This window comes from Haplochromis burtoni, unplaced genomic scaffold (assembly GCF_018398535.1).
Source record: "Haplochromis burtoni strain Fernald_Lab_line unplaced genomic scaffold, NCSU_Asbu1 Contig_386, whole genome shotgun sequence".
Taxonomy (NCBI): Eukaryota; Metazoa; Chordata; class Actinopteri; order Cichliformes; family Cichlidae; genus Haplochromis; species Haplochromis burtoni.
Window position 1 is genome coordinate 126,117 of NW_024582747.1, and position 70,891 is coordinate 197,007.

General features: G+C 41.1%; 4 protein-coding genes across 15 annotated transcripts in view; 3 read left to right on the forward strand and 1 right to left on the reverse strand.

Moving 5' to 3' along the window:
• adarb1b (adenosine deaminase RNA specific B1b) overlaps positions 1 to 11,619 on the forward strand; it is a 123,644-nt gene extending 112,025 nt beyond the window's left edge. For all 4 annotated transcript variants that reach the window (XM_005944130.3, XM_042212672.1, XM_042212671.1 and 1 more), the window contains 3 exons: positions 3,259 to 3,440; positions 7,485 to 7,663; positions 8,349 to 11,619. In XM_005944130.3, coding sequence (XP_005944192.1) covers positions 3,259 to 3,440; positions 7,485 to 7,663; positions 8,349 to 8,525 — 538 coding nt within the window. In that variant the 3' untranslated portion in view covers positions 8,526 to 11,619. The remainder of the gene's footprint in view (positions 1 to 3,258; positions 3,441 to 7,484; positions 7,664 to 8,348) is intronic.
• A 10,836-nt stretch (positions 11,620 to 22,455) lies between these two features.
• Positions 22,456 to 26,546, reverse strand: agr1 (anterior gradient 1). Of its 2 annotated transcripts, none has more exons than XM_005944121.3 (8): positions 26,403 to 26,546; positions 25,833 to 25,954; positions 25,581 to 25,644; positions 25,251 to 25,303; positions 24,506 to 24,582; positions 24,341 to 24,404; positions 23,757 to 23,840; positions 22,456 to 22,681 (listed from the first exon to the last, which is right to left on the reverse strand). In XM_005944121.3, the coding sequence occupies exons 1-8, from the start codon at positions 26,501 to 26,503 to the stop codon at positions 22,632 to 22,634; spliced, it is 615 nt and encodes a 204-aa protein (XP_005944183.1). In that variant the 5' UTR covers positions 26,504 to 26,546; the 3' UTR covers positions 22,456 to 22,631. The 2 variants fall into 2 exon arrangements, with proteins under 2 accessions (XP_005944183.1, XP_005944182.1); XM_005944120.3 differs by having other exon boundaries at positions 25,833 to 25,957; positions 26,403 to 26,539.
• Positions 26,547 to 27,201: 655 nt separating this feature from the next.
• Positions 27,202 to 44,416, forward strand: traf3ip1 (TNF receptor-associated factor 3 interacting protein 1). Of its 8 annotated transcripts, none has more exons than XM_042212667.1 (17): positions 27,202 to 27,490; positions 29,539 to 29,607; positions 30,660 to 30,821; positions 31,438 to 31,566; positions 31,807 to 32,217; positions 32,362 to 32,433; positions 32,618 to 32,638; positions 32,795 to 32,818; positions 33,449 to 33,524; positions 33,748 to 33,768; positions 34,778 to 34,868; positions 35,774 to 35,860; positions 36,102 to 36,237; positions 36,324 to 36,360; positions 36,520 to 36,596; positions 41,289 to 41,506; positions 41,723 to 44,416. In XM_042212667.1, the coding sequence occupies exons 1-17, from the start codon at positions 27,368 to 27,370 to the stop codon at positions 41,886 to 41,888; spliced, it is 1,920 nt and encodes a 639-aa protein (XP_042068601.1). In that variant the 5' UTR covers positions 27,202 to 27,367; the 3' UTR covers positions 41,889 to 44,416. The 8 variants fall into 8 exon arrangements, with proteins under 8 accessions (XP_042068601.1, XP_042068603.1, XP_042068602.1 ...); XM_042212669.1 differs by having other exon boundaries at positions 34,781 to 34,868; XM_042212668.1 differs by having other exon boundaries at positions 33,751 to 33,768; positions 35,771 to 35,860.
• A 1,635-nt stretch (positions 44,417 to 46,051) lies between these two features.
• asb1 (ankyrin repeat and SOCS box containing 1) lies at positions 46,052 to 53,460 on the forward strand. Its single transcript, XM_005944119.3, has 5 exons — positions 46,052 to 46,497; positions 47,152 to 47,290; positions 49,275 to 49,577; positions 50,296 to 50,678; positions 51,623 to 53,460. The coding sequence occupies exons 1-5, from the start codon at positions 46,401 to 46,403 to the stop codon at positions 51,751 to 51,753; spliced, it is 1,053 nt and encodes a 350-aa protein (XP_005944181.1). The 5' UTR covers positions 46,052 to 46,400; the 3' UTR covers positions 51,754 to 53,460.
• Positions 53,461 to 70,891: the final 17,431 nt, after the last annotated feature.

Here is a 70,891-nt window from a genome sequence, read left to right on the forward strand (position 1 = left end):
AGCTTCTCCATAACTCCTCTCGTGAGCCCTCTTCCTCTCGCTTTCTGTGCCCTGGATCATAATATTTTGCCCGAATGGACCGAGTGATTGAATGCCCAGTGTGTATTTGAGGAGGGACATGTCTACTGACTGGCAAATGCTGTTTGCACTACATGAGCTGCCCTTTCACTGTGTGATTTAGATTTTATGTGGTGGTCCATCGTGGAGGGATCCAAGTCAGTAGAGGGCAAAATAAGGTGGAAGTTGGACGTTTTTAAGTCTGACTAAATTTTTAAAGTTGACACGAGTTACAGATCAGTGCTGAAATCAAGAAGCAGAAAAAAATGCATGTAAGCAATTAAGGTATGAGTATCTTTCTTCCACTGTGAGAAACTATTATGCACGACTTGCAGCGCAACCTCCTCATGACACGGCTATTAGCCGTGTCAGAAATCCTCCACCCACCTGCCTCTGTCCCTGTGTGAGTGATAGTTAGCAACAGGGCTGCCGTTCAATGCAGCTACTGACGGGCAGGCTGTGCCCTGTGCCCCCAGTGCTCCCTCGTTACACATTGTTTTCGCTCCTCTCATTTTCCTCTGATTACACGGCGTCGTTATGAACGAGCCATTCTCTGCCTCGTGTCTGTCCTTTGAATGAGTTCATTAGCATAAAGGCAAATTGTTCTCTCGGTTTTCCTCTTTTCTTTTGTTATTGCTGTAACAGCTCATCACGTGTGCTTTCTGACCTATTCTGACCCTGTTCTCATTTGAGTGTGTACAATCTGTGTGTAGACGCACAAAGCACGGTATTGGGGGGAGGGAAAAAAAGCGATAAAGCAATACAGTGATGTTTGACAGGAATGAAATTGAATGCCTCTCACGACATAACTCTGTGTGAGCGCGCTTGATTGTTGTAGCTTTTTACCCAGTGTGTATGTGTGTCCTTCAGAGGGGATACAGGTGTATATGTGTCACCGTGTTGCTGTGATGAAACAGCGTGAGTGTGTGTGTGTGTGTTGCAGCAGTTTGTGTACGGCACAGAATATTATAAAGCTGTTTGACTGGGCTGAATGTGTGAACGTGTGCTTTCCTGCTCGCAGCTACAGTGAATTTAGATATTTTATTTTGCCCTCCCGCCGTTCCACACACGCCTTCTCACAAACGCGCACACAGAATATTGCATACGGAAACAATGGACCCTCTGCGTAGCCTGCGGTCTTTTGCATGTGTGCATATTATTTTTGATTGTTTTGGGTTCACATTGGTAATTTCACAGACTCTCAAACAGTCTGCCTGAAGTAAAAGGGAGAATGAGAAGAGCTAGCCAACCCTCATTTTGTAATGTTCTTCTAAAGACAAAGGGTAGTGATACTCACGGTTTTTCTCTCAACGTCAGCGAATGCAACAGGAACACCATCGCCAGTGATGAAGTTGTCCAATTAAGTAGCAGCATCACTTTTGTAACCAACACTTTTGTTCATTAGGGTTTTTTGTGCCTTGTAGCTGTGTTGTCAAAAACCTTCAGTATCACGAGTCATCATTGAAACTGATGTAACTGATGATGGTGTTCCTGCAACACTATCACAGTATAGATGCTTTGTTTTGAGTATAAATATAGACAGTGTATTGGTCCCACCCTTATTATCATATTATTGGACGTAATTACTGCTACGCCTCATCTCACAAACATCCTGTTAGTGAACTCGACTGGACTCTAGAAGCTACATTAAAGGTGTTTTGATGCTGCTGGAGAACACAACACAAACAAAATTATTGTGACTGTGTGCAATGAACGTTCAGTCTCATTGCCTTTGAAATGTTTGCTTCGAAGGCTGAGACTAGGTCTGCAACCACTCTCAGCCATCTGCAGAGTGACTTTGATGCATCAGGACAGCAATAAAATGGCGAAAAGACATTTCAGTGTGATGTAAGTTTGAGACTGAATTGGGTCAAAGTGGCAGTTACAGAGATTAACTGTGATAAATATGTGTAAATTTCAACTCTGTTGCCGTTTCTTGCAAAGCTGCTGTCGTGTACATACACAGAAATTCACCTTAAAAGCTTTCGTTCAGAATCTCATAGATCTGACATGTTGCGCACAAGTCGTGCCTGTCGCTGCAGACGGTTCAGTGCATTAGTAATCTGTCTCTGTTTAAAAACTGGATTATAGATTATGGTTTGCAGGTTTATACAAACCATCACCAATCTGTCTGTTTGGAGATAGGTTGCACTGTGCAGTCGAGTCCAGAGGTTGAGGGTATTGCATGCAACTATTTGCTATCGGTCACTGTTCATAAACTAATTAAATACAGGGACCGAGAAATCACCAAATATTCCTAGTAACGAGGTTGCCTCCCTGATTTTCCTCTGGTGTGACTGAAACATGGACACTAGTGTTATTTAGTACTGGATTTAAATTTTCTGTCTTAAAAATGAGCTTTTCATTCATCTAAATAGTTTTAGTGATTAAACCTTAACAGGAATATTTTGAGGCCAAAAAGACAAACCAGTTGCTTTGCTGCTTCAACATTACCAAATAGTTTTGGAGCATTAGACCTCATCAAACGTACCCAAGCAGTGACTGAAAGCAGGAGTAACCTGTCAGTGAAAAGAGCCTTTTTCTTTGATTAAACATTTCAAATGTTGCAGATGTATGTCTTTGAATTCGGTGGGTTTGGAGCTGAATGCCATGTGCACGGTCTGGAAAGCAGGTCATCACTGGGTTTTGAGCTTTCGATGGGATTTGTTGACAGATAAAATGCACTGTATAAGATGCCAGCAGCCTTCAGCACCACCTTTCTCTAACATTTCCCACATCTGTTATTTTTCTTCATTTTTCTCGCTCTCGCTTTTTCTTTGCCTTCACACCCTTACTGACTCTTTCTCCATCTACCCAGAGAGAGAGAGAGAGTTAGAGAAACTTCTCTAACTCTCTCTCTCTGGCTCCTTATGTATTTGTCTTTCTGCGAGGAGGGCAGGCACTGCTTCACAGAGCATGTAAATAGGAGAGTGACTGGGGAAAGATGGCTAATGGCACAGCCTGGAAATAAACAGAAGTTTGGGAAAAATGGAATTGGATACCTCACACTGTAGATAGCTGTAGGACGTCAGATAGGACTCAGTGTTCATGTACTAATATGCAGTATTAACTCTGTTTTTGTGTGTATTCCAGCCAGCCTGTGAACATTACAGCGATGTGCTGCCTGTACACTGAAATCCTAAAACTGCCTCAATGATACGTTGAAGTTGTTGTGAAGCTCGTGTGCTTTTCTCTCTGCAGGTGGAACGTGGTGGGCATCCAGGGCTCCTTGATGAGCTACTTCACAGAGCCAATCTACTTCTCCAGCATAATCCTGGGCAGCCTTTACCATGCTGACCACCTCTCCAGGGCCATGTACCAGCGCATCGCAGATATCGAAGACCTGCCCCAGCAGTTCACCCTCAACAGGCCTCTTCTCAGCGGTAAGAGCCCTCGCCTTCTTTGATGTAGATGAGGTGGGAAAGTAAGAAAAGTGCATCATCAAGTTTCCTTCTGCAGATCTCTGCTGTTATAGATCAGTCATCACGATTTCACGGGTTGAGAGGATCACTGTGTTAATCTTTACCAATCGACCTGCAGCTGTCTAAATATCAAAGAGGAAGATTTTAATCCTAAGCAGTAAACACATTAATTCACCCTGCTGGTCAGTCAGTCCCGCAGGAACAGGAAGACAGTTATTGCTTTTCTCCTTTTGTTGGATCTGAGCTGACATTTACCTAGTTCCTGTGGAATTTGAATAGCTTTATCATTTTGTGTAAATTTTCAGCATTGTCTTGACCTTTTAAAAAGGCCGTATAGACCAGGACTCCTGCAGTGTTTTCTTCTCTCTCTCTCTTTTCAACTTTCTATTTTTAGATGCAGAGCATGCAGTCTTTGTATTTTGGTTGTTTTTTGTAAGACAATGCTGTGTTTGAGGAAAGATGAGTCTGCTTTCCATTTGCATTTCTGCTCCACTTTTTCCACTTAATATTGTTTTTCATTTAAAATATTGTATATAAAGACATTTGCAAGAAGTCATAAATTATTATGTAAATGTTTGGCTCCAGCCCTGCTTATTTACAGTTGCTTTGAAGCTTATAAATGAGTATTAGGGCCGCATTAAGAAAAAAAAATATGTATTGTTAATTTTGAGAAAAAAGGTGGAAATGCGGAGAGTTTCTGCTGCTGCTGTACTCTCTACAAAATGCCTTGTGTAGGCGAGTTTTTCTGATATAACATACATCCTCTTTACTGCATGAGGGCGTACCTGTCAGTATCCCTGCATTTGTTCATTCCCAGCTGTTTCATTTTGCAGAAGTTTGGCCAACTCTTACAAGTTTGTGTTTTTTCCTTCTGATTCAGCTTTCTGCACCATCTTTTCAACGTCCTTGAACTCATTATCGCGCTCTGTTTATCTGCTAAGAGAGAAATTATTTCCTTGTTACTAAAACTGATTCTAAAACACGATTTCAATAACTCATCTGCACAAAGCCTTTGGCCGTAGCAGCTGTCGTTGAAGCTCCTTCTTTCCACATAAATGCAGTTTCCAGTGACAGCAGTGGGCTGTTTTTGAAACACTGGGTCTTTAATTTCAGACTGAAGTAGACAAAAGACACACAAACAAGTTTTTATTTCAGACAGCGAACCACAGTCGCCACTAACATCGTTACGTAACTCATATAATTTGGCAAATGTGGAGCTGCTATGAGCCCAGTGTCCAGCACCAGCTTACAGACGATGTTTATTTATACAGAGAGATTTATTGGTTTGAAAAAATAAATCTTTAACTAGATTTCAAAAGTTTAATCCATTCATCGCTCCTTTTGTTGCAATTTTTTTTGTGTTTCAGAAAAAAAAGCCTAAAGTCCAGTTATGGTTATAGAGTTGCAGCTGTCACAGATTTTGACAGTTGCCAAATGGGTTTAATGAGCAATGAATAATAAACAATAATAGGCAAAGTTTGTACAGTGGCACTCAGGGTCCTTTCGTCACATTTTATTGTCACCTTTATTTTATCAGGATGTCCCGCTAAGATCAAAATCAAATCAAAATACTGTCAATTATTATAAGACACATTAGAAGAAAATGTTGCTTTCCCCAGATCTGTCAGAGCTATAGGTGCATCCAGAAGCAACCATTAAGAAGAGTGTAGCTGGGAGAAAGGTCCTGCTGTAGACTGGAAGTTCTAGAGTGGCTTCATAGAGAAAAATATGCTAAAATATACCAGACGGCCAAACCACAAACCATAAAGAACGTCGTGGTGAGTCAGAGACTTTGCATTTGTAATAAAATGTAGGGATGAAGGAGGAAGCATGCATATACAATATATCATCATAATCAATTACAGGAAAAAAACACAAGTTAGTAAAGTAAGATTTATTTTGTAAAGTAAAAACCAAGCATCACTTTATGATTACTAATGAGATTAGCAACGTATATATTAAAGAGAAACTTGTCCATCCTTCTATCCGGAAATCCTTAAATCCGGTTATTTTGGACAATTCCGGTCCGGAGGCAGCAGTCTAAGCAGAGAGGCCCAGACAGTCATCACGTCCACCTCATCTGAGGGTGGGGCACACCAAGTCGTTCCCAAGTCAACCGAGAGATATAATCTCTCCAGAGTCCTGTCACTAAGAGAAAGCCCAGCTACCAAATGAAGGAAATTTCCATTTCCATTCCATTTCCACTGCTGCTATCTGCGACCTCATTTTTTCTGCCAGTACCCAGAGCTCGTGACCACAGGTGAGGGTTGGAACGTAGATCGACCGGTAAATTGTCAGCCTCACTTTCACGCTCAGATCTCTCTTCACCATTACAGATCTGTGCAGATCTTGTCATCTATCCATCCATCCAGATACTTGAGCCATGTACCCTTTCACTGGTTTTGCCATCAGATGTAACAATGTAATAATCATCAAACCCCATTGGGCGAGCTTTGCTGAACACCATATATTTTGTTTCCCGAACATTTAACTTGAAAGTGTCTCAAAAGCACATCTGCTGTTCCTCTTCATGTACATGTAGCATCATCACAAAGTCCAAAACAGACAGAAGGATTCTGAATACACGTCACAGGTCGCAGATATTTAAAAATATGCTGTCAGCATCATTCGTCAGTGCTCTGAAACAGCTCGTGGATGATAACCAAACGAAATCAGTCCCTCATAAAATGGATGAAGACACTTTGCTGTGGAAATTGGATTGTCCTGATGAGTTAGATTGTACATAGAAGCAGAAGTGAAGGAGCAACACCACAAAACAATAAATAGATTAAAAATACACATGCAGAACAATAAAACTAGCTCTCATGTGGGAAAGGAGGTAGTGATGCTCTTTAGAGGTGTGGGTGATTATTCTGCAGCAGCCGCCTCCACCTAACGGTGTTATATTCTGAGTCTGAATTTTTCAAACTGAATAAAAATCCATTCATTCATTTCTAAAGAAACTGAGAGTCATTTTCTGACTTTCCTACTTGAGCTCCATCAAACACGAGCAAGTGTTTAATTAAAATTTTGACATTTTCAGCTTTGTTGGACTGCTGCTCTGTTTTCCACCAAAACATCCAGCTGGCCGTGCCTCTCTTGCCCAGCTGTGCGCTGATACAAACACGCAAAGCAAAGTTCAAGGTCAAGAAAATACCAGACTGCTACAGCACTGCTTACACTGCTCATTGTGCTGCCATGAATATAGGGCAGTCCATATCAAACAAGTGGAATGAGTGGCACTGTGGAGATTTCCTTTACATCCTGGGGGATGACATGGGGCTTCATATCACACAGCCAGGATGTACGTTTAGCTCACCCTGCTCCTTCCCTCTAAATGGCAAGTAAAGGAGATAATGGTGGAAGGTTATTAACCTTTTCCGCTTTAGAGAGTTTTTAGCGGTGAAAGTGCTGTGGCGTTAGAGCGCTGAGGATTTCATCCCCTTTAAATCATCTTCTGCCACAAGTGCTGCCAAATGGAACCAAGGAGCTTAATGCACACACACACACACACACACACACTCTCACACACACACAGAGGAAGACACAAGGATTTATGGCATCCATATATCTCCCATTTATGCTTAAGATACAGTGGAGGCCAAAGCCCTGAAGTGTGTTAGACGAGAGCGAGCTCTGTCCTCACAGTCCCCCCCAGGTGGATTCTACTGTTTGTCTCTACTGAGTTAGACAAAATGAAATGAGAAGAAGAAAAACTGTCCTGTTTAGAGATATTGCAGCTGTGGGAACAGCTGTCCTTTGGAAGGATGGACTGCCATGTTTGGGTACTTCCTTCATTGTTTAATACATCCACACATGAGGTAATAGAAAGTCTGGGTGCTGTGGGAATTCGCTGGAGCGGTGCCGTGCAATTATTCCATTTCTGGCATTGACGTAATGTTAACAAAAGATTTTTACATTCTGCGGAGGTCCTATAAATAAAAATGTCTCTGTTTTAACCTGCAGCCTCGCTCGGTCTTTGACTCTGGGTGTTTTTAATGGCAGGTATAAGTAATGCTGAAGCCAGGCAGCCAGGCAAGGCTCCAAACTTCAGTGTGAACTGGACGGTGGGTGACCAGGCCCTGGAGGTGATCAACGCAACCACGGGCAAGGACGACATGGGCCGCGCCTCACGGCTCTGCAAACACGCACTCTACAGCCGCTGGGTGCGCCTTCACTCCAAGGTACGGCGAGGCCAGAGCGCACATTCACACGCACCTCGCTGTAATACTGGCGCAGACGTGCTGAGTCACGTGACATAACTATAGTTTCTTACATAAGTGATTGTGACAGTGAGTCGTAAACAGACTGAGGTCAGCTGCAGTCAGCATCACGAGCTGTACACGTCTGAACCACACGTACTTCAGTGTGGCATCTCAGGAATCGCAGCTAAGCTACGAGGTCATTCCTTGGAAGCTCTGTTCTGATTGTTTGCACGTGAGCGATGTCACTATTGACCTCGCACAGAGAGCAAAGGTCAACTTTGGTGTCAAACAGACTCAACTTAAATGTTGAGAATGAAAGCTGGATCTCTGGCTACAGCAAGTCCAAAGGATCGGCTCAAGGAGCAGTTTTTTCTAACATTAACATCGCTTTCTGGCATGACTGTGATGTGGAGTGTGTTGCACTGTGCTGAGACGTGTGTGTGAGAACATCTCCCTGCTATCATACACCCACTGACTTTGTCCACTTTCCCAATGATATCATTTAACGTTTAGACACGTTAGTAGTCAGAGCCTGACTTCCAAGGAGTGCAAACAAGTTTCTTTTTCTTTGTGTGGTAGGAGCTGAGATTTTAGATTAATGCGTGGTTGTTTTTGGTTTGTTTCTGTTATTCTGTTGCTTACTTTCCTTTCTCTGCGTCCTCAGCTGTCGTCCATCTTGCGGATCAAGGTGTCGAAGCCGAGCTCTTACCACGAAGCAAAGCAGGCGGCCACAGAGTACCACTCTGCCAAGCAGGCGCTCATCAAGGCCTTCCACAAGGCCGGCTTGGGGGCTTGGGTCAAAAAGCCCATCGAGCAAGACCAGTTCACCCTCAGCTCCTGAGGGAGTCGAGGGATTCCTTAACCACCCCCTCCTCTTTCCCTGACCCAGGCCTGAGAGAGCCCCCGTATTAACAAGCAGACACTTACTTCCGTCCCATGTGTCAGCACGCACGTGCACTTTGTATTTGTGGAAATGAACGTGCGCCGTTTCACAAACCATCCGTAACTCATCATTCTCATTCCTCAGAGGACATCAGCCTCGTGTCTTTGATTTAACTTTTTACTTTGATTTTACTGTGTAAAACTGGAATCCATGTTTTGTTTTTTCGTTTAACACGCACCCATTTGTTTCCCAGAGAAATCATGTTCTTATGGCGTAGATGTGGAAGCTGAAATTATACCGTTCTGTCTTGTTGATCAATGAGTAGCTAATTTAGGTCGGAATGTAGCCTAGAAACGGGATCTTTGTTGACTAAAACCAATGTATATGGACCTAAAACAATATATATCTTTGCTAAAATTAATGACACTGACAAATTTTAATTTAATTATGCATAAATCTTCAAGATGTAAATCTAGTGCTGAGAAAAACATAAGCGTTGTAACGTTTAATGTGTGTTATTTGGTCCGTTCCTTAGCTGAGACTACGTGTTCTTATCCTCTGGATTAAAGATACAAATGTTACAAAATGTTGTCGCCCTGTTTGAGTCACTGACTGGAAAGAGTTTATAAGGCAGGTGTGACAGCGTCGTAGCGCTCTTTCCTTTATTTTTATGTCGTGTTCATTCATCTGTGCGTATGATTTTTAAGTTATTTTATGTCACTCTCATTTCATACTTGAACAGATGCGAGGGAGGGGTGAGGGTCACGTTGACTGCCCCCCCCCCACCCCTCGCCTGGGTCTTGGGAGAAGCTTTGGGAGGTGCTGCACGTTGTATTTTTTTCTTGATCCAAGCCATGGCTTTGCATGGAAACTGAACTTAGAGGCCTGCAGAGCGGAAAACGTAGGATGGGGAGCCCCGTGCGTCCGTCGGCGAATGATGTTGAATGAATGCCAGCATCTTCCTCCACAGGCAGCTTTGAATCTTTGTCTCTATTTTCTAGATTTCTTGTGATTGATTGTTTGATTTTTGAGGGAAGGGGGGGATGGGAACAATTATTTTTTTCACCCTTAGGCATTTGAGGACTGGGGCTAATGCCACAGTGAACATAGCGATAGTATAACGGACCTCTCAGATCTTGTAATTATGTCATTTTGTTGCAGGGAACAATGATGGCTGACAGATGACATGGTATATATGTACTGTAGCAGCACATACAGTATATCACTAGATGCAATCCCTCCACATTATTGTGTGCGGAATCAGCTAGATGAACAGCAGAGTAAAATGCAACCCCTGCATGAGAAGACTCAGAAGTCGTATGCTAAAATGTATCACAGTGTGATGTCATGTTCATCCTCGTCCTCTCTACGCCCAGTTAAGAAACATGTTAGCTGCATATTCCATGTTGTGAATTAACTCGATTCCTGTACACCCCGAGTGCATAAATGTCCTCATGTTTTCAATTTGTAAATGAGGATGTTTTCCCGCGGTGACTTCCTATTTCCAGCTGCGGGAAATTTCTATGTGCGGGTGTGCGTGCAATTAATGTGTGTGCTCAGGTTGTCTTTAAGCATATTCCTGTCAGATTTTCACCAAAGATGATGATGTCCATGTGTGTTTCTGCCCCAGTGTTTTCCTTTTCTTTTTCAAATATCTAACATCGTGGCATCGACCCTTTACTGTCCGGTCTTTTGCATACCCGCACAACAATGTACTACTTTTACTTTGTACAAAAACGATGTGCTCGATTCAAAGTGGGAGAAATACAAATGTCAGGCTTCTTTAGTGCATCTGTAGCTGTCAATCAGTGATCATGTGTATATTGTGAGCTGCGATCATTATTGCTGCAAAATACTAGTTCTGTGTAAATAAGGAGCAACAAAGGCAACACGTCTTCTGACCTGTACAATCGATTCATCCTCAAGAACAAAAAAAACCCAAAATGTTTTGATCCCTCCTCTGTTGCCGAGATTGTGAAGATGTTACTGTTGCTAAGTAAGTATTTGTGATTCTGTGTCACTCACTGGGCACCATAAAGCATGGCACTAACACTGCCGGGGTCAACATGCTTCATCCCCATTGTAGCCACCCATGTTTTAAAAAAAAATATGCACTGTAAAGTGCCTAAGCTCAAAGTGGCATCCACCAGCTGGCACGTGTGATGTCATGTATGTACCTTTCACTTATACTTGGTTGTTTTTGGGGGTATTTTTGTTTGTTTGTTTTTAGTCAGTATTTAAAAAGCAGGAAGCGGGGACTCCCAGAGTAGAGTTAAAGTTAAAAAAAAAAACTTAAAAAGTATCCAGTGCCCCCCCGACAAACAGATCCAGACCAAAGTCTCGAGCAATACTGATAATATCTCCTGTAACGTCAGGCCAAAACCAACAAGAGTGTCGAGTTTTCCTCCCCTTCTGCTCCTTCGGTTTTCTGTTGGTGTTCTTCGTTTATTCTAAACTGCAAAGATTTTTTAATATAGATATTTCCCCCTGCTTGTTGGATTTTGTTTTCATTTTTAACTGCACTAAAGATGTCAACAGATGATGTCATGATCTCTCTCTCTATACATATATATATATATATATGTATATATATTTAAAAAAAGACAAAGTCCCCATTTATGGATTAGATGGATCAAACTATCTGCAAGAACTGAACTGCTTCTGCTTAACCCTTTGTGAATCCTCAATGATGGTCAGTGCACACCCTCCACCCCACCCCTTCTGCAGCTGCACCCATTGGTGGGGTTCTTTTTTATTTATTTGTTATAATTATTATTATTATGTTTCTTTTGTTTGGTGACTCCAGATCGGTCAGTGTTTGTTAACTGATTTCCAGAGCCACTGCTCTCCGTTCTTCTCCTTCTGCAGTTGTCCAATGTGTGAAACCCTCCCCTGACAAAAACTACAACTTTGCATGTACTACCAACACTGAAGCTGCACCTAGCATGATGACAAACTTTTAAAGGACTCGTGTAGAAAAAAAAGAGTTAACAGCTAAAGATAGATATATAAAGTGAACAAAAAAGAATAAAAGAGTTCTTAGTTTACTTTTGCACATGGTTGGGATTCTTTTTTTATCGCATTTCTGTGTGTGTATGAAAGAGAGAGAGAGTGAGTCTGAAATCATGCGAGAGCATCACTTCAGGTTTGCAGCAGATTGGGACACAGAGACAAACTCCACAGTCTAAACTGTAGTTCATGTGTGTTGGATGAAGAATGCGTGGAGGATTTAACTTGTGCTTGCTATGACTAAACTGTTACTAAGTGAAAATACTACATCATAAAAGCTCTGACTTCAAAACTGCACTTAGTTAAAACTGAGCTTTGAGTCATTGCATCATTTTACAGTGACAGCCCTTCAAAGGCTAGCAGGGTCGATGTGAACGTCCAGGTCATACACACTTTTCAATCAGTCAATTTTGTTTCTGCCTTAATTCTTGATCCCATTGATTCAACAATCAATGGAAACATTTCTCAGTGATTTTGGTCCGTGTTGAAATGCACATCCATGATGCTAATTTCACAGATGGCCAGTTTGAGATAATCTGTATGACATGGTGCGATCTCCTGCTGGAAGCAGACATCAGAAGATGATACACTGTGGTTATGAAGATAGTGGCATGGTCTGCAACAATACTCAGCTGGTTTGGCATCAGTTGATGCAAGGGCCCAAAGTGTTTCCTAAATAATTTCTATACCATTACACCATCAGCAGCAGTCTGAACTACTGATACAAGGCAGGCTGTCATGCTTATACCAAATTCTGACCCTACCATCAGAACAGAAAACTTCTTCCGGTCTTCTATGGTGTAATTTTGGTGAATCTGAGTGAACTGTAGCATCAGTTTAGTGTTCTTAGCTGACAGGTGTGGTCTCGTTCGTAGCTTGGTTGCAACGAGTGGGTGTTTTGCTGCTGGCCTTCAGACCATTCTCTGTAGTCCCCAGAGATGGTTGTGCAGAACGTCCCGGTAGATCCACAGTTTCCCAAACACTCAGACCAGCCAGCAAACACAATAACAGATTTAAATTCGCACTTCTTTCCCATTGATGCTCGGTGTAATCTCAGCAGATCGTCTTAACCATGTCTACACTCCTACATGCATCGCCTCCTTTCTTGTGAACGACTAGTTAGATATTTGCATCAATGAGGAGTTTAACAGGTGTATCTAATGAAGTGGCCAGCGAGTATCCATCTATATAGCTATCTATACTGTATATATCAGTCGTGAGGCTTTATGTAATGGTTAGCTATATTGAAAACTGTGAAGCTCTTATTGGTAAAAGAATTTGGGCACTTGTTGCTGCACAAATGCTTTTAAACTGGTGCTGAGGTTTTGTGTAGACTCACTGTTGTGAGTGTGGATTCAGGACTAGAGTTGACCACACATGCAAAGAAGATTAGTTATGTTCAAAAACTATTTTTGAGGGATATCAGAAGTAGTTTATCAAATTAACAGTTCGTACACTTCGAAAAAGGAGTTTTACTCAAGAAGAACGCACCACAGGGACCGAGGAGCACAAATCTTGTCATGAGTGGAAAATCATTTTCATGGTAGTGAAAACCACAATCCATCAGTGAGGAATGTTCTACAGGATGGTCATGAAAAGAGGGTCCAGAGCATTCATCACAAGCCTATACTCAGCCTCTGAAACCGAGCAATCAGGCTGTATTCTGCAAAAACACACAACACTAAACCCTGCAGAGTAGCATAACAAAGTTTTATGGGCTACTGAAACAAAAATCAACCTCGATCAAAATGTTGGAAGAAAGAAAGTATGGAGAGAAAGCAAGGAAAGCAGACTCTGTTATGGTTTGGGCGCGTATCGCTGCCAGTGGAGCTGGCATTTTGACATTTAGTAATAATTTAGCTTTTGACAGGAGCAACAGGGTGGATGCAGAAGTACACAGAAGCATTTTGTGTACTCAGAGCCAGAGAAATACATCAAATTCACACATTCTGTAATCCTAAATGTGGCAAAAGCAGGAAAAGAGCTTTTCAGCCAAGAGAAGGGCCGGTTATCTGCTCTGATGCCAGTTTATCATAATCATGTACACTTCAAATTAAAGATGTGACATGAACTTTCAACAGAGCTTCAGTTATTGGTGTTTAAGATGTCGTTTTTAATGGAAGCTATTATTTAAGTTTTGATAAGTAAACATGCTCTGTCAGTACAGACGAATGTACCAGAGCACAGAGCCTGGAGATGTGTAACTGCGTGATAGATACTTATGGTCTGGATGCTATTCTGGTTTCATACCCACAGAACACAATGAGCTTACCGGCACAACTCACAACGGTGCCACATGGACCGACTCGGATCAGCTGCTGTATTAATCAGCAGGATGTATAAAACAGGATGTATGCACACTTACCTGAAAACCTCAAGCCCAAGTTGCCTGTGCTTTATAGCATCGTTCATAGTGGATATACTCTGATGCATGTTTGACTTAACAAATCTGCCGATTAACAAACAGCATCATTACTGAAATGCACCCTTACTGCTGCCTGCTGTCGCTGCAGGTATATTTAGGTAAACACGTTTATTTCTCAATCTCAAAAATGTGTAAAATATTTGAAATGCATTTCAAGCATTTCTCCTATTTCATGAAAGCAGCTTAGCTTTCTCATTAAAAAGAGAATTTTAGCATGCGCAATTAGCAAATGTGTTTCACAGTTTATGTCAGTTTAATGAGTTTATCTGTGAACACAAAGGCCTTCAGACACATGTGTTGTTTTCGGGTTTTATTTTTACTACCGTGACTGACCGGTAACCATAAAGCAATCTTCAAACTCTTTAAATAAATGAAGATCTCAGAAAAATGTGAAACCGCGCACGAAGAAATCACGGCGTGCATACAGTCGACAGAGAATGCTTTTAAAATGTGTTTCAAGTCGATGTTTCTGTCTGCACGTCTGATCAGCATCCCAGAAGATACCGACACCGGATCAATAATAAATCACACATGGCTGCTTTAAAACACCAACCCCCCACCCCACGCTCCGCTGACATGATGAAAGCTCGAAAAACAGATTCAAACAGTCGTGACAGGTGAATTCAATAATGCAAAAATCCATCTGCTGAGTCTCCAATACCATGTTGCTCTTTGCATAAATGTTAATATTATCACATTTGTCAGAGATAAAAGTCATACAGTATCCAGCAGCTATATGTGCTTTGTTAGTGTCATGTGTTGTTGTTTTCACTAGTGACAGAAAATGAATGAATGAATTTGATATGACGTTCACAAATGTTACTTAAATTAGACTACTGTAATATAAAACCAGGACATCACTGGAAACAACTGTCTCAGCAACACACGGAGCACAAATGTGGAAATAAAATGAAACATGACTACATACAGTAGAGGCCGGTGAGGCGGCTCAGCCCCCCTGGTGCGGTATACGTGTGAGAGCGAGGGCAGCAGCTTGTGTCCCTGAGAGAAATGACAAATCATTAGCTTTGGTCCAGGGGTAAATGGAAGCCACACTCTTCCAAGGCCCACATTTCCATTTCAATTTTCTGCTCAACAGAGTTGATGTATGTGGCGAATCACATGGCAAGACCAGTCTCCACCTCGAGCCTGCTGTTATTCACTGGTTGGAGTGTGTCTGTGACCTTGTGTCTTCGTGTGTGCGCACTGTGTGTGCGAGTGTTTTATCAAGTGATAGCACTAACTCATTGTCACTGAAACCAAAGCAAAGAGACAAGTGAAGACAGTCTCCAGACTGAAGTGTGATTATAAAAGAAAAATGAAATCAAAGGGCGGCGTGTTTGATGATATGAGCTGACGATGATGAATTAATTCTGTAGATTATAAACTTCTCCTAACTGACACACTCCACCTGAGCGAGCGCATTAAACGAGAAAATTATAAGCTGATGCCGGTGTAGTGCACCGAGAGACCCGCTGACAAAAATGCTACGACAGGTACAACAACAAAAAAGTAGCAAGAAACCTGCAGCCTTGTCTCTCTTCCCAGCAGCTGCCCTTCCAGTACAAACTTTCTCTGACGGCTTGGGAATAAAAAAAAATCTCAGAAATACTTAATAAAACAGTAAAGTGCCAAATAATGTATTTTGAGCATCTCACAAAGACTGCGAGGGGGCATAATGAGCTGCAGTGGGACCACAGACTGAGGAAGTTTAGGCCTCGGGTTCGTACAATAATAATCATGAACCATTAATAAAACAGCATTTCAAGACAGCCAAAAATGTGCTTTTCTAACGGTAGGTGGGAAGTAATACTTTAACACAGTATGAATATGACACATTTTATAAGAAGAGGACGTAAACCAGCAGTTACAGCTCATGTGGTTTGGTATATCTTACTCTGCTCAAAGTGAGGGAGTGTGTAATCAGTTCAGTTTGTTAGCAGACTAGCATCCAGAGTTTTCACAATATCACTGGGTCAAAGTCAAAGTCAAGGTCACACGAAATGTGAAAATTAGCAAAAACTTATAACCCAGTTTTCATGGATTGTCTTCATACTTTACAGCAATATACCAGGCCTAGGGGGGCACAACTACTGACCTTCATTGTTAGTGCCCAAGGTCAAAGTTAACCTTGAAAAAAAATTCCTATAGAGCAATATATCATGGAGAGATTTGTACAGCACACTTTTTTATTTTTTCAATATGACGCCTCGCCTTGAAGTCACAGTGATGCCATAAAGTTTTCCAACACAATATATTTTAAGTCTCAACTTTTTACAGCTTATAAAAGCCAAAGATTTCAAATTATTCTGCTCCAGACATATGAGGATAATACCATTTTAATATGTAATGCTTATGTCTAAAGGTCATGGTCACACGAATTAGGAAAAAGCTTTAGTTTCATTGTCTCCAAACTTTAAATAATATCTTGGTGCTTGGGGAACATAAACACTTTCTTTGTTTGAGCTCTTTTTTCAGTGCAGCATTATTTGACTTCACAGTGACACAAAAAGATTCAGATTTCCATACTAACAATGCTTTTATCAGCACGAATGATATATGAAAACACTGCACATGTCATTATCGTGAAACTTCCATATTATCAATGCTGATGTCAGCATAACACATCAATGTTTCAGCATCACAGTCGCCTTTCAGAGGAGTTGCTTTTGAATTTTTTCATTCTATAATTGTGGCCAAATCTTTATTCCTGCAAAATATACACAAATACTTAAAAATGGCTGCCATAGGTCTAGAGCAGCGGTCTCCAACCTTTTTTGCGCCATGGACCGGTTTATGCCCGACAATATTTTCACGGACCGGCCTTTAAGGTGTCGCGGATAAATACAACAAAATAAAACCAGTACCGGTACCGAAAAAAAGAAGATTTATTCATAACACACGTGAAAAGACCCAGGAAAACGAGTAAACGATAAAAACGATAACAAAATAACGCTGAAAACCGATAAAAACCCTGAAAACTATACATTTCACACCTGAGCCTCAACTCTCGCGGCCCGGTACCAAACGACTCACGGACCGGTACCGGTCCGAGGCCCGGGGGTTGGGGACCGCTGGTCTAGAGTTATACAATCATGCTAAAAAGAAAGTGCACCCTCTTTCACTTTCACAATCTGGTACTTTGCAGGTTTTAAAATGAGGTCAATACAACCTCAAACGTACTAAAAACATGCCGTATTACACATCATTAATTATTTAACCAAAATTTGGTTAAAATGCAGAAGCAGTGTGTGAAAAACTGAGGACAAGCTAACGTCTTCTGTGGAGTTTAAGAGGGTTAGTAGCAGCTGGTTAAATAATCATCAGCCATTGTGACTATGCCCGTGACAGCGAACGTTTTGGCAGTGTGTCGGTCTGGAGCTTTCACAATGCCGAGCAGGAAAGACGTCATCAATGCTTTCAGAGAAGCAGTTGTTGCTACACATTAATCTGGGATTGGTTATGAGGGCATTCTCAAACAATTCCATTATTCTGGAGTGAGAAAGATGATCCACAAGAGGAAAACATTCAAGACAGTTACTAATCTAAGCTTAAATACGAAGCCTGAACCCATGCAATGTTCAGTGAAACTGCAAAAAAATCTAACGAAAAACTGAAGAGCTACACATCAGACTCTACAGGCCTCGGCTAGCATGTTAAAGGTTAAAGTTCATCACAGTACAATAAAACAGACGGAACAAGCACGGCATGTTTGGAAGGGTTGCCAGGAAAAAACATGAGCTCAGGTTTGCAACAAATGACAGAACTTTTTGATCAAAGTGCTTCAGACAGCAGAGAGCAAGGTGGAGATGTTTGGATATAATGTACAGCATCACATTTGGAAAAAACCACACAAACATATAAGAACAAACACCTCAAACCAACCTTCAAGAATGGTGGTGGAGGGCTTTGATTCGATTTGATTTGTGATGATTTCAGGCTTGTTTACAACCACAAGACCTGGGGACCTTATTTAGTGAACTCCTCTTTATACCAAAGCATTCTTGAGTCAAATGTGAGGCCATCTGTGTGACAGCTAAGGTTTGGGCAAAACTGGGTCACACAGCAGCAAAATGATCCCAAGCACAGCAGAAAACAGCAGAATGGCTGAAAAAGAAAATAATCAAAGTGTTGCAATGGCACAAATTCTTCATTTCAACCTGATGGAGCTGCTGTGGTGATTTTGTCCTGACATGTAAAACTATAGAACTGACAGTGGGATACTCTCCTTTTATCAGTGCTGTATGTGTAATAGTGGATCAATACGTTGTTAACATCTGCCTATCAGAACCAAAAGTGGACACTTTATCATGTATCAGCTGAGTTTTTACAAAATCAGCTAACTAGAAGAGTAGCAGAAGAAATTAATTGACTTCACATTCGTAGTTCACTGGTAATTGCTAAGCCATCCCTTTGGCACCCTGCTCACTGCGATACATTGTAATTTACTCTGAGAGTCGCTGTGTGCGAGAGGAGAGCAGATAGGCTAAGTATAGAGAAGAAAGTGTCAAGAAGAGACGCAGATTGAGCTTATCTGTGAGCTCAGGCCTTCCTTTGTCAGGTGCAGCTCCTTTCTGATGGAGACTCTTTGAACTTGACAGAATAATTAAAATGAAGGCGAAAAAGCTGACATTTGCAATTTGACCTTTTTGACTTACGTGGCAAAACTGGCACCATTTCCTCCAGATCACATTATCATTCTGCCCTTGCATTTGAGGTATGTGTGCGTGCCATGTGTGTGTGTTTAAGTATGGGTTTAAGTGTGCATATGCGTAGGTGTACTTAGTGGCTCTGTGTGCATACAGGCAGCGTGTATTCATGAGGGTGCGAGGAAAGAATAAAAGAATAGTTTTATGGCATATTACCGGTCCATCTCTTCATTAAGGAGCTGTTTTCCAGTAAGCGGGCTCTATTTGAGTAGCTAAATTGTCCAAGCAGTGTGCAAACGAGGACTAATAGCCCGATGCCCTTGTCACTGCCAAAGTCAAACTGAAGATCTGAGAAATGAGTGCGTCTCTGTGTGCTTGACATCACAGTCAGCAGCAATACTTCTGTAAATGTAAGGATTCTTACCCTGTTTTTAGTCTCTCCCATACAGTGTGACTGTAAAAGTAATATTTATAACTACAGTTATAATATTTATAACTTCTAGTCATCCTTGGAATAAGTGAAACTCAGTTGTATGTTGCAGGTGACCACAGATAGCTGTAACTACTAGGACACAGCCCACATGAACAGAACATAGTTTAAATTCCCTGCGCCACGTTACATCCACTACATATAATGCAGCTGTGTGAGGTGTTGGGGGCATTAGCTTGGTTTGGTTTGGTGGACTACACAGGATGTGCTGGGTCTTTATCACGATGATCCCAGTGTCAGCATATTGTGTGTTTTTGGCTTCGAGTTCTATTTTTCCGTTGTGCTCTCCTTGTGACTGGTGTGGACTGCCTTATCCTAATAACCAAGTTGTATGTCCTTTGTATGGTGTTTCAAGCTTTTTGTTATTGTGTTGTGTCTTGCTGTGTCTTCATCTCTGTGTGAGGTGTTGCTGTTCTGTTACTTCCTGTTTTATTTTGTTAACCGCAGTCCTGTCCCATAGTTGTCTGCACCTGTGTTGTTCCCCCCAGCTGTTGTCATTACTTTGTGTACCCCACTGTGTATAAGTAGCTTGAGTTTCCCCCTGCTGCCTTTGACCCTAATGACCCTCTATATTTTAGATCACCAGTCTATGACATTTCATAGATTCATCTTGTGTTTTAACTGTCTAAAGGTTTATTTTGTTGTTCTGCTGTTTTAAAGCAGATTTATTTAACATTTTTCATACTAATATGTTTTTTTTCTTGCAGGGATGCCAAATGCTATCATTTTTCTATAAAGCAAATTTACCTGCCTATGGGTATAAATAAAGTTACCTTAACTTGCATTAAATGTGCAAATGCTCATCTTTGTTTTATTATCAAATACAGTTACAATGACAAAGAAGATCAACACAGTACGTATGAGTGTTGATCCAGTTATCTTTACAAGCAGAATAATTCATGTTTAAGGAGAGGGGCCCACAGAGGCGAAGTAATAGTTCCTTAGCTTACTCTTAAATATTCAAATAAAGGAGATCTTTTGTTTTTTTCATGTTTTTTCCCCCACTGTCCTTCAGCATAAGCCTGTCTCGAATGAAATGCTATGCTATAATTTGCCTTCCCACACAGTGTCACCCTGAGTCATTTTTGCAAGGTTAGGACTGAAAACAGCAGATTGGAGAGTATTTGTAGTAAAATGAGACCTTCAGACTTGCTGCTGATGTGGAAACAACCTTGTGTTTAAGAAGTAACCTCGAGAAAGTTTGGGCATGGGAGCAAATCTGTGTTTTTATGAACTATGTGCAGTGGCAGCTGCGTGTTTACACTCGCTTACACCCACATTTACGTATTTTTCCAATATTTTACACATGGCTGTTTATTGAGGGTGTGTGTGTGTGTGTTTGTGTTTCCATACAGCCATTAAACTGCTTCAATTTAGAAGCTTGTTTAAGAAGTTTAAGAGCTATCTCTGAATCAAAAACATCAAACATCTCTGAATAATTCTTCATTTTCGTCAAGTAACGTTGGAAATATTTTCCTACAGAAATACAACAGTTTCTTGGGGATGCTGGAGAGGATTTGTTTCTGTTTTTATTCCTCACGGTGCGCTGAAACAGCACTGCACTTTTCCAAAGACTGAAATGTCAAGCCAAGGATACAGGAAAGCCTTGGTAGGAAGCACATTTGTTATGAACCCAGGAGTGTAAGCTGTTGAAACTATTTCTTAAGAAAGAGGGGAAAATATCTGGAAAATCTCAGGAGTTCATGATGAATCATCTTGGGTCCATCTGAAGACAGAAAAACTGAAAAACATGAAGGAAAAGTAGACACACAATTGCCTCAGACATCTGCGCTGAATGTGGAAACACAGGAGAAAGTGCAACAGAGGTGTGAATAATTTAATCATTTCTCAGTGATCAGTTCCTTCAGTAGATGTTAATATTGAGGAATGGAACATTCTGACCCATTTAAAGTGTTTTCCTGTTTCTGTGCTTTTCTCTGAATTCAAAGAAACGCAGAGTGAAAGTGTATATTTTTTAGGATGGATCTTAATGGACATAAAAGAGTTTTGAGAGCTGACGTTAATGCAGGCTTGGGAAGCATTAACATGCTGTTGCCTTTCTGCTTTAAAAGGTAAAGGCACCACAGTGGAGCCATAACAATTAAAAGCAGCTCATTAATCCAAACTATGACAGTGGAAAACTGCATGGTGGCTATTTGTGGCAGTGCAGCATGGTCTCATTCTGTCTAGGTCTGAGTTATCTGATTTTTTTTTAACTTTGCAATTGTCTTCTCTGCTTTCAGAAGACCATTTAACAAGTGAAGCAGAGACACAGCCTGAGATAAAATGCAAGGATTACCCAGGAACTAGACTGTAGATCAAACTGCCTTTGCAACGATATGAAGTCTGCTGAGCTTCAAGCACAGACTTATTTGTTTAACAAAAATATATCAACTCTCTCAACAATTAAAAAGGGGTATTTAATGTAGGTCATTTGATATGTTCAACATTATTATTAAAGTACTAAAAAAACGACATTTTTATTATTAGCATATATAACTGATCAGATTAAAATATCCCATCAATTAATATTTGAGTAAATTCAATTTCTCTGGAAAAATTCTCAACAGCATGAGACCCTGGTCAGCTATAGTACACTGCCACCTAGTGGCCAAAAATGACATGAAATCCTAGACACACTCACTGGCCATTTAATCAGTTACACTTTGTTAGTACTGGTTTGGAAACTCTTTTTCCCTTCAGAGCTGTTTTAATTCATCGTGGCATAGATTCAACAAGGTGCTGGAAACATTCCCCCAAGATTTTGTTGCATGTTGAGATAACAGCATCACACAGCTGCTGCAGATTTGCATCCATGGTAAAAATTACCTGTTCCCCCACATCCCAATGGTGCTGTATTGGATTGAGATCAAGAATCTAAATTGATGATCTCAGCTTTGTAACATGGTGCAGTAGCCTGCTGGAAGCAGCGATCAGAGGGTGGGTACATAAATGGATGGACATGGTCAACAGCAATACTCAGGCAGGCTGTGGTGTTTAAACAATGCTCAGCTGGTACTAAGGGGTCAAGAACATTTCCCCACATCATTACACCACCACCAGTACCATGAACCTTTGATACAAGGCAGAATGCTTTATTTTGTTTACATCCAATTTTTTGCTATCTGTGATTTTAGCACACGTAAATAATACTAAATAATCAACACTATGTTTTCTAGTGATTCTCACGGAGTTCTTTTGCTCTGATGTAATATTCACTTTCAAATTAAAAGTCACAACAACACAGATCAACACTGCTAATCAACTTCTTATGGAACGATACCATCATAAACAGTTCTAAATAAGCATTATCACTGTGTTTTTAATGAGTAGTTTAATTACATATTAAGTGTTGCATGAAAGTGAGAAAGACTGAAGATGACTTTCTTTTCCTTTATTTTGGTTTTAATGAGCACCAAAAGCATTTAAATAATTCAGTTCTGACCACTGAGCAGTCATGTGTGGAAGATGCTGAGACGTCAGGCACCACGTTAGAGTTCGCTGTGCAGCGGGACTTTGGCTTTCTTCATGTTGTCGGCCACTGTGGACAAAGAGGGGACAAATAAGAGGAAGGCAGTGCTCTTACATGAGTGAAGTAGTTCAGAAATGAAACCTAAACCTAAGTTGCAGGTTTAGGTTTCCTACTAAACCTAAACCTGCAACTACTTTTCCTTTACTACACATTTAATGGCTTCAACTTCTTATCCATCCATTCGCTTCTGCTTATCCTTTTCAGGGTGCTTCAATTTCTTATTTTAAATATATTTTTTCTTATGGGGTTTGTTTCAGAGATGGCAGATTTACTTTGTGCTTTTTAAATATATCTTGTTTTAAGTTTTTTACAGTTACAGGCAGGGCATCATGGTGGCGTGGTTAGCACTGTTGCCTCACAGCAACAAGGTCATGAGTTCAACTCCTTTACCTGGCTGGGGCCTTTCTGTGTGCAGTTTACATGTTCACACTAGGTACAGTCCAAAGGGTTAACTGGTGATTCTAAATTGCCCAGAGGTGTGAGTGTGAAAGGTTGTCTGTGTCTCTGCATTAGCCCTGCAACCTGTCCAGGATGTACCCAGCTGGGATACGCTCTAGCCAACTCTTATTGTGTTTAAATTTTAAATATATTAAAGACAAATGTCCCTGCGACCAATAATCACAAGGTTTGGACCTAGAATAGCTCCATGAATGATTTACAGTGACATAACAGTAATCAGCAAAGACATAATGAATGCTGGTGCTTTAAGTGTGTTAATTGTGCTTTTAGTTTCCAGTGACAAAGCCATGATTTAATGATAATATATCGGGAAAAAACAGTGTCACATTCCTCACTTGCCTTCTCTTTTCCTCGTAAAAAATTGACTCTTTGTCCTTGCACTGCATTTGCAAACCTCCCACCTCTTTGGCTACTAGTGCTACAAGTCTGCTAAAGTTTCTCACTAACATCCACATGGAGCTCAAAATTCTTTCTGTCAGAACAATCTCGTAAAAAAAACCTTCGTCATTTCTGTCAAAATATTGAGGAAGGGATAGGGTTCAAGCTGTGGGGGATTAGTGTGTCTGCAGTCTGCTGACAGGTGAGCTGTGCAAACTGTCATTAGAAAGAGTGAACAGTCACTCACGGCCCTGGATGTCACTCGCTGTGTAGGTGTAGAGGTGGTTGCTGTACTTTCCAGTAATGTCTGTGCGCACAGTCAAGGTTGGATCTGTAGAAAAACCACACACATGAACAGCTCAGGAAAGTAATCAGTATTATGTGACAGCTGATGTGCATTTTATAAACTGAATATGTTTCTGTAAAATTCTTTATCTAGAAAAATGAGTGAGGAAGCAAAAAGAACCTTGGGACTATCCACACCATTAGATCTGGCAGGGTTATGCATGCTTTTGTTACATCTAGACTGGACATCTGTAGACTGCAGTTAGTCAGTCATCTCTTGCTCATTTACAATTACTTTGAAATGCTGCAGCCAGATTACTGAAGGGACAAGAAGCAGAAGTACTCCAGTGTTAGTGTTAGTGGCCTTTCACTGGCTCACTGTTCATTAGAGACTCCACCATGAAGGGGCGCTGTTTGTATTTAAAGCCTGGTTTAAATGGTTTTATTCTGTACTATGCATGTATGCATCTCTGTTCAACCTCAGACAAGGACAGTAAACAATCTGTTCTTCTATATTGAAATTATATTAATAATGTAAGAATTTACCAACAAAGAGGATTCTGGGAACATAGTAACCGTCAGGTGCCAGATTCTTGTCCGAAGTCTCTTCCTGTGTATAACAATATAGTATTTATTGCACATGATTTTAATAATAAAATATTTATATATATATATATATATTTTCTGCATATGTAACATATCTTTAATTACCACCACGTTGAGCATGATGAAATCCTCTTTTGCCATTTTCTGGATAGTCTTATCCGCAACAAATGCCTTCTTCAGGTCTGTTGAAATACTTTGGTTTAGTATTATATTTAGACTGGCTTTCAAATAATTATGAATGAATTATGAATGGAAATATTAATAAATGTATTCTGCCTATTAAATGTCAGAAGGAGGTAAAGCCTGTTAAGTTATTACAGACTGCATTTATAAAATTGCCTATCAGGTCAGAAACAAGTCTGGCAGGTTGGACCTTTAGAATATCACGTAAGGGAATACACAACACACTATAAATATATGAATCCTGTCTTGTTAAAATGAGGACACATTACTAATAAAAAATATATGCAACTTGCTGCAATCAAACAAAATGCTTCAGTGTTCTGAGACTTTCAGCGGGAGGATGCAGAACTGGCTGCTTTTGGTCCACCCTAGCAAAACTCAAAATTTAGCGCCAGACTTCACTCTGTAGGTGGTCTTCATTTTTTATGGGTTAAGAAATGCCAGTGGAGACTTCCACTGAGCTTATTTCACAAAACCAGCTGAGTGATTTATGAACATAACTCTCACATACTTCACTGCCTGCTTTGTGGGTATTACAGAATGCACCCATTGTGTTTCCCGGGAAAACAAACAAGCCCAAGTCTGAGTGAGAAAGACAGCGCAGGAGGTGCGAGCCTATATTTTTTAATATATACGCATACTTAATAAACCAAAGTAGCAGCAGTACCTTTACTGTGTGGGCAGTTGTCTTTATGATGAATGACCATGAGAGGTTTCTGACTGTGAGAGCAAAACCACAGAGTAAGAACTCAGTACATTCCACAACACAATAAACACAGTGAAGGGTGTGAAGGCAGTCTTACACAACCAAATGCCTTAGAAAGCAAAGTCCCCATGCTGGATTTACAGACAAATGAAGATTAAAGTAATAATGTGTTTCCCTTATGGAAAAGTAATGGAGCGTAATTCCAACGCAGAAAGACACAACAAAGAAACAGACTTATCCGAACAAAATAAACTGACATCCAGGACCTTTACCCAAGGTTTAGAGTCCTACCTCTTGGCCATTTTTGCTAGGCCGTCTTCATAATTTTGGGCCCAGTTAATACCACCTCCCCATCCTGCAGGCAGGAAATAAAAATACAGTGATAGGTCAACAACACTGCTGCATGTTCCCAGTACATTAACTATGTCCCCAAACAAGCAAAGTTCAGATTTTATTGTGTCTGACAGCTATACACGCTCTTATGAAAAGGTTTATAGGACATTAACTGGAGCTGTGAATATTGACAAAAGTAGATTTGCCCACCTCTTGACAAGGACTGACTCTTCACTTTCTTTTTAGCTTTCTGTTCCCCGGCACTGGCACAGAGGCCAATGAGCAAAGCAAGCAAGACCCAGCGAAGCATTGTTCCTTGTCCTTTCAGAGAGCTGCTGTGAAAGTTGGCAAATGAGTTCCAAGGAAATTCAGTGACATTTATATTTAAATACAAAACACAAATCAGTTTTAGCCTGACTCACATTTGACAGATATCTAGAGCTGCACTGACTCACCAAACACACCTAACTAGGATTTTCAAGGCGGTATGCAAGCAAGCAAGAATTCATTAATGGTTCACCTGAGATCATGTAAATAAAATAGTTTATAAGCTGTAATTCTACACATAGTTACCACACTTGTATTTGTAATGGGGAAAATATCAATTCTGAAATAATGTGAAAAAGTGTAATTTGAAATAATTCTAATTAAAATTCCTTCATTTACAAATCATTTTCAAACCTTTAGTGAGGCATCTCACTAAAAGCTAGCTTTGAAAGGAATCATAATACTTTTTTTAAAAGTAAATGAAGGTATTCGGGTAGCAGGTAAATCTCTTACCTCGTCAATATGAAGCAACAAGCATCTGCTCTGACGCTCCTATGTGCGCTCTCTATTTTCAGATTTTCTTTTCTATCGAACTTGTCAAACAGGTATATCATAATAGGCTTAAAAAAAAAAACAAGCACGCACTGCCTTATTAAAAGCAATTGTACTGTGTAATGGGATTACACCAGCAGATAGGGAAGCTAGCATTAATTTGGTTATTATCCCTTCTGTAAGTTTAAAAACATATATATACTTTATGGGCTTTTACATGAAACTTCAGTCTATGGATTAAGAATAAATAAATAACTCAAAATAACTTTTTATTTGAATTTGAATTTCGTTCTCTTAAAAAGTGTCACCCTGAAAGTACAGTTGTTCCTAAAACTGCTTCTATGAATCTTCCACGTGTCGGTATAGAGGAAACTCCCACTCCATGCCCGAATAAAGACAGGGATGTATGGCCCATTTTAATTTTAATTAATTTTTGGCCATAGTCTCCACAACTTATGGGGCAGAGTGAATTAATTTCTGTTGTTGCAAATACTGATACCGGAACTCGGTAAATGCTTCTTTACGCCTCGTGTACTCCGAGTACTGTATCTTTGTAGTCTGGCTTCCAAAACTTACAGTTGATGAATGGCCTATTTTATTTTGTATGTATATTGAATGCTTTTATCTAGTTGCTTCTCTTTTCAACCACGCTGTTCTGTTTTGGCGGAAATAATAAAGAATTTTCTATCTATCTACTTTGTCTAGCCATTTATCTAGCCGATTGTTAGTTGTTGCTATGGACACAAAGACCGCTTGGCAACTGTAAGCCCTTGGCGCAGGCGCAGTCCTCTTAAATGATGCACTGTGGGATTGCAGGACATTGACATAGCAACCAGGCGACAGAGTCACTAAGTTTTTCACTCCTAGTTAGTTTCGTGTATTTTTTCTTGGTTAAAAGTACTTAGCTTGGCTTTTTATTTACTACCATGAATGCGGCAGTGGTGAAAAAGACCCAGGACACGTTGGGCAAAGTGATAAAGAAGCCTCCGCTCACCGAGAAACTGCTAAGCAAGCCTCCTTTTCGATACCTGCACGATATCTTCAGTGAGGTGAGACTCAGCTGCTGACATTACACTCGAGAAAGCAAGCTGGATTTTATTTAAGGGGCGCGACACTCTTCTCAGAAGCCTAGCAAAGCCTAATGCCACTTCTAAGTTAAAAACACAGACACGGGAGCTAGTTAGCCGGCTAATGCATAAAAGTTAGCATGAAGCTAACCAAGTAAGTTCGCGAATATTACGGAACATTTTGTAAGCTCCGATTTCTGCGGCTCCAGATTGTCAGTAACACTAATCCCGATAGTCAAGGGGTGCATTAGCAATTCATTTAAATGACAGGTTGCGCTTTAGTTAATATGGTGGGTTAGCAAGTGAGCTAGCTGTTTCAGCAGCGTCGTCTTGTTGCTAGGCACGACCTGAGCGCACACACGAATCAACAAACCGTTTTCCCCCGCTGCTGGCTTAAAGGAGGGCACCTGCCAGTTAGGATGAACCTGTGCTAGGTTCCTTGAATCCGTCACGTTGAGAACACAGATGCTGATCAGCTTATGGTTCAGCTAAAAACAAGCACAGGCTGTGCTATAATTGGTGTTTCTTTGATTTCCCTTCATTTATTTAAAGCTGCTTGCAAGGCATGCATATATGATGAAGTTATAGCCGATGTCTTTCTGGGGTTTGCCAGGAAGATCTGTCTTCTGTGGCCTAGAGTAAAACACTCTCAGATGAAGAGAAGTGCAGATACAGATCAGGGTCAGTTACATACTCTCACAGGTATTTTATGTGCATTAGACAAGCAATTGTACCACGTGAGAGTTTTCTGGTTCAGAATGGGTGTAGGTTGTGATTACACCTGGCACTTCTGAAAGTAGAAAGCATTTTATTGTCCTGACTCCCTATGTGCTCTTTTCTGTTCTCTTTCCTCTGCCCCTCCCTGAGCGTGCTTCCGTTGGAGGATTTCTGTTAAAAGGGAGTTACTCCGCTCTACTATCACAATGTGCTTGCTCATAGGTTGTCACTTGTTTGTTGGAGTTCTTTAACACTGTAGGTGATAACCCTACCATGAGGCAACTTTTGTGGGAATTTGGATTATACAAATAAACTTGAATGGAATTGAATACTGTTTCTCTTAGCCATTTTTTAAATGTGATGTTTAAGTACGTGCATGAGAGAAATAACAGCCAGTATAATAGGATGAAAGGAAACAATATAAGTACAATAAAGGTGATTTTCCACCTCAGAACAGTTTTTTCCCTCCCTTAGTTAGATAAATATCATCATTGGCATTGTGAAATCTAAGATTACTGGAATTTTCAAAGAAAAGATTAATGAGTCTAATGTGTAAACAAAAGAGGCAAAAGAGAACCTTTCTCAGTTTTTAATTTTTTGGGTGGTTAAATGGCATCCATTTAATTAGGAGTCAGAAATGACTGGACAATATATGAATGTATTCTAATGTTGTCTGTGGCCACCCTTCCAAAGATCCATTTTGAGTAAGTACAACTGCTGCAATAGTATCATGGTTCTTTAAACACACACAGGAAACACTGCATCATCTCCACGGCCTGTTGTCAGAGCCCTGTTGTTAGTACACTGCTGATCTTTATGATCAAACTTGCTTTGCTCACTTGCGGCTTCTTTCATTTTCTTTTTCAGCATTTTATATGCACAGTTGACTCCTTTTACATAAGGTGTCAAGCAGAGTAAAATCTCTTACCCTCTTCTCAACAGAGGTGCCAACTCATTCTCACCTGTTCAGCAGTCTTATATTTCACTCCAGGTTCATGCATATTTGATAAAGGGAAGAGTGTCGGCATGTTGGACTCCCCTCCTCTGACTAGGAATATGTCTGAATATGACTGTAGGGCATAAACTGCTAAAGCTATAAAGGTTTTTTTGTGGTTGTTGTGTTACTTTAATGTTTAGGTTAATGCTCAGCAAAAATTGTTGTTGTTTTTTTTAGCCCACAGGTGAAAAGCACTGTTCCTGCACATACATACAAACAGACTTCGGAGTGAACTTCTCGATGTACAGAAGCTAAAAATGGCATATTGTTGTAGTTTCATGTCTGTTTAAAATGACCCTTTTTCAACCATTTTCAGGTCATCAGGACTACTGGTTTTATGAAAGGCCTGTATGAAGAAAATGAAATGAAGTCAGACAGTGTAAAGGTACGTCTGTTTGACGGCTATGCTTAATAATATCACTAATTACAGTCTTTCCTTTGATTTGATTTTAATTTACTCTTTAATGCAATGGTGTTATGACCTAAGAAGCAGCCTTGCTCAATCATTAAGTCACCCAGTCATTACACAGGACTGTGTGTGTGTGTGTGTGTGGGGGGTCAAACACCTTACAAGAAAACAAAAATGTAAAGTTTTGGTAAAAGCTCATTCAGACATTGCTCTCAGTTGTGAAATGCTTAATCATAAGGCATAGGCTGATATTGTTACTGTCATCTTTTAAAGACTTGCCTATCACTCTTTTTCTCTACTTTTTAATGTCAGCTACGTATTTTATTAATTGCTTTGAATAGAGATTTCATAAAGGCATTAACACTGAAAAGCTCACCCTATTAGATGCGACACAGAAGGGCCAGGTGGTTGCAGCAGACACACGTCCTTATGTTATGCAGTTGGCAGCCTTCTCAAATGCAGCAGGCTGATGGACCAGAGGGGCTGTTTAGCTGGGTTATTAGTCTAGAGTAAGGTCTGTTTTATTAACATCCAAGAATTAAATCAAAGGAGTGTTTTTGTCTGTTCCTCCATTATGAAAGATGGTCCTTGTTAAAAATCCAGGTGTTCCATTTCACCTTTTGTCTGCCTTATTAAAAACAAGACTGATTGGCCCTTTGAGGTTCAGGATTTGAAAGCTAACAATTATACTCTACAGATGGCACAGTCACATTTACAATGTGTGGCAGACTTAAGATTCACACCCTGCAAAGTAAAATATACTTACTGTAATGTAAGTAGCATTATGAAGAAAATAGTGGTGTCAGAGTTAAAGGGTGGACACAAATGGTGATTATGGGCCAATTATAGTTTATTTGCATGCTATTTTATACCGGACTCAACTAAGATGCTCATCTAAGGCAGAAGGAACTTCAACTAATCTCTGCAAAGATCCACATTTCTCAGATTGTTTAATCATCCTAAACTGTGTCCGAAAATGAATCTCGTTGGAGTTACCTCCTGTGCACTGTCACCCTTTTTCTTTCTAGGATAAGGACTCAAAAATAGCCTTCCTTCAGAAAGCGATTGACGTTGTGATGCTGGTCAGTGGCGAGCCTCTGGCAGCAAAGCCAGCCCGCATTGTAGCCGGCCACGAACCAGAGAAAACCAACGAGCTGCTGCAGGCCATCGCCAAGTGCTGCCTCAACAAGGTCTGTCTTATTAGATTACACACTCACGCTGAAAAGCTAAATTAAGAACGCACTCTTATTTCACTAATTTATCCATTTTTCATGTTGTCTCTGTTATATCCGAGACACAAATAAAACTAGCTCTCCATTAAAAGGAAAATGAAGTATGTGTTATTTTTCACATCCAGATATTGCTCGATTGGGAAAACTGTCTGGCTGCCTCAGGGAGACATTGAAAGTATTTAATTGAACCCTGGAGATTGAGTGTAAACAGATGAGCAGATGCCTGGGGTTGTTGCTCCCTCTTAAATGTATGTATGTGGTTACAATTGCAGTAGTAATGGTATTTAATGGCAGCAAACAAATTAAGAACAACAACAAAAAGTAAAACGAATTCCCACAAGCCTGACATTTTAATGAATAGTGAAGAACTGTTAAATGGGCTGTTTTTCCTGAATTGTGTTTATTTTTATTTTTTCCCCTTCAACCGGAATCTTAGAGCTTTCAGATTTAAGGTTCAATCCAATCATAAAGTTTCTCCTTTTCAGGGACACTTTGGAACATAGATGCTGTTTAAAGCTGTTCAGCGAGTTTTACTGTATCACATTGTCTGATCCTCCTGTACATTTAACTGCAGATGTCCAGTGATGACGCAGTGAAGCGAGTGCTTAAAGGAGAAAAAGTGGACATTAAAACCAAAGCCAGTACCTCTAGGTCCCAGGACAAGGAGAATAGGGAGGGACGGGAACATCATGTGGATAGAGAGGTGAGTCTTCAACCCATTAAATGCCATCCATTAAATAATCTAACACTTTCAGACATATTAATGTTTCTTCAGATGTCCTCAGAATCTATATTTTAACGTTCACACCAAAATACTGCAAATAATTTTTTTGCAGCACACCTCAGAGACTGTTTTATATTTACATTTTTCAATAGGATTTAAAAAAAATGATTAGGCCTACTGTGAACTGCATGATGTATAACTGTTAATATATTATTTCAGGAGAAGAAGAAGATCACAGAGCGCAGCAGCAGCCGGGACCAGAAAGACCCAGACCAGCCCAAAGAACAGGAGAGCCGACGCAGAGATGGAGAGAAAGAGCACCGTCATGACAGAGAGCGCTCGGAAAAACACCATCGCAGCGAACAGGACCGCCATGCGAAAGACCGTGACAAGGACAAGAGTCGAGACCGGGAACGAGACAAAGACAAAGGACGAGTCAGGGACAGAGACAGAGAGAGAGATCGAGACAGGGAAAAGGACAAAGAGAGAGACAGAGAAAAGACAAGAGAGCGAGATTCTCACAGAGAGAGAGACAAGGAAAAACGAAGAGATCGAGACAGAGAAAAAGAAAGAGACCGACACAAAGATGGGGATGAGAGGAAGAGAAGCGGAGAGAGTGGAAACAGCAAGGTATGTTTGCATCAAGGACAGCACACGTTTCCCTTTTTCAGTCGCCGTTTCAGCTTAGAACATGTTAAATATACAGTGTGTGACTGAACAAATACATGAAAAACAACAGAATGTAGTTCTTACAGTGTTTGTGTGTGCGTTCAGGTCCGAATATCAGAGGAACAGCAAAAACCATCCCCTGCAGAGCCCATTAAAACAGCCAAACCTGCACCAGCGGTAAGATCTGTATTTTCAGATATCTGACAAATCAAATCATTTCTGAGTTTCACAGACATTAATGACAGAGAGGTGCAGTGGTTTCATTTGCTTACGCTTGAATTATTAATCCTGACACATCACACAGGCTCATGAACTATTCTAATTTCTTTTCTGATTTTTTTTTGCCTCTTATTCTTGCAAGGAACCAAATCCAGCTGAAGAGGTATTACTGCAGACGATTTAGTTTTTGAATGTAGTGGGTGGCTAGCTGCGTGGTTAAAGACTACTTCAGGCTGTAGTGTGGCAGATTGTGTTCCCTCACTCAGTGTGTAACTGATACATGTGATGATTGTGTGACTTGTATTCTTTGTCTTCACAGCTCACAGAAGCAGCTGAGAACCAGGTAAAAACTCATTGAAAAAAGGTCTCAGTGGGATTTCTTCATTTCAGATCCACTACCAGTACAGTTACAAACCTTTTGATATTACTGTGTTTAAATACCTCCTGGGCTGTGTTAGAGGAAGTGAGTTCCCTGTGTTTCTGTTGTTTAGCTGGAGAATAAATGTTTGAATGTCTGAGTTTCGTATTTCTCCTCTAACACATCACAAGATGATGTCTTGGTGTGGCAGTGTGTTTGTACTGTCGCGTGTTGTTCAGTTCAGTGTAAAGCAGGGTTCACAGCTGGTTGACAAACATGATAAATTCTCAGTTGTCTGCATTTCTAGCTTTGCTTTGTTCTTACTAATCTTTCCTACATCTCCCTCGATATTGTTGCGGTCTGTTTGGGTGAGATATAATCTTAATGCCTCTGCAGTTATTATATTAAATGTTTGGTTTTGAAACTTTTGTACCTCGACACAGCCTCTTTTGTTTTTCAGGAGGGACGCAGCCCTTTTTTTTCTGTGTTATGTTAAAATGTTACTACATGACAAAGATTTCAGTTTTCAGATAAAATAATTAATTACAGTTACATCTGTGTGTGCTTGTCGTCAGTCATCCATTTTTTTCTTTTTTGTGTTTTCCTTTAACACAGTCTGAGAGTCCAGCGAGAATACCTCGGCCTGCATCTGCCAAGGGGCAGCGGCGAAGACCCAAAATGGGAGATCAAGGTGACACCCGGCACCCCCTCCTTCAGCTTTATTCATTGACAGCAAGAATATATATTTAATAATTAATAAAAATGTGGCAGAAAGACTTTTTAGTTTGATAGTTTTCTTTTTACGCTTCAATAATAAAGTAACTTGCTCATTCGCCTTGCTCTTCCACTTATCCTTTTCAGGGATTACATTGTTGTGTAAGTAATACATTTTTTTTTTATTTGTTTCCCTGCAGAAGAATCTGACAGTGAAGGCGGTAAGTGCTTGCTCTCTTTTATGAGTTCATTTAAAGAAAACCAAAGTTTTTAAGTTATTCCATGAAATCGCGGTCCCTTAAAAAAAGGTCAACATAAAAGGTTAACTCAGATACTGATTGAACATTAATTGTGTGCATAAATCAATCGAATTACTCTCACAGTAACACCTTTAACAAACCTTAGCAGATACATTAACTACCTCTGCGGTGACAGTAGAAGGTATGAAATAACTTGATATTCCGGTCTGAGTAACAAAGTGAGCCAGTGACTGAATGACTCACTTACCGTTTAACAACGATAATTATTTATTTATTTTTTTTGTTAAAACCTCTGAACAAGTCGTTCAGGTTTGTTTGTGAAGGTCAGTATTAAATACAGTGTTTCAATGGGACCCAACCCAAACTCACCTGCATGCAAATGAATAGGAGCCACACCTGTGGGAAAGATAACAGCAGGACAAATAGCCCCATGAAGCAATTATGGTTTATAGAAATTCCAGTCAGTCTTCACATTTCAGCAGAGCTACGGTAAAAATGCATTTTTTTTTTTATCTGTCTGTGGAAGCTCTGACAATGAGATTTTAAAGCCGCATCCTGTGTGCTGTACCACCTGCACCAGGCAGTAATCTGCCCTCTTTTGCACCTGTTTTGCTTCTGACTGCACTCTGTTTGAAAGAAAGGTGTAGTTTAGTTTGGCGTGGTCAGAAATCACGAGAGCCTCACCCAGCAATGGTGTCAAAGGAGCTTGAAGTATACATCAGTGCATCCAGGTGAGAGTTTAAGCCACTGGAGATCTGAAAGAATAAGAGCTTTAGTTGGTGCTAAATGAGTCTTTAAATCATATCAAAGATTTTAGGAGTTTTATAATAGAGCATAAAGCTAGCTCAGGAACATTGGTGCATATTTGGTCATGCAGTGTTTTATGACGAGTCAGAATACAAAATGTTGTTATGGGAGGGATTCCTGTTATGTTATGCAAAGCGAATTATTATCTGTTATTTTTCTTTAGCAGATGGAGATGTTCATTTATCCCAGAGACCTGTTCCTCAAGAAAATGGAGAAGTTGGAGGATCGTCAGCGTCATCTGACATGGCTTCCAGGTCTTTAAAGTTAACACTGTCACTAATGAGCCACTGTGCGTGGTCACATGCAGATGCTACTCAAGTTACATGTTTTAGTACTGAAGTGGATTTTGTGTTTGTCATAAAACACACACATAGAGAAAGTTGTATTGATTGAGTGGTAGTTACACACATGAATACTTTCAGGAAGTTTTATCACATGTAATTTCAGAGTTGCAGTTTAGTGTATGGTAACCAGTTAATATTTTAACATACCATTAGCGAGGTGAGATTTCTGGACATTAGCCTTATTTGTCAATGTTTGGGAGGTCTGAGGAAAAAAGAACAGAAGTAGATTGAGAGAAATGCTTCCTTGGACTCGTTCTGAGGCGCTTTAGCACAGTGTACTGAGGAAAAAGTCACTCTGTGGCTGTTTTAGGGTTGGAACTTCTTTAGGACACATGCCTGAAGATCCTGTGGGATGAAACATTGCTTTTGCGTGTTTTAGGAATTAAATGATGACATTAGAGCCAATATTGTCCGGGCTTTTTCCTCACCTAAAAATGTTTGCTCTTTTTTCTAATGCTGGTCCACACTTTGGACCTATTTCCTCACCACAGGGGAACCATGAAGTGTTTATGATGTCCACTGTACCAGCATGCCTTATCTTATAGGTGCCAATCATTGTGTTGCTGGCACTTGAAGGTGCTGGTACTGAGCTCTACACGATATGACCATATCATGCAATGTTATGCACAAACCTCCAGTAGACTTTACAGTTTGGATTATAAGGAGAGGAAACGATTTGATTGGTTGGTGGAACAGCTGTGGTGCAGCAGCATCTGTTGCTGTTCTCAGTTTTGTTTATAAAAAAATGAAATGTAAAGCTGTTTTTTAGATTATGGTTGATTTTTTTTTTTTCTCTCTCCATTCTTCAACAGTAGACAAATAGCACGGCCCAGCAGTGCTCGCCCAGCACCTCCTCGAGTCAAGAGACAGGAAAGCTACACTGATGCGAGCCCGGCTGAGAGGTGACTTCATCATTCATATTCATTAATGTTTCTTATGTTCAGATTATGCTGTGTGACATCATTCTTCGCCTAGTTTAGTTCCTACTAGATGTTGAGCCCGTCTAAATGGTTTTTGAACAGTGGAGCAGTGCAGCAAGTCTAACCAGTCACACAGCAGTCAAGCAACATGAATCTCTCCTCTTCATGCTCCTGCCTTTTAAATCTTCTTAAGAATGAGTCAGCCTCTTTGTTCGTCTCTAAGGCTCTCTAGTGCCAAGCCCTCGGCACCCGTCATCATGGATGGAAAAAAGATCGCGGAGGAAGATGAGGATGATGATGAACAGTTTCTTGTGGAGGAGGCAGTCCCTCCACCCTCAGGTGCTCCTGAAGTGGAGGTGGTGAGTGACTTGAACAGTAACTTTTTCATACAAAAATCTAAGCAAGGAGTAGTTACTATATGTTCTGTTATTCTTATCTATTACAGGAACCTACCCAAGAACTAGACAAAGATGAGAAACACGGTACAGAGCTACATTTAAAATATATGTGTGTGTGTGTGTGTGTGTGTGTGTGTGTGTGTGTGTGTGTGTGTGTGTGTGTGTGTGTGTGTGTGTGTTTTTAATTCCAGCAGTGCCTCATTTTCTTCTGAATCTCCTGAAATTACTTTTCTCTAACTGTAGGTGGTCTCGTGAAAAAGATCCTTGAGACCAAAAAAGACTACGAGTCGTCCCCGGTGTCCCTGAAATCTAAAGAACAGGTACTGGCCGTGTAGAAGTATTTCGCTTTTGTCCACTAGAGGGCAATATTAGCCTGGCTCTTGCCGAAAAACTAGTCTCACCAAAAACCTGGGTTGAACCTTTCCGCCATCTCTCTCAGTCATTCTTTCTGGAAAGCTTGCTCCTTGGGAACACGCTCTTACCACACCGAAAAAGCACAGCGCAACCCTGGTTATTATCAAAAGAAAGATATAAACAAATGAAGTGGGGAGGTGTAATTGCACTGCCTCGAAACCACAAAAATGTTCCCCATCAGTGAAGCTGAAGGGCTAATCACCAAACAAGCAAGTATGGGCCTTAAAGGACCACACACACAATTAACACACTCATCAAGATGTCTGGAGCAAAGTGAGCTTGTTTTCTTGGGTTGCCCACTATCTCAAGTTACATACTGCTTTATTTTGTTAAAAGCATCTACAATCCTTGAAACAGGCTTTTTTTTTTAGCTCGTGCCCTCTATTTTTTACACGTCTTTATACATATACATGTTTTTTTGATGTGTGTTTTTGTTTTTTGGGGACTGGTGGGTTTCGCACACAGATCAGAAGCGCTCGGTTTTATCGTTTTTTTGTTTTGTTTGTTTGTTTTTCTATTTTCTCCTCTTTGACTTTTAGTCTTCATAATATACACGATTGACCAGTTTTCTCAAGGTGACATGCTTCTGCCATTGCTCACGTTCCCCACAGTCAGCCTTTGTATCAGCCAGCGAGAGACTTCCATCAATATTTGGAGTATCAGACAGTGTGAAGCTTGCAGTTTGGTCTGTAGTCCGTGGCGTGAGGTGGTGTATGCTGTCTGCTTTGGGTGGTCCACTTCACTGAAGCTGACCACCCTGCCTCTGATGGATGCACTGTTTTGGCCTGTAACTCATGCAAAAACACCCTGCTGATCTATCTCTTCCAAACTGCGACTTCAGGCATCATCCCTCATAACTCACACCTGCAGGAATGTTTTGGCCCAGCTTTTAGCAAACCTTACTGTTGTGCGAGCGTGCACATGTGCAAACAGACACTCACAGAGGAAACCTTCAAAATAGCCGGCTCTTTGAGTAACGTGAGCGCACGCTTGCGGAGATTATTCTAATTTTCTTAATGTAGCCTCCTCAAATTACAGGGGCCTCCAGTCTGCCATCCTCGACTCTCCTGTGTGATCTGCAGTCGAATGTTCGCCCCTCTGCCGCTATTGGCTTTTCCTCGTCAGCTGTATAAAGAACTATAATGACTTCCTTCCTGACATGAAAGGGTGGAGAGGTCAGCTTAGAGTAGATTTTTTTTTCTTTTATTGTAATCACAGTAAAATGCGCAGGCACAAAAATGTAAATATTGAGTTTCATTGGTGTGTGCAGTTTGAAATTACTGCTGCTGCAAGTGGTATTATTTTAATACCAGTATTTAAAAACAGTGTCTGAGTAAGTTGCAAGACACACTGATTTAGCATCAGGCTCAGTATGCACATCCTGGCCTTTTTGTATATTTGAAGTCTTTATTCTGTCCCACTTTGTTAGTCCTAATTTAATTGTGTTCTTTCTCTGCTGATGTAAATAAAGGGAACACTTAAACAGCCAAGTGATTGTATTTTGCCGTGTCCCAGCGCTGTGTGCGTGTCTTTGCTGTATATTTTTGGGGATGACCTTCCTCATGACCTCTTGGTGGCCTTGTATATTATTCCGAGATGGTTCTCTTTCTATTTAGACAGAATCCGCTCCTTGCAACAGCTGCGTTTTCATAAGAATTTTTGTGTACTTTTTTCCCCCCCATTAAATTAGCCTTGATGAAGGTTTGTAGTGTATAAATAAACCCCGTGGCATACAAATGGATGGCTGTTGAGTGAGAGTCACGGAGCAGGAGGGCCAGAATACTCTCTGCAGAATTGTCAAGAAAATAAATACTCTGCTCTCCAGACCTGTGTCTTCATAAACATGGAGCGTTTTTTGTGGAAACATGAGGAAATGACCCCGTGGCATTCCATTAGTCACATTACTTTTTTAGAGGTCATATTGACAGGTTTTGGTCAGGTTTTTGAGTAACCTACCTGAAGGCAGCTGAAAATTGTTTTCTGGCTTGAACTCCACCTTGATGATATATTTAATACCTTCAAAGCCGTCGCTCCATGAGAACCTTTTAAAGATTATGAAGCTTTTTTAAAGCTCAGTTTCCATTTTCCTGTTGCTGCAGTACAGCCAGCGGTCCCCTGGCAGTTTCCTCTCACTTCACCTGACACCCCAGGGGTTTGCTCCTCGATGTCTCCCCAGTGGGCCACAATGACCTTCTAACAACATCCTGTGACCTCATTTTTTTCCCCTCCTTACTTCACTGACCTCAAACTATTTTTATGATCTAGCAAGACTTCTGAATAAACTTTTAGGAAAACGAACCCTAAATCTCATTCTGTGATTACGCTTCCTGGCTCACCTCTCGGGTTTTTTACAGGAAAGCAGCTGACATCTGCTGTGACGGTAATAACCAGGTTTGCGCTCTCTTCTAAGGAAGCTGATGTTACGCCATCAGTGACACAGCTCACGTCTAAATCATTGTTTTCCCAGTTAATCAGACCCTAAAGATTGCTGTGCCACTGACAGGCTCCATGTTTACAAGCCATTTTTCATGTCAGAGGATTCTTTGAAGAATGTTTTTCTCCTACGCCAGAAAATCCCCACAAGCGCTCCATAAATCACATTTTTGCATGCATTTCCTAATTAAGCTCATTAGGCATGTGATGACTGAGTGAATTTTACTTTGTATTGTACCTCACCATGTCATAATCAAGTGTTTGGAGGTTTTCGGGTCTGCCGTCCCAACTTTTGAAGAAGGTTTTTAAATGTAATGAATGCAGCTCCACTGGACAGAGAAAACATTTAAACCTTCGAAAAACCTCCTAAAACCTCTTTGTTTTGAGTCCACAGCCACTTCTTTGGCATCAGCCAAAGGTCGTGTCTTCCTTTTGCATCGTGCTTTTATCGCCGTCTAAGATAATGGGAAAACCTGCCCCTTTCCTCCTCTCTCGCCCCTGCGCCTCTGCGGTCACCTTGTCTAAATATTGTTCTGTGATCTGGGTGAGAAGAAGGAAAACTAGGAGCACACAGGTCTCGCAGACACCGATGGAGACCTCCATAAAGCTTGATTTATATCTACATGGACAGAGTGCGCATGTACAAGGGGTCATGTTTTCATGCCAAGTTTTTTATTTTCCAACAGAGAAGAAGTGGTGGGGGTGTGGAGGTAGCATGGGGATGGCAAACAGAATGAAGCCATGGGTCCCGTCTGGGCTGTGCAGACCAAACCGCAGCCAGGCAGGCCGAATGAACCATAGAGTATTTGTCTAGCTGCAGGGTTCATGGTGCGCAGTGGAAAGCCACCCACCTTGTTGGGGGGACCAGCAGGCCAAGGCATTTCAGCCCTCACACTCTTGCGCTACCACAAAGGAACAGCAGAGCGAGGTCGACAGAAGTGTGTGCTTTCCCTCTGCAGAGAAATGGTGGCAAACAATAATGTTTGATGTCATTTCTGCTGTGTGGTCTCGTCTAGTCGAGCTGCTTTTCAGAATTGTAATTAGTGAGGCGATTGGTTTGTTTTAAGAGGTGGCTTGATAAGGCAAAAGCTGCAGTGCCAGCTACGCCAACCATATGTGCTCCACTGCTCAGCTGGGGGCGTGACAGTCGGTGTGTTTGAATGAGGAAGCTGTCATTTAGTTTGCACTGTGCTGCAACTATGAATTCCTCTACCTCGTGAAGGCAGGTGCTGCCATTTGTGAAGCCAAATAGCATAATTTGGGCCAAGCTTGAAAGGAGGCATAAGTGTAGGAGTTGTTACTTAATACTTTAGTAAAATAACCCCACTGCCACAGCCTGTTACTAAAATAAACAGGACTTAAAGACCAAGTTTGCTGGTGGGGGTTGTTCACTGTATGCTTCGTCTGATCCTCTGGTTGGTGTGTGTGTGTGTGTGTGTGTGTGTGTGTGTGTGAAGGTGTGTGTGTGTGTGTGTGTGTGTGTGTGTGTAGTTGTGTGTGTGTGTGTGATGTGTGTGCGTGTGTGTGTGTGTGTGTGTGTGTGTGTGTGTGTGGGTGTGTGTGTGTGTGTGTGTAGGTTGCAGTTTGCAGTGCTTTCAAATTACGCACACACATTCAGGCCTCGCGAATCCCAGCTGAGCAAACATCCTTGGGTTTGCTCCTTACCGAGGGAGGTCCCTCCCTGATACCTTCCCCTCCTTTTCTCCATCAAGGGTCTGAGTGTAATTGGCATAGAGCGACCCCCACCCCCCCTACCGTCCACTTTAGCCGCACACCATACACTGGAAGCCTTCAGCAGCCAGTCAGCCCCGTCCTCCTACTTTAACCAACACAATTCAGCAGCACCTTTGATCTTTATATATACAGCTAGGTTGGTAGAATTCCCGCCTAACATTTTTAGCCTTGAAATCCCAAACCACTAAATGCAGCCCTGCTCTGGCTCTGGATATTTGAGACTTTGCTGAAAAAGGTGGAATTCCTAAAGAGGGTTTATTGTGTATTGGTCTGGGGACACACAAGTGATTTGTGTCTGTTTGAAACATTGCTGAGTGGGAAACCGTCCCACGTCATCAGCTTGCGTGTGCTTAGAATCTGATGTTTGCAAGTTTTGAATTCAATGATTTTAATCCACCCGACCTCACCTGTCGTACCACCTTCCCTTTCAGAATTTGGTGTCTGAAGCAGCGCAGAAAAAGGAGCGGGATATGGTGACAAAAGAGATCGAACGGCTGCGCTCATCCATTCAGCTGGTGTGCCGTAGTTCCCTACCTTTAGGCAAGATCATGGACTACATCCAGGAGGACATGGATGCCATGCAGGCTGAACTGCTTTCCTGGCGGCGGGAAAACAAGGAGCATGCACAGGCCTTGCTGCAGGAGCAGAGGTTCGGTCACCGAATAATTAACACACTTTTTAATCTTTGTGCTGTTTCCAACGCCATATCACACACACACACATTTGTGATTCTAGCTATACTCTTTTTGTACTCTTACAGTCAAAAAAAAGAAAGACGACTATCAGTACTTCACAAGCTGCTAAGTCATCTTCTGCTTTCATGCACACAATTATTGTATCCCTTCTTTGTGTGTGCGTGCTGCAGAGCGACAGATCGGGCAGTGGAGCCTCTTAAAGCTGAGCTAGCCGAGCTGGAGCAGCTGATTAAGGACCAGCAGGACAAGATTTGTGCTGTACGGTCCAACATACTGAAGAATGAAGAGAAGATCCAGAAAATGGTGACTGGAATCAAGGTCTCCTCCAGAACCTGAACAAGAAACAAGATGCACAAGAAAACCCCCAAAAACGCACTGAACATTCAGGTGGGAGTGGGTTCTCATTCAGAATAATGGTAAGGCCATTTTTCTTGGAGGTGTTGTGGAATTACGGGACCACTTTTAGGTTTTCAGACCAGGAGATGGACCCAAATATATTCCTACTCCACTTTAAGATATTGGTACTTGAAAGGGCCGCTCGACGGTTTAGAGGTCTGAAACTGTTCCCAAAAAACTAGATGATGGATTGGAAAAAGTGGATGATGCTGGAGACATAGCAGCTGAAAACACTGACAGATGAATGAATAAATAAAATGCATCTTCATGATCTGCACACTAACGTAACCCAATCTTTGGCCCTTCTTTTGAAATGGTGCCTTCGTGCATTGAGCCAGTGCACAGCTCACAACTTGAACATTACAGCAGAAAGCTGCACATTCATCCACTGGACCAAATTTGAAATGTTTCCTCGTTCATTTAATCACCGAGTTTTTGAGGGCGTGGTGCACTCGGCATGTTATTCTTGTGAGCACTTGATATTTGACATGCAGTTTGACCGGAGTAGTGAGCAGACCCGTAACAGTAATTAAACGTACTCACGGCACATCCAGCTGATTGAAAGCAGGAGGAACGTTTAGATAGAACGTTTACATTTTCTACAAAACAATCGGACGCTCGTGGAGAGGCCTGGAGTGGAGCTGATAACAACGCGTGTTACATGAATGTAGTGTCTTGGCGTGAATTTGTCCAGTAACATTTTCCAACCTTTTAACATTTCATTGACATTTACAGTTTTCATAAACCAATTTTTTTTTTTTACTGTGTTAAATCGAAAAGAAAAAGAAGACTGCTCTGAAATTTTCTCTACATCAGTTTCACACATTTTATTCAACCATCTGTGAGAACTGTCACAGTCAGCTCCGACACGAAACAGGCTTTACTCTGCCAGCTCACTAGTGCAAAGTCTGTGTAATGTCTGATGTCCCCCTGTGAGAAAAGTAGATGTGAGCGGTGATTTCAAAGTGAGTCAGTGAGTGTCACGCATCCTGCCTCCTGCACGCTTCAACCAGAGCAAACCTTCATCTGACCCAAGCTGTGAGCTCACAGTTGTGTGTGCTGCATGTGGGAGAGGACACCACCGGCAATATCTCGAGTCTTCGTTCTTTAGCTGTTATCCGAAGGTCATGAGTGGAAACTGCTTGCGCTACTTTAAAAACACTCTTCCACTTTTGAGGCACTGCTGCACTTTGATTCGAGCGTTTTTAGAAAAAAGCTTTTTGCAATAAGCAATGTTCACACTCTGTCGTATTTCTAACTCTTTTATAAATACACTAAGCTTGTATACTTTAAAGGAAAAAGCAGTGAGCATGCAGGGGAGCCACCATCTTGTACTGTCGTACTGCCAAACTGATAGGAAGTTTTGTAAGCTTTCTCTATACATTGAAAAAATATGAATTCATATTTTACTAGCTTCCTTTGCAACTTGTAAGAAATGCTTTGCACTAATATGAACATTGCTGGACTTGTAGTAAGTTGGATAGTAGAGATGAGAGACTGAAACTAGATCCTGCCTCAGTTTCCCTGAAAATGTTGGTATTGAAATGGTGAAAAAAAAGAGTCATCCAAATGTGAATGAAACAAAAATACAAACTTTGCGTGGCTGCTGAGTGAAAGTGCGGTAACCACACACACACACAGAAAGTAATTTACAGTAATTTTACAGTTTTTAAGACTTGTACACAGCTTGTTATTCTGGTTGGTTCTGCTGCACTTTTTCTTCCCAGAAAACACAATTACACAGAAAATCACTGCTGGAAAATAACACTTCCTGTGAAATGTAGGTGATTTTGATGAATGGAATCCATTACACCTTTTCTCCATCATAACCACTAAATGCAGTTTTTACAAAACTAGATGCTTTATTTCATATGCGAATGTGGCGACTTGTACACTGCACAGCGCCTCCCTTTCTCACAAATATTTACACCACCTAAATATTTATTTTCTGCCCAGACTAGGATTTCTGCCTGCCTTACCAAACCTGTGGGTTAGCAAACTTGTGGCTGACACAACATGTGGGCTGGGAGTCATTGGTGGAAAAATGAGGCTTGAAACTAGAACAGAAAGCCAGTGGGCAGACATTTGTAGGCTCTGATGTTAATTTAAACTGCATTCGTGTTTGTAAGGGAAAAATATAATGTGGCTGTCTTTTAAAAACGTGGCACTCTACATTTTAACTTATCAGGCAAAATACACTGTAATTTGACTTATCTCCATATTTATATCAGTATTATAAAAATAATACATTGGAAAACTTACAGGAAATGTTAGCGTTCTGAAAAATGTCATTTCAAAAATCTCATCTGGAAAAGTGGGAACCCGCATGCTCATTCATTATATTAAAAGGCTTTTTATCGTGTACACTATAAACTGTACATTATGTATATGTGGAGACTGTATCATAGTTCAAATAATTATATAATTTTGTAGTGGAGTGAAATAAATGGTTACATTGCAATAAAGAATTGTCTCATTTTTGTGTGTTTTTGTATGAAGTTTGAAGATGTTAGCTTGGTCTAGATTATTCCAGAATAACATTGGTATCATTTTTTTCATTTGATTTTATTTATATGTATTTCTTTTTTAAAGATTTTTGATACTCACACCCTCAAGCAGACTCTTATGTGAAAGACTCGTCCAGCAGACCATCCAGTGACACCGTAGCAGCAACTTTCTACGGCAGCGCTGTTACAGACATCTTTGTAAGACGCCCTTTAGCATCACTTTCACAGCAGCTGAGCCTTTGTTTTGCAACCTGCAGATTTAGCTGAAGCTCCTTTTGCAGAAAGACTTCAGCACACGGCGCTAAAGAAGGCAAGCCTCAGTTGTGCGTGTCTGTTTAACGATGCAGTGCAGGACACAACAAAGTGACTCAAGACATAACTGTCAGACAAATTCAGAGCATTTTTCTCTGAATTTATACAAAGCTTAGAAGCTCTTTTGCTTTTGAGTTTCACTAATCTTGAAGACAAATGGAAATAAAATCACTTTTGCGACTTTAATCTGTGGATAAAACACACAAGTATCCTGTTTTAATTAAATTATAATTTAAAATGATCGTGTGTGTGAGAACTAACCTGAGTATTTTGGCAGATTTTGTACTGACCATCATGACTAACACTATGAAACTAGCTGAAGTGCACTTTTTTAACCATGAGCAGGTTTCCATGTTCAGCGATGGCAGTCTGTAAACAGTCCGTCCTCCTATGGGGCCACATGGCTCTGCTGACCTGTCCATTTATTTTTAGAGCACCACCAGGACCTCAGTGTCTGTCAGCAGGCAGCATAGAGAGCCATAGCTGCATGCCTGCCTGGTGTATGTTACCCACCCCAAAATTACTCATTAGTTACAGCACAGGTGGCAGAATCTCATCTGCAACTATCAGTTAAACAGCGTCTTCTTCACACTACACACAGATCTCACAGATCTCATATTTGACTTACACCGCAGAGCTGTGAACATTCATCAAATTATGCCTCACATTCATTTGAGGTAAGGCAGTGGCCTGCTACATTTTTAATTCAGCATAATTATTTCTGACACGTGTCCTGGCAGAAACATAAAGGATTTTTTTCACTCGAGTTTAATGCCTGGTCTTGTGGTGAAGGCCTTAAAGCAACATGTAGGCGTTTAGGCTTGGAAGTAACACATTTAGTCGATCATAATTAACAAAGTGTGACTGATATTTATTGGAGACTGTGATGAACTTTAGGAACACTTCTAAATATGATGTGCCCCTAAAGTTTTATGTAAACAAAAGGCATCAAAACCATCTTTTGGGGCGATCGTGGCTTAAGAGTTGGGAGTTCGCCTTGTAATCGGTTCGAGCCCTGGCTTGGACAGTCTCGGTCGTTGTGTCCTTGGGCAAGACACATCACCCGTTGCCTACTGGTGGTGGTCAGAGGGCCCGGTGGCGCCAGTGTCCGGCAGCCTCGCCTCTGTCAGTGCGCCCCAGGGTGGCTGTGGCTACAATGTAGCTGCCATCACCAGTGTGTGAATGGGTGGATGACTGGATGGATGACTGGTTGTGCAAAGCGCTTTGGGGTCCTAGGGACTAGCGCTATACAAATACAGGCCATTTACCATCTTTTATGTACAGGCTATCAGAAACGCACGCTCGTGAAACATTTTTTGTATTGAATGATTGCGTAATGAACATCTTTTAGGCCTTTGTTGGTGATGTTTTGATCTTTTGCTTTAAAGTCGGAGACCATCAGCTCCACGTTTAACGCAGCGTTTCCCCTTTAAATCCCAGCAGCTGAGCTCAGCCAGGAAGTAGCGCAGTGAGCTGGAGCAGCAGACGCCTTCATCAACACAGTCACGTTTGTTTACGTTCATGCTTCTTATCTGATCCCAGGTCGCTTGGGTTTCTGTATTTCTGGGGACCCAGTGTCGCTCTGCAGAAGCAGCACCAACCTTCCGCTTGACGCTGTGACCATTTTGGGAGCATGGCCGACGGTCCAGAGGCTGATGTTGACGACCCACCCAGCATCAATTTCCCCCCGCTCATCACCGTGTCCGATCTACCCAGCGCTACAGCTGCAGGTAACTATGGCTGCGAGAACCGTAAGCGATGATGATTGATCATCGCAAGCACCCACAGGCTGTCCTGCAACTGTGCCCCGTTTGCAGGAGGACGGCCAATATGCGTGACATATTACAGATGTGGTGGTGTTGGGAGGAGGAGGAAGAAGGGGACGGTCTGTAGCCTAATAAGGTGTGGCCAATGGATTCAGGAAGCGTTCACATCTCCAGTGCTGCAGTATAGCTGTGACACTTCATCCGTTTTTCTGTCTAGTCACACAAGTAATAGAGTTGTAATGGATTGATTTGACCTGAAGGCTCAGGCAGAAGAGCTCACGGTAATAGAAACATCTGCAGAACATAGCCTAGTGTAACGTGGATCCTTTTAATGTGTATTTCAGGAGCTGTTTTACTGTGTACATCTCCATCTGTGGGAGTTCTCTGAGCACAGCATGGAGCAGACATGAGAAAATGTCACTACACCACTGCTGCTCATCTGCAGCCACCTTATGTGTATTTTGTCTTATGTGTATTTGAGCTGAGATATCATTTACACTTGATAATATGCAGAATAGTTTCAAAATATCATTTTGTATGGTAACAAATCGCCCTGCAAGACCAGACAAAACCAACTTTTCATTTCTGTTATTCTCCCTGAAATGCTGTGTTTGGCAGGTCGTAACCTGAAGGAATGGCTGCAGGAGCAGTTCTGCGACAAACCCCTGGAGCAGGATGACATGCGCCTCCACAACGCGGCCTATGTCGGAGATCTGGACACCCTGAGGAACCTGCTGCAGGAAGACGGTTTCAGACGGTGAGGCCGAGCAGTAATAAGTGTATTTGGCTCTCTAATTAGCAAAGTTAACACATGCTTTACTTGGTAAATGATAAAGAAAAACATCATTACAAATGAAAATGATAAGGTACCAAAACAAAGGCTGCACTTTGAGGGATGGGATGACATTGCAGGCAGAGAGACAGCAGAATCTGAGAGAGACTATAGATTTATTTTGTATAAAGATTACAGAATAGTATATTTGTTATTGTCTCTTACAGCAGAACTGTCTTTCCCCCCCAAACAAGTCCAAAGATAACCTTATTCCAAATCGTTTTCATAGGAGTAAACACAGACCAAAAGCAGGCTGCTGTTACCATCATCTTACAGCAGGATGGGTGTCTTCCAATACCCATAGCATTAAACTGCATACAGCTAGAGGATCATAGTTTAATGCCAATGCAATGTCAAAGCAATATACTACAAATGTAGTGCATGTAACAGAATTTAAATTTGATGTAGTAAAAGTAAAAAACATGCAGTTTACAACTCTGATATCTGTGGAAGTCTTGTGGAGGGAAGCAGCCCTGCAGCACTACGGGAGGACTAAAAATACACAGAGAACCTTTCAGCGGCTCAGTCCAGTAACCACCAAAGCATTGTAATGCAAAATGCTTTGCTGTTGTTAGCTTCAGTGCTTCCTCCTATTGATGCAGAATCAGAGCCTGGATTTACCAACTGGAGAACATACAGAGCCATCTCATAGTCATGAGCATGCATGCAATGAGGGAAATAACGATTTGATCCTCTAGTGAACATTTAAATTTGCTCGCTTACAAAGAAATAAACAGTCTCTAATTGTAATGGTAGTTTCATTTTAATGGAGAGAGACAGAATATCAACTAAAAATCCATAAAAATCATAAATTATTTTCATGTCATTGAGTGAAATAAGTATTTGATCCCCAAGCAAAACACGAGTTGGTACTGAGTGGCAAGTACAGCAGTAAGACGTCTCTTGTAGTTGGTCACCAGGTTTGCACACATCTCTTCTCTTCACAGAAACTCTGTACATGCTTTATGTTTCAACTTAAATCTTCAGCTCCCTCCACAGATTTTCTGTAGGACTGACATCTGGAGACTGGCCATAATGTACTTCTTCTTCAGTCACTCTTTTGTAACCTTTGTGGAATGTTTTGTGTCATTGTCATGCTAGAAGACCCATCCAAGTCCCATCTTCAGTGTTCTTGCTGAGGGAAGGAGGTTCTCATCCAAGATTTTACAGTACATGGCCTCATCCACTGGACCCTTCAATGCAGTGAAGTTATCCTATACTCTCAGCAGAGAAACAGCCCCAAAGCATAATGTTTCCACCTCTGTGCTTGGATGTGTGGATGGTGTTCTTTGGGTCATACTCAGTATTTCTCTTCACTGGCAAACCCAAAGTGCTTTCCTCAGAGGGGAGAGCTTGCAGATGCTGTGAGATTTCTGTCCATTACGGTGTAGTGTGTTCCCAGTGTAGGTCACAACTGCCTTCAGACCATTAACATGCTCCTCTCATGCAGTTTTGGGCTGATCCACCACTTTTCTCATGATCATCCTTGGAGCTTCAGACCGAGGGCAACTGATGGTCATTTTATTTTTCTTCAGTTTCTGAATAATCGCACCCACAGGCCTACGATCTTACCCCTGATGACCTTTGACATCTTTTGGAGAGGTTGAAATGGAAGAAACTGATTGTATGCTCATGTGTGCTTTATGCACATAAGAAGCTGAGATCAGGAGTTTCTGTTATTGACTGAATGATTGTAATCTGTAGGAGCCAGAATGCTGGCTGGTTTGTAGGGGATGAAATACTTATTTCACTCAATGACATGCAAATGAAATTATAACTTATATGTATTTTTTTCTGTATTTTTTGGTTGATATACCATAAAATTAGAGACTGTTTTGTTTTCTTTGTAAATGCGCTTAAATTGGAAACGTATTACCCTGGACCTCTCCTTTCTCTGTTTTGGTGTTAGGCGTATCAATGAGAAGTCTGTGTGGTGTTGTGGCTGTTTGCCCTGCACCCCTCTGAGGATTGCAGCCACAGCGGGACACGCAGCATGCGTGGCCTATCTGATCGCTCAGGGAGCCGAGGTGGACCTAGTTGATGTCAAAGGCCAAACAGCTCTGTATGTAGCTGTGGTTAATGGTCACCTGGACTGTGTACGGATTCTTCTTGAAGCTGGAGCCGATCCCAATGGTAGCCGCCACCACCGCAGTACCCCGCTGTACCATGCTGCACGAGTGGGGAGGCTGGACATACTGCAGGAGCTCATCAGGTGAGCCTTGGGAAGGATCAAACTAAAGTCTACATGGACAGAACTGTTTTATATATAGGTTAAATGTTTAAATACGTAAAGAAAATTGGCACTAAAATTGTTTTTATCTTCCATTCCGCCACTGAAAACTGGTGGGAGTCGGTTCCAGTTATTACAGTTTCTTTTCATATGGTTTAATCTTTGCACATGAGATTATCTGTGCTTTGCATTTTTAATCCACTACTTTCTTTGTGGTGCAATCATTTCCAATAGCTGTTTTGTAACTTCCTGACTTTAAAAAAATTTTCTGTCACCTTTCCCAGAAAGCAAAAAGACAAACATAAGACCGAAAAACCAACATAAAAACCCCACCAACCATTAAATTCAGAAGCATTTCCCCAGCTGCAGTTTTTAGATCAATTCTGGAAGTCCCATTATGACCCCTGGCACCGTAGCGCTATGATTTCACAACAGACCTGAAACTTGCACTTTGAATCTGACCCAACTTTCTGTGGAGGAAATTTTTCAGCAGTTAGAGTCCAGAGTTTTCTGACGTGCAGCAGACCAGGTAACGATGTTCTGACGCTGAATTCCTTTATACAACAAATGGATTTGTTGTAAAGAGGAAAGCTTCTCAATTTATATTTTTCCACAGTAATAAATATCTCCATGTTCTTTTCTTTAGTTTGCATCAAGGATTTATGAAAGAAAATTTAGTCTATGGTTACATTTTTTCTAGGTTCAATGCTGATGTTGACATGGACCACCAGCTGGGTCCGCGGCTCCTGTTAAGCGCTCGAACCCTCAACACTCTAGTGGTCTGCCCTCTTTACATAAGCGCAGCCTACCACCACCTTCACTGTTTCCGGCTGCTGCTCCAGGCCGGCGCTCAGCCCGACTTCAATTACACAGGTCCTGTCTGCCATGAGGCTTTGACACGAGGTTTGGCTTCCTGCCTGCTGGATGCAGTCCTGCGACACGGATGTGAAGTGGCCTTCATCCACCTGCTGCTGGACCACGGAGCGAACCCAGCCCTCGTGCCCTGGGATGATTCGGATTTGGAGGCTCCAAATCGAAGGAAAGTTGATCCAGAGGCACTCAGTGTCTTCTTGGAAGGAAAAAGTAAGTAACAAAAAACGATGCTGTTGCTTTATACAAAGCTCCGGCACGGAGCTTTTTTTGGTGCACCTCCTCACAACACCAGAATATTTTTTAGTTAATAAGTTGTGAGTTTTTGTAGAGCTTCGTAAAATTGTCTCTCAAAATTGTGGATTTAATGTAGAATCAATAAAACCGGTGTCATATGTTTACATTTCGTATTGCTGGTTCAGATTGTTCATACTGAACAAAAATGAAGTTCATTAACTGATTTCTGATTAATACTGAGTAAATGACCGATAGAGCGTTCTGAGAGATATGAAGTAAAAGCATGAATAATAGTCAGAGGCTCACTCAGATTCAGTATCGATTGGATTCTTGCAGTAAACAGGTTTGATGTCAGTGGATTTTACTGGGAGGTAAAGCAATGTGTCATTAGCATAGCAGTGCATCAAAATATCGTTTCTCTGCATAATGTGGTCAAATGATAAAGAGGAGAGCTGTGGTTACCAATGGAAACAAAAACAAATTCCAGTTGATGGGAAAAAAAGTCTTATCGGGTGTAGTAAAAGTGAAAACAAGGAAGTAGTTTCAGACACCATTAGTTTGTGAATGAAAGCTTTTGTGGCTTTATGATGAAGCATCATTAATGTCATTAGCAACACGTATGTTCTTCTTTCTGTAAAGACCCGAGTTTGCAGATTACTGCTTTTAGTTTAAGGTTTTCATCTCATATATGTTTAGAATAAGCATTTTTCCTCGTGTTAAAGCTTAGCTGCTTTTACATGAAACAGGGACCTTGTAATGCATGTTTCTGGACATTTGTTGATGCTGAGGAGCTGATATAAAGAAGCCCATAAAGTACAATGGAAAAAGGTCATTAAAAGCCACACTTTTATGTTTCTACTTATACAAAAGCATGAAAGTATATGCAGTTGTTCAGCTGCATCTATTTTTTCTTCTCCCAGGAAACCCTCGTAGGCTGACACATTTGTGTCGCATCAGGATCCGCAGAACGATGGGCAAAAATCGTCTAAACCACATATCTTCTTTACCGCTTCCAGAACCTATCAAGATTTTCTTGCTTCACCAAAACTGACCATCATCCACCTACTGGTCTTGTTAAATGTTCATTTAACCCAGTCTTTAAAAGAAACCTCAGTCAGTCCCAAAGACACACTACTGCATAAACACTGTAAACCCAGATTGCTAATTGCTTATTATTTTTTATTAAGAAATAGTTATTAATAATATTTTCCAAATAATATTTGTTTGGAAATCATCATTTATGTAAAAAAAAAAAAATCTTCCTCGCCGTGTAAAATGCTTCTTATCTTATCAGAGAAGCCATAGTTATGTATTGACTTGTGGAAACTGTGTGTGTATTCTAAATGTTTGCCTTGTGACCTCCCAGATCACCAGGACGAGTCCTGCTAATACTTCAAGTAGCACTTTTTAGCTCAACGACCAGAGCGAGAATCTCATTTGAAGCAACGACTTAAACAAGTCATGTTATAAATATCCCATCCACGGGCAGAGAAGAATATTGTCCAGATGCAGCTCCTTGAATTGTTTGGTTGTTGTTTTATGTAAACCAGGCAGAATGACGGCAAAAATGTGCAAAAAAATCCACACGCTAGATCCTCTTTGTTAGCCACGTGCCTTAACTTTGAGTTTGGGAAAAGTGGCTTCAAAGATTGATCAGACCAGAGTTAGTTATGGTAATCCAAATTAATCGAGTGTGATGTTCCCGGATGAGCAATTTAAGGACCTTGATTGTAAAGTTTACATTTTGTGACGTACACGTCAGCATCAAAATAAAAATTTTAAAAAGCCTTTTTTTTCAGGGGGGCATTTAGATTGTTTCAACAAATGTAAAGAAACTCCTTTTCTGTGACATTGACAATCTGTCAACTACTGAATGAAATCTATTTGTGATAAACAGAATAAGTTTGTATTCATTAGATGCCATCTCTGGGAGTCTACTGCACCTACTGTGTACTGTGCGTGTCTGTTGCACAGCCTATCTTGTCCTCAAACATTGACATTTAAATGTTGGCCATGTTGAGACAGTTGTGCTTTATATATTTCATCTCTATTTGAATGAGTAAATGTATGTAATTGTATAATATCTCTTGTGGTTTGTGTTCATTTTTTGTGAGTGAGGGGAGGTGGGTGAGTGGGTCAGTCTTCCAAAGTAGGATCCCTCTGCGTGGTCTTTGTTCTGTTAGCTATCTTCCTTGAACATAGCTAATTAGAGATAATTATCTCTCTCCTCCTTTCCTCGCAGTCCCGTCCAAGATCTCTTTGTAGTCCAAAATATCATGTCTCAATCTTTTTCAGCCTAGGGAACCCTCATAGTCCTAGCTCTGAGAACATGCATCCACTGTTAGTTTCAATGATTGGTTTGCTCCAAAATTGAGTTTTTAGTCTTATGTTTCATCTCTCATGACTGTAGCCTTGCTGTTTCTCATTGTTGTTTTTCAGCTTGTGATATTTATAGATGCGTAATTTTTAAAACAAGAGTGACGATGTCTCAATGGGTTCATGTATTACTGATGTGAGGCCGATGAATGAACCAGGATATCCACGATGGCTGAGAAAACCGCATTTTGGTGAAAACATAAGAGGCCCAGTGGAAAATGCACAGCCTGGGAAACCCTGAATAAAAGCAGCAGGGAGCTCAACAGCAGAGGGGAGATGAGGGCTATCAATCCAGCAGTTCTGGCAAAGACCTGCAAAGATCGACTGGGATAGCTTCTGAAAAAATAAGTCTCGGGCGGTAAATAAAGACTTCCTGCCAACATGTTTCTTCACAGTGTGTCTGTTTTGTAAGGACAAAAGGACCAAAACTGGATAAAATCAAATTTAAATGATAGAAATCTGAGTGAACATCAGTGTTAGAAAGATAAATAACAGAAAGTAAGACTATGTCCAGTTAGAGATGCCAGTGTGTAAGTGAATGGATTTAACAGGTCTTCATGCATGCCCGTGCACAACAACTGTTGCCATGATGTCTCTAGATGGCACTGTCTTCCTTTCAAGCATGGCAGAAATCTCAGCATCTCTCCTATCTTCTTATTTCACCCTCTCTTTCTCATATCTGCTTTTGTGTTTGTCATTCTTTCTTTCTTTTTTTTAAACCACCTCTCGTCTTTCCGTCCATCGCTTGTCTCCCAGCCGAGGTCAGTGTAGAAGATTCAGCAGCTGTGCGCTCAAGAGCCTCTTCCTTTCAGATCTCATTAAAGCGAGTCTTTCATTAACAGAACACACAGAGAGATGCAGAATGAGGCCCTTTGCACCAGTGCAGAGGGAAGAACACACTGGACAGTTTGGTAAACCGCTGTCTTCCTGTGGGGAGTTTCCATTGCAAGAGTCCTCTCTTTTAAGTCAAATTTATTTTATGCTAGCATTTATTTAGGACGACTCCCTGCTATATTTCTTGTGGACAGATTCATTTGGGTTATTCGAGAGATTTCACATAAAGAGATGCGTTTGAAAGTGAGATGCAAAAACACAAGGTCGCAATCGGTCCTCTTTTGAAGGCTAAATGCAAAACACGAGGGATTACATTTTACTGGCGACTGCTTCGTGCATCAAACCTTCAAATCATTACCAGCATTAACAGTTTCTGAACACCAAAGTGAGCTCTTTGGTCGTGTAGCTGGAACAAAAGAGAAACAGAGCTGGTAAATGGTTTATTTCGCCCTCGCATTCACCAGGAGCCTGGAAAAGCTGAATGGTGTTGTTCATTCCTGAGTTTATTTGCACCACAAAGTGCAATCAAAATCTCAACAGCCTCTGCTAATATCGCCGCAGTGTTCCACTTCAACTGGGGACCAGCATGCGAGGCCGAGTTAAATGCAGTGCAGCTCACTTCATGAGCTAACCGCAGCCTTTAGATATGGATTAAATGCTATTTCCATGGATGTGGTGTTTCTGTGTAAAAGGTTTGTTGGGGTGTGTGCGTGTCTGTTTATGTATGAGCATTGTGAGTCTGTTTATTTTGTTTCCTTTTAGTTCAAAACTCACCTGTTACTCGTTAAAGTGCTTCCACCACCATCTCTTTGTGTCCTCCTCTCCTGCACTTGCACTGGCGACTAAGCCTGTTAACATTTGGTAATTGCCACGCGCTTTAATTTGAGTGATCTCATTCCTTAGGCGTTCCGGAACTGTTTAGTTTCCTCCAATGACCACATCACTTGCATGTTTACCACTGCCACACACACACATACACGCAGAGGTATCCCACCTCTGATGCAGAGCAACGCCAGAATCATCAAGTTCAAGCTCCTTTAGTTACAATGAAGGAATCAAAGCCCAGAGCAGCTAAACGTGATTCATAAATGACATAACACTGAGCTGGTCATGTTGGGGTCCAAGAAAAGCAGTAATTTACTTTTCAGCTCATAACTGATCAGCTGAACAGGAAAGCCTGGGTGTGGAGCCTGAAAATATTGATCATTTTTTATCTCTAAGTCAGACTCTAATTCACACATGTGGGTTACAACCTCACGCTCAGAAGCAGTTTCCCTCTGCCGAGGCTAGTCTCGCTCTATAACTCCTCGATCAGTGCTGAAGTATGAGACGCACAGGGACTTCCTTTAGGTTTATTGATATAATTAAACAGTATATGGTTAGAAATATTGAAAGAAACTTTGCTAATAAAAGTGCCTTTTAATTATAAACCTCAGAGGGGCTTAATGAGCCTTAATTTGACTGTTTTCCAAAGAAGCCGGTAGTTGTGAAGTGTGGCAAGGGCAGGAAGGATGTAGAGTGATTGCTTCTGTAATTACTGTCACAGTCTGTAACTTGGCTCTTATACTTAATTAGCTCCCTCTCATTTGGGTGTTGTTTAGTTATTGCCTGTCTATAACTGCTCGTCTTGTATGGTCGGCCTTTCAGAAACAGTTAAACTATAGAAACTCCTTGGAAAAGTCTGAAAGCAGCTGCTGTCAATGTGAACTTTAAAGACAGAAAAAATGGTTTATCACACGAAACTAGTTTTATCCACAGCCGCTCATTAGCAGTGGTGATGGGAAATGAGGACGTGGACTGTGGGTCTGGTGTGGAAAACAGACCTGTTATAATTCTTTATTTAAACTGTTGCTAATTAGGCATTATAAAGCATCATCCACTTATTATGGACAGAATCAGACTGTAACGGAAAATGTGCTGGTTCACTGTTTAATCAAGCAGCTGTACTTGTGTGATCATAGTAACGTATTCATGTTTTAAAGCTAAAGTCATGCTCTAAGGTAGTTCTTTGGCCCAACTGGTCCACTGAATTTTGTAACCGCTTTTTCTCCGGGGATAAAACGCATTAACTTCACTTAAGTTTATATCTAGCAGAATCATCCTGTCAAACTTTTTCTTTGTGACTGCAATTTTTTTAAAAGTTTTGCACATGTGCCCATAAAGAAAAACTACATTTGTGATTTGAATGTGTTCACAGTTCCATTCTAAGTCATTTCCCTGTGTAGCTCTGCAGGGTTTCACTGGTCCTGCAATCCGCCAAATTGAGTATTGCCACCATGAACATCAGAGTGAACCTCAGCTGGCATTATGGCACACAACTCTGTGATTGATTAAAAAAAAAGACATTACTGTGACTGGTCACACGCCTGACCCCGACACGCCACCTTCAGGCGGATTTTTTCAGCTGTTCCACCAAAAAGTACCTCTTGGTCTCTGGTTCAGAGCCAGAACCTGAACTCAGATCACCAGAGATAATCATGACAATGAGGTGCTGGGTTGGATTGACACAGAAGCTCAAGTCCACAGTTAAACTGCAAGTATGCTTCAAGATGTCCACAGGTGCAGAAACACGCTGCCTTGAAAAGGGCAATGGCCAAATTTAGAGCAGCTTCTTATTTTTACAAGCCACATGACTACATCCTCTTATCTGAACTTGTAAAAATAGATGAGGAGTTTGATAGCAGTCTTTCTATTATTACTTTATGTATGACTGTTTTTTTTTTTCATGAGCTAAATCACAGATGCTATGAACCTGCCAAATGCTGTCCTGTTATGTTAACCTGTTGGGAATGTAAAAACTCCACCGAGTGTTGCTCTGCTGAATGTCAAAGTGAAAACCTTTTAGAACAAACAGTCTTTCTTTTGTTTTGCATGTCAGAACTGACATTATGGTGGGTATCTGCATCGGAGAGCCTGGGGATCAGTTAATGGCAGCATGACAATGTCCATTACACCAAACTACCCATGATTAATTACTTCCGTGGAACTGCACTGCTCATGGGAAGGATTTTCCACCACTGAGAAGATCCCTTGGCAAGGAGAAGGGGAGGGGGGGTGTCTTGGATGGGGAACAAAGCTGTGGAGCTGTCATGGACGGTGGGGTTGGAGGGGACTGTGGTTGGGGGTAGAGATGGTGGGTTGTGGGGTCCTCTGCCCCTCTTTCTTCCTCCTTTTTTTCCCCCCCCTCTCACAAAATTAACCAACAACCATTGGGCAGCTTCCCAAGCCACTGGCTGACAACAACATGGGCAAGAAGAAACCCCAGTTAAACAGAAGAGGGGAGAAGAGGAAGAGAGTCATTCAGTGGCCACCACTGTGGGAATGTTGTAAACTGTGTTTTCCTGAGGCCTTGGGAATCCCACACCAGAGCTGGAACCTGCGGGCATGGAAAACGGGGCCTGCATCCCCAGAGAGATGAGATTTCAGGAAGGGAACAACATCTCTTGTTGTGGGGAGATGGCAGTGATGCACTTTCTGCAGACTGGCAGAACAGAGATCTAAATAATATAGTAGTGCAGACAAAGGATTTATTTAGGGAGGTATAGAGAAAACAAAAAGCCCACATGGGACCAACATTCCACTAAATTGGCAGCTTTACTATTCAATTCAGTAGTAAGCATTGCTAAAACATCCATTTTTCTGTGAAAATGTCACGGGAGCTTTAGGTTACCCCAAAGACTGAGCTTCATGTTGTCCTTGCATATGTACCGATACCCTGAGATCCTACCACGTGGAAGAACTCTATTAAAATCTAATTTAACACCTTTATTGTTATTACTCATGGTAAGTACGTGTTGGTTAATTTAATAAGCTTTGGTCAAAAGATAATGATACAGTGTGAAAGAGTCAGATCAAGGGAAGCGCAATTCAGTTCTGCAGTAGGTTTATCCATGGACCAAATATCAAACACACTTACTCAGAAGTTAGTGTTGCTCTGTTACAGAACCACATAGAAGAACGGAACCATCATGTTTGCAACATGCTAGATACGTCATACAGCAGCGTGTAGGGCAAAATACTCGTGCCTGCTCCAAAGGCCACACTTGGCAGCTCAAAAGTTTGATGGGGTAGTTCTACTGCCTCTTTTATCTGCTACCAAAAACGCAGCATTGTTCTGTTCAGCTGACGATCCCCAAACATAAGAACTAAGCTGCAAGCATTATACAGTATTGGTTGCAGTTGATTTGTGAGTTTAAGTCATGTCAGACTGCACGAAAAAGCTTTGGCGATTACAGATATAGTCTGTATGTCACTCACTGTAGTGTGGATGACTGTTTTGAAGGTTTGGCCTGGGGAAGTCTCAGCTAAGCACGTACCCTGATTAGTTATGCTACAGTCACACAAAGCAAAACAGTGGTTGGTGATGAGAACAAGATTATTGCGATTGAGTACAATGAACAATGAATCTCTTGATCTTTGAAATGGTTGCTCTGCAGACAGGGACTAGGTCTGCAACCACCTGCAGATAGTTGCTTTCTTCAAATCAGCTTTGGTGTTTCAGGATGTTGATAAATCAGCATTGAGAGTCAGTCTGCCATCAGCAGATCATGCAGTTGAATAGAAAAATCGCAAATTCCTCACTGGGATCATATATGGAACTTCTATTGCAAACATTTTAGCCTAAATTACACTTGAATGAGTTCATAATATATATGTTAAAAAAAAAAAACTATGAATGAAGTATGAATCTGGCATTTTAAAGTGTTGCTCAGCTGGGATTGACTCACGTTTGTAGCCAGCATCAAGTGGCCATTTGAGGAACTACAGTTTGTTTATCAACCCCAGAGATCGTTCACAAGACGCTGCGCCACGGATGATCTGATATCATCGTGTTGGTGTTGTTCCTGGAACAACATAGTAAATGTTCCAGGATCAACATTGCAAGTGACCAATCACATTGTTGTGACGTTATTCTTTGGCGCCAAGCCATTCGTGCATTTATGAAATTCCAATGTTGCAAGGACAATATCAATTCTGCTTAGCGTTTATTAAAGGGTCAGTGTCCGTTGATCGGCGGACAGAGGTGGTTTCTCGCAGCTTAAGTACAGTTTTTTGTTTTACGGCGGTTTTTCCCGAAGTCGCAAAAGTATGACATCACAACACTCTGATTGGTCACTTGCAATGTTGATCCTGGAACAACATTTACTATGTTGATCTGGGAAGAACACCAACACGATGTTATCAGATCGTGCCTGTGCCACACTGTCAGCAGAACAAGGAAATGTGAGCCACTTCATCATCTCAGGTCATTCATCTGAACATTTGTTACATCATCATAACTTTATCACGTGTCTAGCAGTTTCGAACTAAACAGTTTTACAGTGTTCTATAACTCCAGCTTAGGGTTACTTAGTTCTGCAAATCAAATACTGAAAAAGTAAAAGCCAATATCCAAAGAATGCTCCCACATAAGCAGAAGCCTGCATATAGCATATGGATGCATGCTTGTCCCACTTTAAAGGTTCAGCTGCGCGGCCACTGTGGAACACCACATCAAATCGACCATTTCCTCCACTGATAAGCAGCTTCCCAGATTTTCTAGTGAGAGCAAAAAGAGTTTAGTGTCGTGGTTTTGATAATTCACGCTAATGCTGAGACATTAAATGTGGTTTAATCCTTAATTTTCATGTATTCACTATATTGTCAGGTAAATGTAGTTTCTTTCATAAAGAACAGTTATGGAGATCAATCATCTGTTTAAGGTCCAATGTTACAATGTTTCTCTGATTTTTAGAGCATTTCCGATGATTATCTTTCTTTATTTAAATGATTTCTAGGGGATGATATTTGGTTTGCATGAGGATAAATTATTTGTAAAGGTCAGTATTTCCTCTGTTGGCGTTTCATTTACAAAACAAATAATAATAAACATATGAGGTTATCCAACCGCTCCATTTCTTCTTCTTCTTCTTCTTCTTTTTAATATGCCAGCCTGTTTCTTGAGTTGCGTTGCAGCTGTTTGGGATTTATCTCGTCGTTAGCAGTTTTGCCTTTTTTATAATGTCGAACACAGTGAATCAGCATTTCTCTTTGAGCTGTGGCTATTCTTAGTATTCCCAAAAGTAATTGTCAGACACAAATGAAAAACATTCTTGCAAAAAACAAATAAAAAAAAACAACCTCTTTGCTTAAAACAAAATGACAGTTGGGTTTATAAACTTTGCTACAAAATAGAATCAGTTTAATCTACCAAACTGTATTTGTGCAGAATTAGACACGGCTGCTGATTACCCACACTGATCATTCAGATTGCAATAACAAGGTCATGATCCATTCTGGCAGCGCTGAGCACTTGATACAGATGCATGATGATATAATGTGTGGTGGGAATAAAGAGTGTAGGCTGGGATGAGTGCAGCATTGCGTGACCATGAAGCCAACATCCTGTCCTCTGTGAATTCCATGGAGGAGTGTGCGGTTCCTTTGGCTTTCAATGCTTTTTCTGGAGTCTCAGCAAATGCTCTGTCTGTGTGTGTGTGTGTGTGTGTGTGTGTGTGTGTGTGTGTGTGTGTGTGTGTGTGTGTGTGGCAGCATTGTGATTTATATACTGCATTCTAGAAGTCTATATTGCACTGTGACATTCACAGAACTAAGTGAGAGGAGCTAGCAGCCTGTTTATGAAGTGGCCAGTAATAGCCTGATTTTGTTGTCTATACACATTTGCGCTAATATCAATAATGGTGTTTGCTTTACTATAGAGTGTGATGTGGATGTTATATTGCTCTCGGAAGAAAGTCGACATAAGCCCCATCTTATGCTACACTTATATTATAGATAAAATAGGCTTAGATGACTAATCATTCAACCAGTTTTAATTTTCGATAATTGCATATTATGTAAATACTTAGGATATAAGATACATGTGTTATACTAACATTTAAAGAAAGAGACATAAATAAGGACACTGCGATGAGCAAGTAACTTCCTGTGCTGTATTAAAATGTCAGGGATAAAAGACTGAGGGCTTATTTGTATTACGGCGGCTTTGGTACCTGAATTATCTAGGAGAAGAAAGCTATCGCGTTGTAACCAGAGGTGTCTGATCTTGATTTGGATATATACAATCGTCGGGGGCTGTGTTTCAGTACATTTGCGAGGTACTTTGTCGCAGTTAATTTTGATCCAGGAATGGTTCGTGATCTAGAATGGCAGCCTGATTAAGCCCAAAATAATATGTAGGATTTGTCATTTCTTGGCAGTTTGGGTGGGAAATTAATCTAAAAGTTAGAAATATCCTTGTCTCAGCAGTGACGCATGGAATTCGAACTAGTTCATGTTTGCTGCATTATATTTCTTCAGGCTGGACGAGCCTGGTAATCATTATTGATGAGAGATGTCTCTAAAATGTAACACCATGTCCTGTCGTTCGCGTTTCTCTCACTGCGCAGATTGGCCCTCGCCCCTCCCTGAGCTGGTCTTGCTGGAGGTTTTCTTCCTGTTAAAAAGGAGTTTTTCCTTCCCACTGTCACCAAAGTGCTGCTCATAAGGGGCCATATGATTGTTGGGCAACAACAGGGAAAAAATAACATAGGTGTAAAAAAAAAAAGGTTTAAGGTCTGCTCTGGTTTAGCGTGTAGCCATTCTTAATCATTAATGTATTTGTAAATCAGTCTTTAAATTGCGATTTATTAATGACATTCCAAAGAATTTGAAAAATCAGTCAGACAAAACGTGATGCCTCTAATGTTGTGCTGCAATGCATTATCAGCTGACATATATTTTTATTATGCTTTCTGGAAGATGTGTGCTTCATCAAAATTTGATTAATTGTTAAAAAGTCTTGTTTTGTCTGCATTAAACACAGTAGTTATATTTGCTATTATCTGATGTTTTTGTGAGCTTGTTGATTCAAAAGAATTACTCCACCACTGCAGTTACTCTAATACTCATTGGTAATGTAATGTATTGAATTAAATGATTAAATTATACAAACTTATACTTTGAGTCTTGTCAGTTTTTGTTTTTGTCATAGAGCTGCAGCACGAGTTCAAAATCATCAGAGGAACTGTAGAGTCGACTAAAAAGGATTAGCAGCTCCATATGATTCAAATCCAGTAAAACTACATATGACAGGAACCCTAAGCCCAAATTAAGCCCTATAGATATGTTTATGAGGGAGGACTTGTTCTTCTCTGCTCCTCTTTGAGTTATCTGTGTCCTCTCCTGTGGTCTGAGAGTGAGGCAGCCATTAGCACAACCCGTCTCTTTAATCAGCCCACGGGAGGAGGTACAGAAGGACGCTCTGTTGACCGCAGTATGCCTCCTCTTTTATTTTCTCACCCACTGGCACGCCCGCTCTGTGGGAGAGGTTAGTTAGAGCCGCACTGAGTCAGCGACAGGTGAACAGGTGGTATAGCCTCGCTTCCACAGCAGTTTGGGATTTGGTGGAAACTGTAAATGAAACCAAAATACAAAAATCTTCATATTCTTTATTTTCATGTATTTATTAGAAGATGCAAAAGCCAAATAATACATGCTGAGAGTGAGAAGAGAAGGTTGTTTCTTTGCTCACATTGTGATATACAATTTCTGTCTATAGAGGCAAATCGGGGATCTTTAACCTGTGCACTGTGGAGCAATATATGCATTTAAATCTATCAGAATAGGAAGATGTCTATCATGAATTTTCTTCTTTTAAAAACACTCCCACCTTCTACTTTCAAAGTGAAATATTGGAATCAGAATACTGGACATAATTAGTTATGTATTGATGTTTATTTAATTTCAGCTGCCAAACAACATTCTCTTCATCTCTCACAGGTGGATGACCAGTTTGCACTGCAGAGTAATTTACCATGATAGCCATTGTATGCAAATATGTGCACAGTATGGTTTGGCATTGTTTTGATAAAATAGGCAAGCCCTTGCTTACAGACTTCAGCTGCATGGAAGCATATAAGATAAGATAAGATAAGATAAGATAAGATAAGATGACCTTTATTAGTCCCACAGGTGGGAAATTTGTTTCGTTACAGCAAAAGTGCAAAGTTATGTAGCAGAAATTAGAAAACACTGGAATGCAATAAAATAAAATAAAAATACTATATACAATAGAATAAAATAGAATAATATATACAATAGAATAAAATAATAGAATACAAATGTATATACAACTGAGAAGATACGAATACAATTGAGAAGATTGTACAGTGGGGCAAAAAAGTATTTAGTCAGCCACCGATTGTGCAAGTTCCCCCACTAAAATGATGACAGAGGTCAGTAATTTGCACCAGAGGTACACTTCAACTGTGAGAGACAGAATGTGAAAAAAAAATCCATGAATCCACATGGTAGGATTTGTAAAGAATTTATTCGTAAATCAGGGTGGAAAATAAGTATTTGGTCAATAACAAAAATACAACTCAATACTTTGTAACATAACCTTTGTTGGCAATAACAGAGGTCAAACGTTTACTATAGGTCTTTACCAGGTTTGCACACACAGTAGCTGGTATTTTGGCCCATTCCTCCATGCAGATCTTCTCGAGAGCAGTGATGTTTTGGGGCTGTCGCCGAGCAACACGGACTTTAACTCCCGCCACAGATTTTCTATGGGGTTGAGGTCTGGAGACTGGCTAGGCCACTCCAGGACTTTCAAATGCTTCTTACGGAGCCACTCCTTTGTTGCCCGGGCGGTGTGTTTTGGATCATTGTCATGTTGGAAGACCCAGCCTCGTTTCATCTTCAAAGTTCTCACTGATGGAAGGAGGTTTTGGCTCAAAATCTCACGATACATGGCCCCATTCATTCTGTCCTTAACACGGATCAGTCGTCCTGTCCCCTTGGCAGAGAAAACAGCCCCATAGCATGATGTTTCCACCCCCATGCTTCACAGTAGGTATGGTGTTCTTGGGATGCAACTCAGTATTCTTCTTCCTCCAAACACGACGAGTTGAGTTTATACCAAAAAGTTCTACTTTGGTTTCATCTGACCACATGACATTCTCCCAATCCTCTGCTGTATCATCCATGTGCTCTCTGGCAAACTTCAGACGGGCCTGGACATGCACTGGCTTCAGCAGCGGAACACGTCTGGCACTGCGGGATTTGATTCCCTGCCGTTGTAGTGTGTTACTGATGGTGACCTTTGTTACTTTGGTCCCAGCTCTCTGCAGGTCATTCACCAGGTCCCCCCGTGTGGTTCTGGGATCTTTGCTCACCGTTCTCATGATCATTTTGACCCCACGGGATGAGATCTTGCGTGGAGCCCCAGATCGGGGAGATTATCAGTGGTCTTGTATGTCTTCCATTTTCTGATGATTGCTCCCACAGTTGATTTTTTCACACCAAGCTGCTTGCCTATTGTAGATTCACTCTTCCCAGTCTGGTGCAGGTCTACAATACTTTTCCTGGTGTCCTTCGAAAGCTCTTTGGTCTTGGCCATGGCGGAGTTTGGAGTCTGACTGTTTGAGGCTGTGGACAGGTGTCTTTTATACAGATGATGAGTTCAAACAGGTGCCATTCATACAGGTAACGAGTGGGGGACAGAAAAGCTTCTTACAGAAGACGTTACAGGTCTGTGAGAGCCAGAGATTTTCCTTGTTTGAGGTGACCAAATACTTATTTTCCACCCTGATTTACGAATAAATTCTTTACAAATCCTACCATGTGGATTCATGGATTTTTTTTTCACATTCTGTCTCTCACAGTTGAAGTGTACCTCTGGTGCAAATTACTGACCTCTGTCATCATTTTAAGTGGGGGAACTTGCACAATCGGTGGCTGACTAAATACTTTTTTGCCCCACTGTATAGCAGTCTTATTGCACATGTGTGGGTTTGATCAGCTGCAAAAGTCTTTGTTGTAGAGTCTGACAGCAGACTCTATATTACACTAAAATATTTATGCACCATGTGCATCACTGGTATTTGTGTAAGTTATGCATGCCGTGAGCAGTACTGTGCTTGCATGAACGTTTTTCTATGTCATTTCCTCTTTTTTCTTCTTCACATTGAGATTTAATTTAACATGTAAAACCCCAGAGAATGTGGCATGACTAGAGCATGTGAGAGCAGTTGTGGGGGTTCCATTAGCAAGAATACAAAAGTATAACACGCTAGAACATCATACAAAAACAATTATTGTTATTTTACCATCAAAGTCAAGTCAATAATTTAGCAGCGCAAATGTAAAAAGTGAAAATGGTTTCGAGAATTAAACACACATGCATGTAATGTGCCAAGTGGATTTGATCGTGAGGGGAATGTTAATGTGAAGCACACTGTGCCCACTTAGTCATCCGCAAAAGCAGAAAAAGAAACCGGCAGAATGGCAGCAAACGGCTTTGTTTGGAGCTACAGGGGCTGAAGGTAGTTACTCATCAGTGCAGGACAGCTGTAAATGTATTTCACACTGCAAACATGATTTCGCTTTTTAACTTCAACGTTCTTAAGTATTTATCTTTTGATTCAAAATTTTAAAAAAAATAGAGGAGAAGGTATTGGTTTGTGCTGGTACGTGTCGGTCATGGCATGTACAGTAATCAGCCGTCTGTGGAATGTGTTGCTGCTGATTATTTTTGTGTATTTAACTTGGGCTTTGTTGAATGAGGGAGGTAGAAAACAGGCCTGTTCTGGTTTCCTTTTTCTAATTCACCACATAAACATTTCAGATTCTGATCCCGTGTTATTTATCACAGCTTACATCCATATCCTATGGCTACGGTCCCCACATTTGTAGGATAAAAGGGTCTGGCGTGTCTGCATGTGCCAGGAAGTTGTTGATAGCGTGAATCAGTGTGAATGCATACATATACAAAAGTATATGAAGGCTGAATGTTGGACTGTGGGGTTGATGCATTTGTCTAAACAGGTTGTTTGTATGGAGGTGATTGTGCTGTGTGGGTTTCGGTTGTGTGTGTGTGTGCGTGAGTGCTACACGTGCAACGTGGCAAGCTCTTGCCTATTTGTCCATTTGAAAGACAGTAGTGCTGCCAAGCGTGTGTGTGTGTGTGCGTGCACTTGGTGTTTACTCTGTCAAATGTATCCCACATGTAGGTGCAGGTCTAAGCCCGAGCACAGTTCCTCTCCTCTCCACTAATGCCTGCCGCCACCACACTTGAGTAAAAAAGCATTCAGCCAACTGATTTGTATGAAGTTCCAGGTTCTGACGTTCTTTTACTGACGTGGGAAGTCGTGGCTTATTATCAAAGACTGCAGCGTCTTTTTAAATGCATGTAATATTCTGGTGCAGTGTGGTTTTCATTTCAACAGTCAATAAAAGCAACTACTCGAGATTATTGCAGACATGACACATACTATAAAATAAACACAAATAATTCTTTAAATATGTTTCGACGTTACAACGCAACAATGCGTTCTGATAAAATGGAAAATACTGATTTGTGTCTGTGATGTCACTTTAAAAAAATCTAACAGTGATAAACATGGACATCTGTGCTGTGCGAGTATATATTCAAAAGGACACTTTCAGGTGGTTTAAAAGGCCTCACTTATACATCTTTCTTTTTGAGTTATATTTGGATATTCTATTTCAGGCGTGGCCAACTCCAGGCCTCGAGAGCCGGTGCCCTGCAGGTTTTAGATCTAACCCTGTGTCAGCACACCTGAATCAAATGATTAGTTCATTATCAGGCCTCTGGAAAACGTCAAGACATGTTGAGGAAGTCAGTTATCCATTTGAATCAACTGTGTTGGATCAAGGACCCATCTAAAACCTGCAGGACACCGGCTCTCGAGGCCTGGAGTTGGCCACCCCCGTTCTATTTGTTCTTTATCTCCAATATTCACATTGTTTACTTTATTGTATATATATATATAAATAAAACTATGCTGCCTATTGTTGCACTTGTTTTTCACTGACATTGTGAAAGCAACAATAAGAAATCTTTGCTGTCTGTATTTATTACACGACATTTGCAGTATGCCTATTTATACTACTGAATGGACAATAGAAATCTCCATCTAAAAACACAAAAGACAGAAAACAGTCACACAAAAACAACCACAAAATGTCATTTTTCATAAAGGCAGCTGGTTTAAAAAAAAAAAAAAGCCCCCACCACACAGAATGGCAAAACACTCATCATCACTTACCAGGCTGTAAAACCTCCTCTAGCTGTGGCTTGTTGCTTTATACTTACGGCCCTGTCTGCATCCATCTCGTACCACGACATCAGAGGCAGAATTAAGCAACTGACTCATTTTTAACCACATATCTGATGTTTGGTGACAATAAGCCAATTTAATGGTCCTTTCATACCGAGTTATTTTCTCTAATTCGAGACCACCACTTCTCACATGTAAACCTAACAAGAGTGGTGTGAAATTGCTGCGAGCAAGCAGGATTATAGCAAGTTTTCTCTAAACAGCCAATTTTCGTTTTTCCTCTTGGCTTTGCAGTATATTACTGTGCAGGTATGTTATTATACAAGTTTGCTGTGGTAGTTAACATTTTTCACTTTGGACCAGGGCAGACATACTGTATGTCAGCCCAGGGCGACTTATATAATTCTGGTTCAAACGAGACAATGAATGACAACGATATAAATCATAGCCTCGTGAAAAGCTGAGTGCATAACTAGTGAGTTTAGAAGGAGACACAGTGAATGCTCCAGTTTACATCAATATCCCCAATTTGTTTACCCTGACATTCTTTGCTAAGACTCTGATTTACTGTCTCTATGTACAAAGGGAAGGAGATCAGCTATATGAATGGTCCTGCAAAAATGCTCTAAATATTTACCCTCCTGCAGGGAGAACACGGAAAGATACAAGGCAAAGCAAGACCACTTGAGGATATCAGTATATATTACTTCCATACACACATGGGACGCATAAAACGGTTACAGTGACCACCCAAAACTACACTATGCAAAAGTGCCGTGAGGCGCAGACGTGTGTACGCAAAATGTATACCGAAACACGGTTGCAGCATCACTTACCTACAGAGGGATGAGTGCTGCCACTGAAGGACATAACCACAAAAGAGGAGGAAAACATCATCACCACAGCAGTCAGCAGTTTACTTCACTGACTAAAACCATCCAAACAGTACAGTGACTAAGTCTTATCATACATCACGTCACTGCGCTTTGCTCATTTACTGACAGAGGGGGCAAATTCAGCAGTTTCAACACCGTTTCAACACTTTGAATTTTTCAAGACAGTTCGGTTGACATTTACACCTAAAAGAGAGTGAGATCGCCCCTGTATTTCTAAAGGACGACCTCTCGTCTCTCCACACCAAGTTTCTTTTAGGACCTCTAGGTCTGAGCGTGAGCATCACTCTCCCCCTCCCCACAGCCTCCTCTCTCCTCTCCTTCCAAACTATCCTCCACCCTAATTCAAAGCATCTTGTGAAATGACTGCAGTGGAGAGAAGGATGTGGCTGAGGCAAATAAAAGAATCATAACAACAGGATCAAAGTGATGCTGCAAATCTATTCCTTCTGGACATGGCGGCTTTTTGCATAAAACAAAGAAAGTCAAAGACAAGACAGACAGGGTGATGCTCAGAAGGGGAAGGAAGGGATAAAAGAAAAGAAAAGTAGAGAAGAAGAGAAGAGAGGGGGAGAAAAGCAGGGTCTTGAACTCTCTATCTCATGGAGAGGGTCATCAGCCCGTTTGATTGATACCCCGCTCTTCTGTTCCAGCTTTTTTATGTGTCTCTCACTCTTCCATATGCTGATGACACTCTCCCTCTCTGTGCATAAGATCAAACAGCTGTGTCAAGACTTATCCATAACTCGCATTGCTTGTTTCTATTTTATAGAAAGCAGGAAGACTGCGAGAAAACAAAGACGTTATGATGAGCTCAAATAATCAGATCATGCTCTTAAGTTAAAAATCAAATATTTGACAGCACATGTAAGCCTGGAGACATTAAGATGAGATGACTGTGTCATTATAAAAGCAGCTGAGGGTTTGGGTTTGGATATGGCTTCTTATTGTTAGGTCAGTGGAGAAATGACACACAAAAAGCAAAAACTGTGCAGAGATCATTTGCAAAATAACTTGATGTGTTGTACCGTTTCATGGCTCTGTGGGTCTTCTCAGCCTGGCTGGGGGGCTTCTTTGCCTCCCTCCAGCTGTGTGCCCGGCCTGGGGGCTGCGGTCTGTGACCGGCTCCCGGTGCAGACGGCTCCGTGTGATAGCGTTCCCTCACCTGGCTCATGTGTGCCCAGCCCAATTTTGCCCAATTTTACTTTTCAAGTGAATGATTGAATGATTTTGTAATTCCGTCACCAAGTTTCTTATCACTTTATCCATCTTATTTTGTGCAGCCAACAGTCTATGTAAGAGCCTTATAATTGGACTGTGGGAGCACAGAAGCAATTAAACTCAGTTTCATTTATATAGGACCAAATCACAACAACAATACCCTAAATGGTAAATAGACTGGTTCTTGTACAGTACTTTTCTACTCAAAGTGCTTCATAGTGCTTTATTTTGTAAGAGAAAACCCCAAAATCCATATGGGTAACACTTGGCGACAGTGGGAAGTGGGAACTCCTTTTTAACAGGAAAAAACCTCCAGGTTCGGCACGGGCAGCCATCTGCTGCGAGGATGGGAGTGATTTTCAGGGAGAACATGTAAATTCCTCTCAAGAGGAGAAAAATGAATCTTGGACCAAGAATGTTTTAGCTCTAGACTATGTTGATTTTATCCATTTAAAACTAATTAAATGCAAAAACCTTCCAGAAACCAAAGACTGAAAATAAGAAATGCGCAGATGCTTGTTTAAAAACTTTTAAAAAACAGTTTCAGTTTTTACACACAGGTAAATGTAACAAATACCACTATAATACATTAACCTAATAATTTAATGTGTTAAAATGTAAATATGTTTTTGAGTCATCTGATTGCTTCATCTCTGTCGCTCGAGCTACATCTGGCACTGAAGTATGTACACCCAAACCACGATAAGTGTTTGCAAATATGATTGTGGTCGCAGAATCTCGAAGGCAGGAAATTCTGGTCTACCATCTATTGTTATGCCTAAAAAACATTATCTGCATTTCTGTTTATCTGGTCTGGCTTATTTTACACAACATTTTTGGGCTGGCTCTAAAGCATCAGTGTAAGTTTAAGAAACTTTGAGACACAGAACTGCACAGAATCTATGGCTCACCTGATGAACCACTGTGACCATCTGTGTCATGGAAAATTCTTCCTCCTGTTTCATCTCCCTCAAACTTGGACATAGAAGTCTGGGTTTAAAAAAAAGATAAAAGAGGCCAAATCTGCATATTTCGATCGTGATGCATCGATTCTAATAATTCAAATGGTTCTGACATTTTACACTCAATTTACAATATGCTGCAGCTCAGGAATCCACAACACATTTTCTCAGACAGGAAAGAAAAAAGGAAAATTACGGACAGGCGTGGGGCAAAAAATCAAACCCGTGTAGAGCTGCTCAGACCGGGCACTGTCACTTGGACCGCGCAATCTGTTTCGAAACACATTAAAAGAAAACCAGGATGCAGGATTGCATGAAAAAACCACATCGTGACTAGTTCCCCCCACCACCACCGACAACACCCTGCTCCCCAGCCCCGAACTTCCCTAGAGGCAAAGAAAATGTGGATTCTCAGAAGCATTATTCCAAAAAAATATACACACTATGAACAAGAGTGATAAATACATATTCCAGATCCAACAGTAAAAGCCTTATGTTTGGGCCAGAGAACTTTTTGTTTGACTTTGTTAAGATGTCAGGGGGGTCCAGAGGGATTGGCAGGTTTACAGTTGTGGGGGGTAAGCGGGGTTATTGGGAGATCGGGGTGCTTGCTGTGTAAAGAACCACCTCTTCAAAGTTTGCTTCGAACAAAGAAGTGACTGTGTGACGGCGTGGAGGAAGCTTCCCAGTCGCTGTATAGGTCTTTGTAATCACCACAAAAAGAACATACCAGCAGAGTAAGTCCATAACTCATCCACACAAACAAACTCTGATGTCGGTAAATGAGGCCGAACACCAGCCCCCAAAGGGTGAGACTCGGCTTTTGTGGCGCTGCT

What these genes read in the sequence shown, in the direction of transcription:
- asb1 (XM_005944119.3), top strand. Translation starts at nt 46,401, where the DNA reads ATGGCCGACGGTCCAGAGGCTGATGTTGACGACCCACCCAGCATCAAT. An exon ending in ACCCAGCGCTACAGCTGCAG is followed by an intron (nt 46,498 to 47,151) that starts GTAACTATGGCT and finishes TGTGTTTGGCAG; the next exon opens with GTCGTAACCTGAAGGAATGG. An exon ending in TGTCTTCTTGGAAGGAAAAA is followed by an intron (nt 50,679 to 51,622) that starts GTAAGTAACAAA and finishes TTCTTCTCCCAG; the next exon opens with GAAACCCTCGTAGGCTGACA.
- agr1 (XM_005944120.3), bottom strand. Translation starts at nt 26,503, where the DNA reads ATGATATACCTGTTTGACAAGTTCGATAGAAAAGAAAATCTGAAAATA. An exon ending in CTAGCAAAAATGGCCAAGAG is followed by an intron (nt 25,304 to 25,580) that starts GTAGGACTCTAA and finishes TTGCTCTCACAG; the next exon opens with TCAGAAACCTCTCATGGTCA. An exon ending in CAACTGCCCACACAGTAAAG is followed by an intron (nt 24,583 to 25,250) that starts GTACTGCTGCTA and finishes GTATTTCAACAG; the next exon opens with ACCTGAAGAAGGCATTTGTT.
- traf3ip1 (XM_042212665.1), top strand. Translation starts at nt 27,368, where the DNA reads ATGAATGCGGCAGTGGTGAAAAAGACCCAGGACACGTTGGGCAAAGTG. An exon ending in AACATCATGTGGATAGAGAG is followed by an intron (nt 31,567 to 31,806) that starts GTGAGTCTTCAA and finishes ATATTATTTCAG; the next exon opens with GAGAAGAAGAAGATCACAGA. An exon ending in ACCCAAAATGGGAGATCAAG is followed by an intron (nt 33,525 to 33,747) that starts GTGACACCCGGC and finishes GTTTCCCTGCAG; the next exon opens with AAGAATCTGACAGTGAAGGC.